Source organism: Phymastichus coffea, unplaced genomic scaffold, assembly GCF_024137745.1.
Source record: "Phymastichus coffea isolate CEN01 unplaced genomic scaffold, Cenicafe_Pcof_1.1 PCOF00028, whole genome shotgun sequence".
NCBI classification, from domain to species: Eukaryota; Metazoa; Arthropoda; class Insecta; order Hymenoptera; family Eulophidae; genus Phymastichus; species Phymastichus coffea.
The window spans coordinates 4,057,037-4,115,918 of NW_026706839.1; the positions used below are offsets into that span (position 1 = coordinate 4,057,037).

The following is a 58,882-nucleotide window of genomic DNA, read 5'->3' on the forward strand; positions in this document are numbered from 1 at the left end:
ATGATTTCTGCGAAACGCGATGATCTCGTTAAAAAGGAGAAAGAAAAAAGTGCTTGCGGCCGAACGATCGACGCGTTCACTTGTTGGATTCCTTCGCCGGCTATGCTTACGCAGTGCTTACACTTCGGTCGAACGAAGTCCGCTGAAGAAAATATAATGGCCAGCCGCCTCGAATGCCGTCCTACATTCGTCAGGCAAGCGACGAGCCTCGCGCGCACTTCTCAAAAGCAAACAATTACACAAATCCCTGCGTATCTTTGAGAGCCAAGCTCCAGCGACTAAAGTTTATTTGTCTCGTTTGCCAGAGACAGTGAATACCGAGCGCTGAGCCGTTATACAATGACAGGGAGAGCAACAACAAAAATAATAATCAACGCCGCTCGGATGAACGGACGTATATCTCGCGCGCTCACGCGCTCGCGCGAGTGAAAGCGTTTTGTTTCCTTGTATAGGCAGTTTGCTCTGGATTTCAGGAAAATGCTAATTTCCCAAAGAAAGTTACATTCAAACGAGCCGTACTTTTGGAAAGAACAGCTCCGACGGAGCAGACGGCGTTTTCGTAGAAACAATCGTTTTTCCGGGGAGGAACGAGACGCTTATCGTGTTTTCGATGAAAGTCAGCGGCAATGTCGTATGCTAATTCAGTGAATTAGACGCCGTTGAAAACTCAAAAGTGCAATTCACGCCGATTACATCTTTCGGACTTTTATCGTCTAATTGGTCTTTCACGAACGAATCATCGTAATTGAATGATTATAAAACTATTCGTTTTTATAGCAAAGGTACAATGTTTCCAATAAGCGAGCAAATGGCGTCGAATCGATTTCTTAATAAAGTCCAAATAAACATCCTATAAATGATACAACTTATTTGTAAATCGTTCGAGTCACTCGATGAAATCTGCAAGTAAAATCCTTGTCGGGTATTTCGTTGACTTTGACAATCCGCATGATGTCTCAAATTGAAGTTAAGAACGGGCCAAGGCGTCCCCCTTTAAGGGTTCATCCTCGCTCGCGCATCGCACGAACGCGATTCGATGTATATTTCTACGAAAGCCGCTGTTCGGATAACAAAGGGATACAACGTCTCACGTGTTTGGCTACGCCGAGCGCGTTACGCAAATCGGGCATGGAGTCGTTATGGACAATAACATTTTTATTAACGCGCGTAATAATTATTTGGTGGACGCGCGAACTACGAGCCCCGCTTACGTAAATCAATGTTTTCCCGGACGAACGCCGCACGCAATACGTTTGATCATCTCGCTCCATGAAAACAAAAAAAAATAGTCGGTCAACGTAACAAAAGCAAAAAAAGAAAGAGAGAGAGAGAGAGAGAGAGAGAGAGAAGAAAGCATCGCTCTAATTACCATTGCGTGATACGCATGCCGATAAATAAGCTTTTATCAGCGAGTCCCAATCAAAAATCGTTGTGCAACGGCAGATTGGCTTCGCTTCCCCCACCTCCCACTCCCGACTTTTTTTTTTACGAATGGACACTCTGGTCGTCAGTCACCGCAGGCAGTTATGCGTCGGTGGAGCCGGGCTTTGAATTTTCACGCATCTTCGTTTGAGCGAGCGTGCCGTGAATGAGAGCGTAGCAGAGCGTGCGCCGAATGATCGCAAGGATCTCTCTTCCGCGCGCGCTGCTTTCTCGTCACGGCGTTTTGTTCCATCTTCCTCGGGCCAATTAGCAGCACACGCTGATTTCAACAGCTTAGCCGGCGAGCCCTGCTATTAATATTCCGTTGCATCTGTGTACGTGAAATTGAAATGAATTTTTTGTCGGAGTGGAGCTAATCAAGAGGTCGGTGAATCCATTTATCGATTACGATAATCATTTCCATCGTCGTTGAAAATTTTCATAGAGAACGTTTTCGTCATTCTGATAACAATGCTATTCGGAGTATCCACCTATTTGGCATGAGAATTATCTAATGCAAGAAGGAAAAACAGTTGTTGCCTGCGCAGCTTTTCGTTATTTCATAATTCTTTATTCGAATGTAATAATTGAATGAGAATTGATAATTTGAATTTATGGAATGAGCCGTGTGCTTTTTTACTATGCGAACTCTTGAAAAATGGACATTGCAATTGCCGTAATAGTTTTATCAACGATAATAATAAACGATAAAAAAGCCTCATTAACGGTTGACGTTGCCAAATATATGCAGGTGCATCTGCAGCCAACTGAAATACGTTTGTATAAACGCAACGTAATGGTTGCTCGACGAGCTCGTACGCGACGGCTCTCTGAATGATTAGGTTCGGATTGCGCTTTGTGACAGTGCATCTCCGTAAACGGTGCACGACAAATTTATCGTTATTTGAATTTTCGGATCGAAACTAAATACAGTCGTCTACGAGCTCGAGAAGAAACCCCAGACGCAAAGCGCGCGTAACCTCGCCCGCGCTTAACTTGATTTTGCGCTACCTAATGCGTCGAGAGCAATTGAAGTATAAAGCGGTGCAATCAAGATTAGAGAGAGAAAATTCACTTTGACGCGCGTAGGTTGCGAGGAGAAGATCTTTGGGAAAGTAATAAACGAGAAATGCGCTGAAAAGCTGGGCGCTTTCAAGTGGATTTTTAAGCATCATCGTCCTTCCGGGGGCGCGAAGGGGGAGAGCGCGCCCCGCTAAATCCTACATCTCGCGCCTTCGAGGCCACCGATTTCCCGAAGGAAAGCTCGCGCCCAATTATCAAGCCCAGAGCGCGTCGGCAACTTTTTGCTCGAGGGCGCACTGGGCTTTTCGCTCGGAACTTGATATCGTATATCCGTGTATAACGCATAACGCACGCTCGCAATATTTTGCTTTTGACAGATGCGTGGCGGGACTCTTTATTGGCTTTTCGATGTGAGATCAATTTTTATTCGCGTTGAATCATTATTATTATTATTATTATTTCCTTTGCGACTCCTCGCAGTCTTGACAGAAAGATAAAGGTTGAATTGGATGACACCTAGTGTTTTATGAAAAAACAGTCGCGATTATTTACATCTCCAGTCGAAACTGCTAACAAAGCGCGTAGCCAAAGCTGAATGAAAAATGGATCGGGATTAAAATTACCGGCCAAGCTGACAGGGATAAATAAATTAATTTCGATAACCGAGCACAACGCCTCGGGCGTTCTCGAGCGCGTAACAATCGCGCTGTAGCGAGCATTACATTCGCGCGTAGAAAAAGAACATCTCCGGCTTTGCGAATTACCATCGGGGGCGCGGGCGCACGCGCGCCGTTTCATTTTTCAGCGCGAAATTGAATTCCGAACAGCGCGTCGTAAAAGCGAAGCAACAAGCCAGTATAAATTCTCATTCCGGTGGGCGCGCGCGCGAGAGCGAGAGGGGGGAGAGCCGCGAGCGAGCACACACCGCGCGCAAATTTTACGCTCATCGCGCGCGCGCGCGCGCGTGCAAGACTAACGGGCCGCACGCGCACCCTTTCTCGCCTTCGCCTTTGTTCTCCTGGACTCGTCTTTCGCCGTCCCGCGATCGTCCCTTTTCGGCGGCACTGGGCTTCCGCGGGCAACTCTGGCAGGCTCGGCTGCATTCGCGATCGGAGGGTGCGCACGGCCGCGCTCGTTATTCGCCGATTATCCGCGCGAATAAGGGACACGAGAGTTTACGAAACGAGGGCATTGTTCCGCGAGCACAAAAGCCGGCGTCCGCTTCGCGCGTGGAATTACCCGCCATCTTCGATTTCGCCACCCTTGCCAGCAGTGACGTCAACGCGCACGAGTCCCCGCAGCTTTCCTAATTAAATTAATTGCCGTATCGTAATGTACGCGCGCGCGCGCGCGCAAGACAACACCCACGGGCTGGCTGTGCTTTGTAAATGGATTTCGTCGGGCGCGTCCGCGACGCCAACGAAGATCCCCTGTTTCTCGCGCGCGCACACTGGCCAGTCGACTCGCTCGCGGCCCGTATTGAGCTCGAGCGCCGTGACTCGCTTCACGGTCGCGCTCGGTTCAGCGCCTCTCGAGCGCGCTGGCTTGGCCGTCCTCGCCACGCGAGGTTGAGCAACGTCGGCATTCCAGCAGTCCGAGCTCTCGCGCGCGCCGAGGATAGATATGCCGATCGTATAGGAGACGTTGCAACGAAATTGCAGGCAGCCGCGCGAAGATAACGAGCGATTGGCCGATCATCGATGGTCGCTCGAGAGGCGCGCACACGTCTAGCCGCGGAAGGAGGGCTATCGTCGACGGGGCGCTGCTGCTGTCGTCCGCCTCACCGTCGCGGACCCGACGAATCACGCGCGCTCGCTCGCGGTTGCGGGACGTGGCAGAGAAGAAACGGCCGCCTTGTCGAATTGTGCCGGGCGGTAATCGATCGAGACGACGTTTGTATAGCGAGTAACGCGCGCGACGGGTGACGCAATTATAACGCGCGCGCGAGAAAAGCGTCCCGCCACCCGTGCGTTCGGCTCGTTTCCGACGCTCGCTTTGCCTCGTCACTCGGGTCATCGCTTATATTTCTCGCGAGGATAGCATACAAAACTCACTTTAACGTCACCCTCTCTCTCTCTCTCTCTCTCTCTCTCTCTCTCTCTCTCTCTCTCTCTCTCTCTCTTCCGTTCTCATCTAACGAGGTTTATTTTTAAAATTTTTTGCCCCTGCGAAGTGGCTAAAGACGAGTTGCACGTCTCGCTCGGTTTGCTTTTCCTTCGCGGGCAGTCGTGTGCACGTGTGCGTGTGTGTGCAGCTCAACGCCGTTAATTGCGAGAAAGAAAATGGGCTACGGCCAAATCAAATTTACCAAGAGTGGCACGACGTGCGCGGCTAATTCGTACAACTAAGCGAGCTCTCGGCGCTGCTTGCGCTCCCCGCAGTGAAATTATTGCGACGAGCCGATGCGGACTAACGCGCCGCAATATTGCCGTTATTTCGCTTCGAGCGGCTGACAATGCGCCACGGCGAATAATTAAAACGAAAGTAAACGCGTGTGCGCGCATGGAGATTCTACGAACTCAAGTGCAATTTCATTTAATCATACTATCGCGAGCGCCGGGGGGAAAGAGGAAAAGGAAATATAACGAACGTACTAAGTAATTACTAAAATCCATACGTAAGCCAGTGTAATTTTACGCGCTTAAAGTGTGCAACGGCTCGAAAGCACGTGAGAACAGCAGGCTCTTTATAAAAACAAGAATAAAACAAGAAGAGAAAACCGATGAAACGGTAAAGTAGAAAAGCAAATGAAACGTACGGCGTAAATATAAACAACCACTGCCAAGCTGACTTGAATTTGTCTTCGCTATCGTTACTCCCAGACGGCGTTGCGCGAAGAGCTTGCGGCTTGATCTTCCCAGCTGCGAACGCAAAGGCGAACGTCTGTGCGCGTACAGCTCGAAATCCAACTGATTGCTCGAGCAGCTAAATTTGTGCGCGCGTGCCGTGGACGATTATCGCGAGGTGAGCGACGATCTTCATATTTACCGCAGCTCCGCTCCGATGATTCGCCTTCGATGCTGCTTTTAGCGCCGCGCGAGAATTGGTTGTGACCTATTTCGATCTCGCGCCCGTTAAAACGCGCGGGAGGCGGGAATCCTCGTTGTTGCAGGCGAGCGCCTGTCGACGCGCGAAGATGGCCCGACTATTCGACGGCTTTTCACTTTATCGCGAGCGAAAAGAAGAATAATTGTCAGGCCGCTGGCCGTGGTGAGAGTTTTCAAGAATATCGAACTTCCATCCCTCCACTTGCGCGGCACGTACGCAGATCGTGGTCACGCGATACGTTTCGCGGACTTTTCCATTCGCACCTCCGCGGTAATCCGATATACGAAAAAATGTAGGACTCGCCGGAGCGCCGCCGAAACGTCGATATTATCTCGCGAGCTGTTCGGCTCGAGCGACAGCTCTCCGTGCCGCGGATTCGACGTATTTTTCTCCGCGACGACGATCGCGTTCGTGAGAATCGACGACAGACGGAAAGTGATCCCGGCGATTGGTCGCATGCATCGCGCGTCGAGAGAGATCATCGGCTGAGAGATGCGCGAAACGCTCGCCGGCCGATTGTCATTCCCGCGGCGTCGTCCGATTTACCCTCGGCGGCGCTCGCCCATCAGCCTCATCGGCCCATCATCGACATTTATCGCGAACGCGTACCCCGTCGGGGTGCGTCGGCGAATGGTTTATTCATCGCGTGTCTTTATTTCTCCTCGTCGCCGAGTGATTTCAATGTTAGCCTACAAACGCTCATGTTTCATTTATGACCTGATCGTTCTGCGCCTACCGTGGCTATTCGACATGACGAAGCGTAGGCTGCTATATGGCCCTTCCTTTCGGATGATGTAAGTAAGCCAGTGCTGTCCGCGACGGTATAGCGGATATAATACGTCGCTTCATTTCGTATATATGCGTGTACTGTACGGTGCTTTGCCGGAGATCACGCAATAACGGTATGTGTGCGCTTGTCGACTCGACTCTATCGACGAATTGAGTTTATCTGATACAATGGACACAGAATGTGATTGAAGATGAAGCTGAGCGCAACAATTGATGGACAAGACTAATCGTCTCGATTCCGCGGACGAACAATTCGTATTATCGCAAGCTAATAATGTCTTCGGAGATTTAGTGCTGGACACGCAGATGTAATCAAACTTGAACGGCAAACATCATTTTCTAGGCGAGCGAAATGGATGTTTCGGTCATTGTCGTGAGTACGCTTCATCGCGAAGCAGTTTTAGGCGAAAAAGTGAATAAATAAATAAATAAAGAAAAAACGATACGGAGGACGAGTAATCAGCGGCGACAGCTAAATGAAAAAGCGCGCGTCCTCGACGCGAGCGCTGCGCTAATCTGCAGCGACAAGCCATGCGCGCAAAATCAATATAGCCTTACAACCGATGAACTGCCACCGCCACGCTGCCCGCTGAAAAGAAAGCAGCCGAGAACGCCCTCGCGTCCGTCACCGCGGCCGTCGACGGGAATCCGACGGGACGACGAGAGCACGAGGGGCGGGAAAAAGAGAGAAATCGTAGGTCGCGAAAATACGTGCGCACGCACCTGCGCGCACGTATTGAAAAGGGGATCACCTCGGCCGCCGCGGCTACGCTCGTCCCATTCACAACCACCTGCTCGCCGCGCAAGCATCTCCGAGCTACGCGCTCTGCCGACCCGGAGGACCGACAAGGTGCCGCCACTCTTATTCTTCCCTTCAATAGTAAAACAGCCGATTAATCTTCTCTTGCATATTCATAGGCTATTTTTGTGTTCATCGTTTTGTTCGCTGGGTGTGCTTCGTTCTTTTGCCGACGAACTCTCTGACTTTTGTCCATGCCGCTTCGTGTCTTTTTTAATTGCGTTTCCATTTTCAGAGAGTGCTTCGTTTCAACAATTATCCGGAAAGGAATGCTTGATATCGCGTAGGTAGATTTTAAGTATCGAGGTCGTTCAAGATTTGTCGTCAACTTTTCGGAATTTCTTGTTAGTGAGCGATAAATCAAATACTTTTACTTTGTTTAAGTTGTAAGATTGTCTTCGAATTTTTTCGACGAGTATCTTTGAATCCAAAATTCATGATGACGAATGGTTAGACTGCGAGTAAAAAATCGGCACTCGAAATCAGTGTCTATTGTGCTGTGTGTTTCTAAAATCATTTGACACACGAGTTTTCTTTTCCGCAAGTCCACAAAGATATTTGATATCAATGTCTTCATCACGACAAACTATCTTGCCCTTCTAATCTTTTTCATTTTACGCGGTAACGTATTTTTTGCAAGCTGACATATTCTGTGAAAAACGAAATTTCAGCAAACCGCGAATAGTATAGTAAATTTAAATTCAATTCGATTCGAGTAGTTTAATCAAAATTTATTATGATATTTTTCCTAGTAAGCTAAATATATTTAAGATGACAAAATAAAACAACGCAAATCTACTCAAACAGGGCTTGTTTTCGAACACCGGATACCTCACAACGATCATGTTAGCTTGTTTCTTTCGAGGGGTAATTAATTATGAAATTTGTTGTAAATTAATTAACAATGATGGCAGGATTTTTTCGAATTTTCGTAAAATCAAACATTCAAATAGCAAAAATCAATTTATTTGACTAACAATCGATAGTCGAAAAATCCTTGTCATTTTTTCTGATTAGAAAATAAACAAATAACGTGGGAAAAATTGAACCGTTTCCTCAATCACTCGAATGAGCAATATTCATGATAAAAAGTTACGTGCTTGTGATACAAATTTTTTTTATAAAACATTCCACTCAAGATTCCGTATTGCGCAAAAGTAATAAAATTTTCTCCCGCGAGATATTGTTTTTTTTTTAAACTTTGGTCTATTTGATTTGCAGCTGAACCAGTGTCAATTGAGCAGCAAAGGAGCTATCCAGAGCTTGGCAAGTTGAAAAACAAGATGAAGGCAGTGATGGTCGCTTCGAAATCCAGATCCTCGGCGATATTCTGGGCGATCTTGTTCGTGGCTTTCTTCGGCGCAGGCATTTCCGCAAAGCGTAAGTTGAAAAAGTTACAGCGCGACTTGATAACACGAAAATTCAACTAATTTTAATTGTTAGTTAGATTTTTACGCTTCAAGTCGCTGCCGCTATTCTCGAACAATAAATACAGAAGTTTGTCCTTTTGTATTTTTAACGTCCGCTCGCGGTACACGGAACTGCTTTCATTGGGCGCGACTTCACTGCGAGCTTTTGAAATTCTCATTACTCTCTCGTAGCGAGCGAAAAGTTTGCGCGTCTATAACAATTTTCGATGGCACGCGGTGCTGTGCCTACACGCGTGTCCAGCACGCGTACGTAGTCCGCGGTGGGACTGAAAAAACACAAGCCGAGGACCGACATCTCATACTATCAAAAAATATTATCTTTAGAAAAAAAATGCAAAAAGGGCAAGAGTGAAACAAGAAGGACCAAGTATTTTCTACGCTGTTTTCAATGACGCGGAAAATACCGAGTTATCCGATATTTGATTTCATCAAATTCATCGACATACCAACATCATTCGAAAAAAATGTGCGTGTCAGTATTGAATGACAGATAGTCATTCGTCACTTTTGAAAAATCGTGTAATTTATTCGGTGTCGATGACGTCCAACACAAAAAAAGAAAACAATGAACGCGTAATGGTTAGAAAGTGTTTAAAGTATTAGGAGTAAGAGGGAGGGGTGAAAAGGTCCAGTCGCCTCGAATAACAATAGACCTTGTAGCTTATTCTGACAGATTTGAAATTCGGAATACAGTTTGGGAGCTTTTTATCCCGGTTACGTCTCGGACAAAGGCCGTGACGGGAAAGGCGGTCTCTTCAAGTGGGATGCGAACAAACGACAAGCAAAACTTTGTTTTTTGATAGTTCTTTGAATTCGTGACAACGCCCCTACAATTTCTTTCGTGATTCGACTTGTTCTTTTTCTCAAAGCGCTTAAGCTACGCTTGCTTGTCAACCCCTTCGTTCTCTTGCTACTGCAAGTGCGAACAAAAAAGAAGACTAAACAAGTGCAGCTGGCGAACAAAGCGGGAATGTTAATTCAAAACGAATAAGGCGATAAGCGTTCGCGCTCGCATTTTTCACTCGATAGGTAAGCATATTCGAATGTGGGTATTGCATTAACCGATAAACTAAAAATAATATTCGTTAGATGTATCCGCTACTTTGATGAAACAACGAATCTTCTTTTATTATCAACGCAGAGATAAGAAAGTCGATAGCTTACGTTGTGCTATAAAAGTGCTGCGGAAAAAAAATTTTTGATGCTTAATTAGCTTGTTACCAGTTGATTGCAAAGCTATTCTACTTGAAAAAAATCTTAGTTAATGAACTCATTCCTTATCGAAAAGTAAGCCACACAGAGAGAGAGAGAAGGAGAGAGAGAGAGAGAGAGAAGCTCAAGTTCAAACATATACCTGATAAGTTTTATCATCTACAGAGCAGCAACGATAATCAATCGGCTTTTCATCGCTCATGCAATACACGCCTTTGATAGGGCTTCGCATTCATTTTTTAGACACGTTTGATTGAAAGAACTGCGCTATCTATATTCTAATTTTTGCTCACGGAATCATTCTTCTTCGTTATTTCATATATATACATATACAGCATCTCGCGCTTATAACGTAATTTGTTCTTTTTGCTTCCACTCATACCATCAGTCTTTCTACAAAGAATGATACCTCGCTGTTTAGATTTTATTTAAAAATAATTACATCACATTCTCTTTTCTGAGTCTACTTGTCAGTCTTCTTTTCACGAAGTCGCGTTATTATTCTTAATAAACTTGATTTGATTTTTAGCAAATATTTCTTTTTGATAATTTTCAGATTTATCTGGGCATTGCATAACTATATCTTAAGAGTTCTTCTTTTAAGACAACACTGAGAATTACGTCAATCCTACGATTACTTATCAGGAATAATTGTACCGTAATACAATTTTTCACGCATCCCTTTGACGAACTGACGAACTTAGCTTTGATTACTCGTAAAAGAGATATTACAAATAAGTTTCGCTTTCAATTGGAAAGTAACCAAGTCTCATTTTGATTATCTTATTTTGAAACTGGGACGAATATACACCATCGCGCGGCTGCTTGGTCATTGTCGCAGCAAAGTAATATTACGAGCTGAATTAGATAAAACTTATATCTGAAGAGTTCCAAACGGACCGATAACTTTGCCGAGTGTCGGTCACTCTATAACCGAGGGATGATTCAGAACTTCACTCGAGCGTTATCTCGCGCGGTGCTGCTTATTAAACCACCTTTCGAGTAATAACGTAGGCAATGGTCACGCGAGAACTGCGATTTTATGGCGCAACTGTTGCTGTCGAAATCAATAAACCCTCCGCCAATCATTTCGATAGACGAATAAGCCAAGGGCGGGGGGGGGGGGGGGTTAAGCGAGCTCATCGCCCTGAATAAACAGTCGTTGCACAGAGCTTGAAATTGGCCGCCGAGAGAAGTTGCGGTGTATAGCTCGGGAAGGGTGAAAGACGAGCGCGGAGAGGCATTAGCTTGGACATCCAGTCGCCGTACTAAATCCCACGTTTTTCTGTTTCTCGCGCGGCAAAACTTGCTGCGCGACGAGCAAAACAAACCGAAGGGCTCTCGCGACACAGACACGAGTAGTTTAGCAATAGCGCGCCGAGCTTCTTCGCCGAGGCGGCTTTGCCATTTGACGAAGGTCGAAACGATCGATTCCAAATCTTTAACTATAGTGGTGATCAAGTTTCACTCGATACACGACCGGTTAATGTGGAAGCCTCGCGTTCGCTTCCCAAGCCACGTGACTATAAATTTACGCAAGCTCGCTCTGGATTATGCGTAGGGTTGGCACTGTATAATGATCATTGTGATTGGTACGCGAAGTTGTGCGTTTATTATTGTAACTTCGAAATTTAAACACGTATTGAACGCGTTGAAATAAGTATTCAATGGGATTGCATCAAACTAACGGATGTTCAACTGAACGTACAAAGCTGTACAGTTAGTGTGAATATCTGCGGATGATAGTTGGAACTGAAGCTCTGTAGAGCAGTTTAAAGTTAAGAGTTACTAACAACGTTTGGAAGGAAGGTAGCTTTGATCGCAAGAGAGAGAGAGAGAGAGAAAAGAGTTTTAAGGACCAGCTGCAAAAGTCCGAAACTCAATGGAAGAGAGTAAACTTTAAAGAACGAGTTCGGCGAGTTTCGAGCTTGAGATTACCCCTAATAAAGAAATTTTCTTGCACTATTTCTAATACACGTACGCAGTCTGTGGAACGTAAAAATGCAAACAAAAAAAAGGCAAACTTTTTTTTTCTTCGTTTTCCCGGAACCACTGGATATTCACTTATACAGTTTTGTCGTCAAACAATTTGTTGATCACCATTTTAGGACCGGCAAACCACGGTCCTCGAGTACTTTGCAAATCTGTTGGAGGCATCGAACGAGCGAAAGAGTTGCGTGACACTCAACGAGACTCGCAACAAAGCGAATCGGCCGATCATGCGTAATTAATTTACGAAGAAAGAAAACGTGTGCAAAAAGGAATGCGTATACACAACACGTGACACAAGCTCTCGCAGAGGGTAAACGTGCGTGCCGTGTCTCGTTGAACGCGGTCCGCACGCGTATATTCGCTCGAGCGTGAGAAAATCAATTTTCGAAGTGTCACTCTGTCCAACAGTGCTGGAACCCACTCGCGCATTACATACGTGTCTCCTTCATCGCTCTCCCGCTGGACATTTCACTCCGTCGCTCGTGCGTTTCTCCATCGCGGGAGCTTTTCGCCCGCGAAGTACTTCCGTTTCTTTTGCTTTCACGTTTTTTTACTTTTTCCGTTTTACGCGAAAAGCGATCGAAGCTCCGTTCGATTATTCGCTCTTCGACTCGCGTTAAACTTCGCGGAACTTCCCGCGCATCTTTCTAATTAACTATGATCGCGCGCTCAAACACTCTCTCTCAAAACAATTTGCAAAGCGGCTACGCCAACTACCCCCAGGGCGATATTGGAAAGCACGGGAAGCGCCGGGCCCGCGAGATCGTTCTCTTTGGCGTTGGCGAAAAATGGCACGAACGCGAAGTGGCCCGCGTTGATTTTCCGTGCCGACGCGACTCGTTTCGGCAGCGAATCGCTTAGTTCGCGCGCGGCGAATGCCACATCGCTAACGTTCATGTTTACGGCCACTTCGCCGTTGTCGTGCTCTCTCTCTCTCTCTCTCTCTCTCTCTCTCTCTCTCTCTCTCTCTCTCTCTCTCTCTCTCTCGATTACGCGTATTCTCGACGGGAATCCAAGCGCGCGCGATGTATCGTATTTCCTTTGTACTTCCAACTGCTAATTGCGCGTTAATTAATAATTTTCGTTGGAAAACGCGACGGCACAAATTGGATGATGATAATTTAGCTAAATGAGATCACTCGATTGAATTTCTTGGATATAATCCTATACAACGCCTTAGTCCTCCCCGCATTGTCAAACAAAGCTCGGCTTTCGAAGAATCGCCGATGTAAATTCTTACAAGTTCGTTTCGACTGTCTGCTCGCGAGGTCTTCGATCGTTGGGTGTTCAAGGTTATCAACGTCGGGTCTCTCCGCTGGCGCGTTCGATCCAGCAACAAGTACGCACCTGAAAAAGTTCATGTAGCAAAGCTGACGCGGTGGCGATAATCCGCGGAGCAGCGGCAAAAACGAAAGTTCAATCTGTGCGTCATCTACCATCTACCATCATAAGCGACGGCTATAACGCGCGTCGGCCGTGACGAAACAAAAAAAAAATAACATGACGTATGCGCGATTGGCATGCTTTGCACGCGCGGACAATCATTTAAACCTGATGCCAATTTGATTGTTGCACGGGGTGTAATGAGATATATTACACCGGCGTAATTGCGGAAAAATGACAAGCGCTTTTCTCCTCCTTCCGCCACTTCGCGCACAGATTGATGCCGTCCATTTGAGAGTTTATTAACTCGTAATTGTGCGAGTAGCAGGACGGGGAGGGTTTGTCCGCGTTCTCTATTATATCGAGCAATAATTATTGAGGTCGTCGCTGGAGAACGAACGATTATAAAGTATTCCCTTGTTGTTTCTATGCACGTGTAAAGGCATGCTTGACCTAGTGTTGGAGCTGCAACAGAGTAAATTATTGAATATTATTCGTGTCGCGCGACGCACCGCGGCATATTGTCACTGTTTCCAAGGTATACATTGTCGTTCCGTCAATTGACGCTTGGCGAATGATCTATTTGCACGCCCGCCGATTTGCGCCGTCATATCGAACTAAAAGATCGACCCCCCCCCCCTCCATATTCTCCCTTGGGCCCATCAATGTTCATTTCATTATTTTTCGGAGGTATCTTCGCCGAATTTTCGGACTTCTAGTATTTGCTGATAATCGTGGAAGCGCTGGTGATCGAAAAGCTAAAACGGTAACGCGAAACTGCAACAACACTCGCGCAAGCTTCGATCGTCAGCTTAATCTCGAGTAAAGTTCGAATCATAGGCGTGTGAATTTCTCGCACATTATTGCATCGCAAAACGTGAAACTGAAAGCGCACGCAGCTCAGCGCCGATCATCGCGAGAATGTTGGATTTGCATTAAACGCTGACGCGACGATATGCAACGATAAAATTTTCATGTCCATGCGCTAGCGTCATTTAAATGCGCAACTAGCAATTTACGAGCCGTCGGTGTCGGGAACGCGCATAGATTTTAACACGGATATGTACCCTTTCAAGGCAAACGTAATTTTCAGTGATGTGTGTCAGCTACAGATCAGCCGTAATGGTAGTGCAACGCGGAACTGAATCATTGACGACAAAATAGCCAAACGTCATCACAAAGAGAGAGAGAGAGAGAGAAAGAAAGCTGAACGTCCATCTGTGCGCGTATGTAATGCTCGCGTAACGACGATATTATCGCAGTCAAAACGTTCGTTAACGCGCGCACGTCAAACCATCACATGCTGCTCGCTCCCGTTGTGATCGATTAGTTGCGTATTTTTCTCTCTTATGGCAAATAACGACGACGGGTAATAATTCAGGTATAGTTAAATCTAATCAGAACGGCGCGAGACTTATTAGCCCGGAATTATTTAATAAGCTCGATGGATCGTCAGATAAGATTTAAATGTTAAAGCGAGACGTTAAAATTGACGACGCGTGAAAGGCGCTTTTGTTGAATCAGTTTCACGCTCAAATTGTTCTTGCTATATTTTGATTCTTCGATAGACTTTCGAAAAAAAAAATAGATTAACGTGTATCGACCATGCGAATGTAGAATAGCATATTGGGAAGCCACCTTTGTGTTCTCAGGTCACAACTACACTCGAAACCCACAAAGGGAAAAAATATTTCTCACTAAAGCGGTTTAAACGCTTAACTGTATATTTTTTGTAACTATATATAAGAAATATATATGAAATATTTGGTTAAATAGCTTAATTTTCATTTGAATTAAAAAAATTGTAGCCACCCAGCCTGAACGAAATCATATTTGTCGAAAAATCTTTTATGAAGCATGACAAGGTAGCTCGTATGTCGGGATTGATTGTGATAATCTGATAAATACAAGAAGTATTATACTGATACCCGTGTTCACAAAGTTCGCAAAGCAAAACAAGTGCTGAAGTAAATAAGTTCGTTATACAAAGTAGCGTTGCAATCGATAAACTGGCCTCTCTATAATTGAATGAATTAACGAGCGCCACCTCTCTAGCGAGTTCGTTTGAGCTAAAGGGAAACAAATCGGATTAACCGATTGCTCAAGCCACGAGGAAGATTTCGCTCTTAATTTCGCTTCGAAATGAAAAGTCGAGCGAGCGAGGGAAAGTGTCGCGCGGCAAGGAAATGAACTGCATCGCCTACTTATTCCTTTTAACGTTTCGCCAAGGCAAATGATGATTTGGAAGGATAACTGAATGGTCTCAATCCGGGCAAATTTCTTTTCTTATTTTTTTTTAGTGGGGTTTTTTCAGTTCGCTTTCTTTCCGCGACGAGCCGAGACGAAGATCGCAAGCACACACACGTTAAAGCGAATTTTTCATTCATTGTGCGGTACGCGGCTACCAGGCAGAATATTCAGGTGGAAAGTTCGACTGGTTTTTCAGCTTACCATATATCTAGACTTAGCGAATCCCGAGGTTTCACGGTCCAAGTCCAAAGTTACGACATACTTATGATTTATGCAGCCACAGCACTTTACCCTCTGATTTATCATTCGGCGTGTTTATTAAGAATTGACGGCTAGAAAGCACACGCTATTTGCATCCATTTCAGTCATATATAATTTGTAAAATGTGTATTACACCATTTCTCGACATCCTATTTCATATAATTATCCACGTCAAAATAGATAAATATTTAATACATTTTACTCTGCAAAATGAAGGTGGTTGCTCAGCATTCGGTCATTCGTGCTATGGTGGCCACGGCAAACGCTCCAATCCCGAGACTGCGGACATCGAGATACTGCCGAGAAACGCGAAGGACGAGGGACGCATTGATTACGATATTGGACACGCCAATGGTGAGAAAGTTTTGCTCGTACCGTCGCAAGGTTACAATCGACAGGATCAACGCCTTATCAATTCGCTGCATGATCGGCCAAATTTCAATGTCTGGTCTCTTCTTGTCAGGAAATTGGTGAGAACATTGTGACGATACATATTTCTTATTGTAAATAGTAATACGCTTGACATTTTGATAAAGTAAATTTTCAATCTCGAATTCATTTTGTATGAATGATTTGGAAAATTACAAATCCAATTTGTCATCGAAACATTTCAAACTTAAAATTTTCTTTTTTAGCTGCTACCGATGAATCGTCAGTACAAGACTTATGAAGAAATCGAATAATCACATCATACAATATTATAAAAATCGTTACAATTGCTATAAAACTTCTAGACATCAATAATTTGACAAATTTAAAAACCGCCTGATCATTGGCAATACTGATGATTCACAAATTACAATTACGCTCAATGTTACAAAAAAAATATTTTTTGATGTGGATGTTGATAAATATTTTACAAATATATATTCTTTTTTGTAGCTATTTGAACATTATCAAGTGATTTCATTGGCCATTGACGTTCGCAAATAAATCTATACGATATTGTCGTCATTTTATATTGGATAATTTGGTTAAATCTTAACACACTTAGGTTCAGCAGATAGAACATTTTACTGAATGTTAAATAAATAATAGATGAAAAATCCTAATCCTAATCAAATGTATATGTACATAAGTTGTAGTGTATGTTCGAAAAAATCATCGTTACCTATTAAAAACAATAAAAATTAATTCACGTTTCGTTTGATTGATCAAAAGAATTTGAATAATTCATGTCAAATATTGATTGTTATATAAACAAAATGTTACAATGATTTAATAATCACTTGAAAACAATGTACTACTGTATCGAAACGAATATATTTTTTACTCGGTGAAGCCAAAATACAAAATTCACTTGATTTTATACAAATTCAAGCTAAATTTATGATATTAGAAGCTTATTCCATTGTACAAATTAGTTAACATATTAATTTATGTAAGATAAACTTTCAAATACATGACAGTCATTTTCTTTGCTTACAGCTCGATTAAAGTGATTAGCTAAAATGAAAATCTTAAATAGCATATTTAGTATTATATTAATAAATGAATATTATTTGAATGATAAATTGACTTATTAATTTTCCTTCGGAGTAAGGTGGGTAAATGTACTGTACTTCATCAAATATTAATTAAATTTAACAAAAATATTGTCAGTCATCGATGATATAACATGGTATCTTAAAAAGTGACCTATTATTCAAATCCATATGTAGAATCTCACACGTACAAGTTCCTTTATATTATTTGTATTTTAGTATAGAGAGACTGTGAGTATTTTGCTTTCATGAATAGGAAGCCTTAAATCATCATTTCAAATCAATGGCTTGAAAAGGTTTTATAGCGGTTTATCAGTCATCTTTCTTTCTATTTTTCATGATACCAAGAAATTTACCCATTATTATGATGGTTCTATTCACATATGATGACATATTCCAGCAATTAAGTGGAAAGCGTTCAAACGTCAGAAACAAATTTCCATTTGCATTTCTTAACACCTTTGGATAACAGTACATATTTTATGTCTCACTTTTAATATTACATTGAAGTAATTTGTCACGTAATGTCAACTTTAACTTCATTCATAAATTATCAATCATTCCCAATTTAAAAATAATGACTTTTAGACATCATTCTTCAAGATGGACAAAATAAAGTTTTTTTTTATACAAAATAATATCCGATAGAAAAAATAGATAATCCCTTTTGATCCTTCAGGAAACGCTCAGTCAATTCAGTATAGGTGCCAGCAGTATCGTATTATGTACTTACAACTTTGGGCTTAAGTTTATTTTTGTTTTACGTGAATTTTATGAGTGGTCTATTCCCCCACGCCTTATAGGAGGCATTTTACTTAGATGGATTATAAAAAGTGTTTTTATGTCAATCATAAAAAAATATTGTAATGCACCTTTAACAATCTATATAATGTATTACACAAAGATAGTAGTTACGTATCATTTTCAGTTTTGCAATGTTTTTATTTCATACGTTTTTTATTATTAGCAATTAAAAATTTTCTGGTTTAATAAAAATATACTCAGCATTTATAGTGTTAATAGAATGAAATCGATAAACAGTAAAACCGTGCAAATTTCTAATAAATATTTTACTTAAAAAAAAAAGAGTTTAATTTGAAAGATGAGTAATGGTATATTATCTCAATGTACCCTGCATTTATACTCTATAATAAAAAATGTCTGTTATTTTTCAATATATTATAATTATAAATAAAAATTAAATGTTACTATGATAATTGACTACATCAATAAAAAGTATATTTTTACGATTAAGAAAAATGTCAATAATTTGTGGCACTAAAGTAACTGTCGATCATTATCTTATTTCGATTTTTGTTTAAATACTAATAACAGACTAAAAGTGCCGCATATCGCAGGATGATAATATTACCGACATCTAGTCAACAAGAAAGTGATGGTAAGCTAGATATCTAAAACGGCAAATGTGATTACAATGAAAACCGTATAGAAGCACGATTGTACATAACAAAGAGCCATGGCCTTGAAAAAATAAATTAACGTTACTTAGAAACAAGTATTTATTTATAATTTTTAACATTCTACAGATTTTTTTAGCAACTACGAAAATAAAGTTTAACCGTAATTAATAGCAGATGTATCATAATAAATAATCTTTTAGTTAACAGTAATAGAGTAATTACGTCAGCTAAGTAATAAATAATCAGTAGTTACATATTTCGAATACATTAGTTTTCGATAACTATAACTAACTTTTCCAAAACGTAAGATATTTAACTAACAATTATTTTCATTGAATTAGGGCGCATAGAGAGAAATCAGAATTCGTTTACAGTCAAAACACAAATTTTCGAAATCATAATAAAATGAATACCTTGAAAATTAATCAGTTAAAACTCATCAATTAAAAAAATATATAATCACTTCTATCGATGTGCTTGAAAGTGACGATTTGCAGTTTGTTACATTTTCTTTGAAGTTTAGTGTGTGTGTGTTTGTGTGTGTGTGTATTATATTCATTGAGTCTTATGCATTCCTTTTTTCCTCGTTTTGTTATTAGCCTGCTAAAAGACACTGGCACAGCTGAAATATATATTATATAACAGTTACCCTTTCTTAAAATTTTTAAATTCAACGTACGTAATGTCACTTTATGTTTAAAATACCAGTCTCAAATAGCAAATACTTGTCTACTTCTTCAAAACTATACAGATAAAGTGAGGCGCACTTGGAACTACGTTGCTGTGGAAGCAAGATTTAGGTATATCGTTAGAAATGAAGAATGCTAGTGTATAGGATTTTCCATTTCAAACTTTGATTTTATGCTCATCGGTTACAATTAATTTGAAAAAAATTCAAATGTAAATTAACTTTACACAAAAGTATTACTCAATTGAAAAATATTGCATGAAAAATCAGCTCGTAAAGCACTTAGGACTTCGTGATTATCCAAATTTGTACGTGATTGATCTGTAATCTCAAGAGTTGAATACTAAAACGCAATCAAGAATCGAGGAAAAATGGTTGTACTCAATGACGCAGATCCAGTTTTGAGAAAGCGTAGATTAATTCAGTGAAGAAAATAGAGAAACGAATGAGGTTGTTTACTTTTGCTTTTAGTCGATGTTTCTCTGTAAATGAAAAAAGAAAGACAATCAAATTAAAAAAACAAAAACGCACATATTGCTTAAAATACGACGACGTAAGTGTAATTTACCAAAATTTTGTAGAATCCAGCCTTTATTGCGCGATCGTTATCATTTTTGGACAAATCTCTTTGATCCGGTATCAATGGATTATCAGGTTCGTCATCTGCTAGCATTTGATCGCTTCTCGCCAAATCCTTGAGCTCGGCGTTTCTGTCAATTTTGTCCACCTTAATGCTGTCAAAATATTTGCCGAAGTGTGAATCTCAATCGCGAGCCGTTATGCAATTAGCCTCGATTCTCACATCGTCAGGTTGATTGTGTTACCGTATCGAAATTAATACACGATCCTCGCGACGTAATTGCATTACATTCAATGCGGAACACCAATATAATTCGTGTACTTGACACCGCAGAGTCGTTGCCAGACAATACAACAACAACAACAACAACAACAACAACAACAACAAAAATTCCATAGTGGAAAAAAAAGTAAAGTGAATTAACATATTTTTACGTAAATACGAGTTGACTCGTGGAAAGTAAATACGAAGGTAAGTGCTATAAGTATTGCCTTTTATCGTAAATCGTGAGAAGAGGGTTAGAAACATCTGCGGCATGCATGAATTTTGCTCGTAAGATCTCAAGGGAGCGTAAGACTCTTGGAGCTTGTTCCGTTAAAATTCAACGAAGTCCATGAAATTTGAGCGAAAATGCATTTATCAGCTGGCGCCTCGCGCATCAATCGTCTTCTGCTTTTCGCAACACTCAAGAGCCAAGAGAGCCGTATCGCAGCTTTACGAGCCTGCGTGCATTCGGTCCGGCTGATAAATAGTAACGAGCGAAACGTAACGGGGCACGAGTGCGCACCTGTCCTCGTTGAGAATCCGTGCGGCGCGCAGCTTGGTCGCGAGCGGCACCTGCATCAGCTGGCGGTCGACGAGTCGCGAGAGCAGCCATCGCTCGTCCAGCGGCGACTGGCGCCTGCTCTGCACGCCGACGCTGCCGTCGGCGGGACGCAAGGCTCCGATGACGTTGCCGCCGCTTCGCTTGCCGTGAGCTGCGCAAAATCAACGTTGCGAATGACGATCAGCGGCGAACCGCGAAAGCTCGCCGATGTAGATGAATTCCGTCGTCGCGCGCATTCGCGAGCGGAAAGAATCCGAAAGATCGACGGTCAATTGCGGTTCGAGACACTTACCACCCCAGCACGAATGCCCGTAGCTCAAGCAAGAACCTGAAACTCGAATTAAAACGTATTGCTATTAGACTTGCCATGAAAGCCATGAAAAATCACTCGCGGATAATGCTTTTACGAGAGAAACACTACTACGAACAAAGGAAAAAAAAAAGAAAAGAAAGGGAGGGAGCGACAAAGAAGCCTCGTTACGAAAGTTTTCGAATCTTCGTATCTAGGTTACCCTTTAGTCGAACCCACGGCAGGAGGATGTGGCTTTCGGCGTTGATTGCGAAATTGCTATATGCTAATCGCGACATTCAAAAATCCATAACGTCATGATCGACGCGCGGGGCTGATTGAACAAAAGCGCGAATAATGACTATTCACTGAATATCGGCCGGAAATCCGCTAAGGTAAGCCGTGGAAAGAGGTGATCAGCGGCAGAGGGACAACAAAGTCGTTCGGCCAGCCGTGGTGCCGCGCGGAGGCCTGTACGGTTGTCCTTTTATCGGGCTATTATTGCACACGTCGACGTGGTGACTCCCGGGCCAACGTAAATCAACAGGTGCGCGCGCGTTCCGAGTCTTCTCACCGCGGTGAATTATTGCCGACCGACCACGGAAGATAAAGTCCTCCTATCGCCGATATGATAAGCTTTTTTGCTTTTTTATTATTATTTCGCTTTCGGTGTAATGAAAGTTTGCTTTCAAAAGGTTACACGCGAAAAGCTCGCGAGAGTTTACGAGTGTATGCCTGTCGCTGAAAACTCATAACTGATTGCAAGTTTTCCTCATTTTTTTCTTTCCTATCATTTTGAAATTTCATTTTTCGAGATAGCATCCGAAGATGCAGCGCGCTCTTAACGGGAAAATCGAATCGTGCACAGCTGAAAAATTCCATCTCTCTCACACACAATCAGGATTACGTGCGTGACGTCAGTAACTTCTTCCAGCTGCACGCTAGGAGAAGAAATGTAAAAAAAAAAGAAGGAAAAGAAGAAAAAGAAATGGAAAAGAAACGCTCTTATTGTTGTGTCGAATACGCATTGACGATTATGTTGAATATCAGCTTTCCGACAAACACAATTCTGACGCACGTAGCCTCTCGGGATTTCACATTCCTGAAGGTATTCATTTCCAACTCCGACGCGCTACGCGCTGCAAACATTCTGTTGGCGCGGGCATCAGTTTGTGGAAATATTTTTTACAAATAATTGTAATTCGCGCGGGCGAATTCGTGACAGCCTGAAAACAAGTTTGTTTTTGTTTGATTCAATATTTCATTGAAAATCAACGTATATTCTTTGGATAAAGAAAAGAAAATTGAGGTGAAAGAGCGTGAATGATTGATAGCGCGACGTAAGATCATGAAAGATGCGAACCACAAAACGAATTGATAATCAGCCAAGAGTAAAATCTCGTGTTAAACCAGCTTCGAGCAGGAAAACAAGAAGAAGACTCCCCCCCCCCCCCCTCTCTTTCTCGAGTCGTCCCCACAGAGTCGTAAATAAGAATATTTTCTTCTTTTCCCCCCCTTTTTTTTTCTTTTCGTCTACCTATTCAATTCAAATCGTACCCGCAAGTTTACACGCGGGTACGGTTACGGGTACATCATAAGGACTCGGTGAAACTTTAACAAGCCCATACGTACGCTCTTAACTATTAATCGGCCGCTTCGTACGAAACAACCTACGTGAGCGTGCTCTGTACGAAAGAACGAACTTTGCGCGGAATATTGCTTGGGAAAGAAGTTTAATTAAATCGAAGGGGTGGCTTTACAACTGTGGAGTCGTAAAGTTGATTTGAAAATTTGCTGGCAGCCTCCTCGCGACTCCCGGCGCGGTATTTTTCCTTGAAAAGTGCGCCGAGAGGTGCGCGAGGATGACATGTAAGGAGGTTCGCAAAATCGATCTTGTTACCGCAGGCGGAAACTGAACGCACAAGTCCATTCTGTTTGCCTTTGCACGTTTCAGTCCCTCTAACAGCATCAAGTCCCTTTTTGCGATTTCGATAATGCACCGTGAAAACAGAACAAAAGTCTATATTTCAGAATAAATAAGTAAGTAAAAGCAAACCAGGCATGTTTATTCCGTATTCTTTCTGGAGAACCTACGCGGACCGCATCGATTGTCTGTAGCTCTAATGTGATGCTTTTTCGCCGTTTACGCGTAAATGGCGTATCCTTATGCTAATGCTCGGGCGTACTATAACACTTGGCAATTACCGTTTCACTTTGAACGTTACGTTGAAGCGGAACCTTCGATTCTCTCGCCAACGATCTCGATGCGATTTATAGAATTCGCCCGATTAATTGAATGGAATGTTAGCGTTAAAGGCTGATTCCAAACAAATAAAGGACGGAGCTGATTTGCAGCCGCTGAATTTCATTGTCTTTTTATTTTTATAAGAATATGACTCATTTTTCGCTAAAAATGTACAAAAGTCAATAGGCTTTTGCGGTGAAAAGTCATCGTCTGCGCGATTAAAAACAAAAATGTACAAGTCAAATCGATACGAAGCACGGTGGCATATTTTTCATTTTCTATTTTCAAAATTTCTTATAAGCCGCAATTTTCACCCTATTCTGACGATTTACTAAAAATTACTCGCAATTAGTTGTGCTTTTTAATATTCAAGTGCTTTACTTAAATCATTAATATTATTATTATTATTAATAACATAAATGAATAACTAACACATTAAAGAAAGTGAAACTTTCAGAGACAAATGTTCTGAACACGCAATATGAGTTTTAAGGACAAATAAAAAAAACATTGCAAATTATCTTACCAAATCAATAATTTAACACTATCTATAATTTAAATAATCATACGAAGCTGTTATAATGAATAATTGAAATAATCTTATAAACTGTCGGCCTTGTCAATAATGTTTGTATGGTGTGTAAATATATATTTTTAACATTTCCTATCCACAGAATCTGAATTCTCCTTTATGCACAATAAATATAAATAATTTAAGTGTACAATAAATAACAAATTAGCATGATCGCGATATTGGTTTATCCAATAACAGTTTGAATAGGAAATAGAATAGAAATAGAATTTCTCATTTGTAGTTGGACTGGCAACGAGTTACATTCTCTAGCTGATATATATTCACTCCTCAAGCGAACAGGTAAATAAGCACACAGTTTTGTGATACTGCATTGTAATAATTGACTGTAATATTCGATTGGTAGGGTTTGTTTTATGAAGATACCGATTCCACACGATTTTATTCAATACAAATTTTTTAATTTTGCTTATTTGAAATTAAAATACGATTTTCCTAAAAAATGACATATTATTTTACAATAAGGGTGTTCTCTTATTCAGTGTTTCTCAGTGGTACATATATTTTTTTAAAACATCGATCGCTTCATAATTGCATAAGCTTTATTTTGCAGTTTTCTATATTGTCTTCTTATATTGTTTCTTAGTTTCAAAACTTTAACAAAATAAAGCTTAATGAATTCCGAAGCGATTGATGTTTTAAATAATATAAATAGCGGTCTTTTTTTTAAGTTATTGACAATGACATCGTTAAGAATCGGCGCAGCGCCGCTAAGCCGTATCCCTAAATCACTTCTATAATTTTTTTTAAGAATTTTTAAATCTTATATCTGATATACGCATACTTGGAACGTTGTCAATCACGGTAGTAATGAAAAAATTTGATATTTTGAAAATCCGTAACAGACTTTTGTTGATCGCAGTTACGTATTTCGCAACTATCGACGATATAATTTTTTATAAATAAATAAATATTTATAAAATATTAAAAAAAATATTTTTACTTCAATACATCAATAACTTTTATAACAGCGAAATGAATTTAAAAAGTGCACTTTTCTCTACGTGAAGCCACTACTGGGAACCACTGAACAAGAAAACATCCTTAATTAGCACAAATTATTCTACATGACATGATTGTATACTTGTTCATTTTTTTAATAAAAGGCAAAATCTTAATCATAGAATTTTTTCAAATATTTTGTTATTCCTGCAGAAATAATATTTTAATAAATACTATTTTATGTTTTCTGTTCAATTAAAAAAAGCACTATGTTTAATATATAAAAGACAGCTGGTGAATTATGTGAAATGATCGGGAACACAAATGATCTAAATCAGAATAAGCTCGATATTATTATTCAAAAACAAAGCTTTTTGTTAACATATAATATGTACATGAAAGCTATTAGGAAAATAGCCATTTTTAAAAAGAAATATGAAACTTTTATAAATAAAAGCTTGAGTGTGAAATTCACTAAAGATCTGGAACTGTTGACTGCGACAATAAATAATAAAATAGGGCAATGACGTATTAAGTCGTTTGATGAAGCTAAATCAGAGACGACGAAATTCCGGCTTATAAAAGATTTCTCGGAAAAAAATGAGGTGCAATCGCGATATTGCACCTTAAATTCCAATGACACATACTCGAAAATGTCCACTCGACGGCGGCCATTAGAACGAAGCGCAATTTCCAATCTCATCGTAGACTCTTTCTCTCTCATCGCGTCTTCCGCGACTGAAACATTCAGCGATTGAATAAGCCCCGTCGAAGGTTGCAAAACGGTTGGCAATCTATACTTGATGAGGGTACACGCAGCGGCGGCAATAACCGATTTGTCTTGCTCCATTGTGGCTCGCAGCAGCGAGGGAGCCGAGGGAAATTCGTCGGGCTCTCGTTTCCCGCGCAGCCGATTGGAAAACCCGTTAACGACGACGGATGACGACGAGCGCGAAACGCAATCTTTATGGCTTTGTATATCGGCAAACGTCGCCCGAGATTTCCACAGTGGCTCTTCTCGCTACTGCGGCAGTGTTTGATTTTCCGTTTGCTTACATTCGAGTGCCGAGTGTGAGAGCGAAAAGTTGTCGAATTTGACGCTAAGAACTCGTAGGTTGCGTTGCTTTTTGCAGCAGTTTAAACAAAAAGAGCAATATTTTTTTTATAAATGCTGTGCGAGGAGAATGTCGTGTTCTGCGAAAAAGTTTTCTGGCCCGGTTCGTTAAATTACATTAAAACGATACGACGTTTGACGATAGTTTTAGATTGAATCGCTAATACAACTTTGTTGCTCTTTCAATAGGCATGGAAAAGTTCATTAAAATAAAAATTAGTTTATACTCTCGAATCACTGGATTTTTGGTTAGAACATCGTAATTTTTACGGGAACGCGTTTCTTTTAAGACTCCTTGGGAAGTAATGCGATATCGCAAAGAGGAAAATATCGTCACCCGTAATGAAGCTAACCAAATTATCTCGAGTAAAAATGCACTTTAAGTGTAAAATTTATGCTGATCCAATAACTCGCATTAACGTTAATTTAACTTTACTCAATACTGTGCAGGGAAACTTTTCATTCTCTACTACAATCTAGACGGTTAAGGACGATTAGAATACGAACTTTTGTGAGTTGTACCTGATGCGCTGCCAACCAGTGATGACGCCAGTACGACTATAGCAGCTACACAGTAGATGTTCTTCGCGAAAACCAACTCTGAGTTTCCTTTCATTGTTACTAGATTTGATCTCGTCGGTGTTTGGTCGCCAGTAAATATGTGCGATGGATGATGAAACCTGCAATTTAAGAAAGATTTTTAAATTAGTCAAAGTGCGATAGAAGAACACAACGCTCACATAATTATTTACCTATCCAATTATTCGTATTGCATTATAATCATTTAAACTCCGCCAGTTGTGAAATTCGTTACTGATTAAATATGTCATATACTGGATTAGATTTTTCATTGTTTTTTTGTGGAAATTATTAAAAAATTATTTAGATAAAACGACCAATGCTAAAATGATATGTCAATAAAACAACAACAAAAATAACCATCAAGTAAACAGCGTACTGATCAATTGTTCTACTATGGCGAAAACCAAACTCCATTCACAGCCAAAACCATTTACAGGTAGCGCGAAATTCCAGTAGACAAATCGCTTTTCAGTCAGACGCGCTAACTTCCTTGCACGATAACATCCTGTGCAACAATATATCAGTATGCAAAGTTCGCGGGTCGCGCGCCAACTTGCGTCGGGCACACGTACGTGCGCGCCGTAGCGGGGCAAAATTAATAATTCGCCCGATCATTCAATGAAGCTCTCGCTCTCTCGCTACGCGCGCACGCCAACTTTGTCGCGCCACGTTAACGAAGCTCTGCGCTCTCGTGTGACTGCGCACTCCCGATGTCAGCTCGTTTGCGGCCGGAGCGCGATAAAACTCGCGCGATCGTCGTCGGGCGCGTAGGCAGATCCGAGCTTCCGGTAGCTTTTCGCAAGGCGAACCCTTGAGCACATACGCCGCGAAACACGCGAACAAGTTTGCCAATCAAATTGCAAATCAAGAGATAATCCTTCTGCTCGCGGGAGACGGGGACTAATATTTTAACTAACTTTAGTTGGTCAACGATCGCGCTTCGCTTAACCCGATCCACAAGCAGCGCGCCGCCCGTGCCGCGCGCGCTCTTATTCTAAAATAATCGAACTTGCTGTTTGTCTTTCATTTGATCTTGCTGGGAAGAATGACGTCAGACAGCAACGATTATAGTGTCACAGGTGGTCTTTGACAAAACGTTGCTTTACTTTCGGGATTGACGAGTTCTTCAACGCGCTCTGCGATTCAAAAACGTATCAATTTTGTTTGGCAAATGTGCTTTGTGAAAACTATTTACTTTGCAACAAGTGTTTTATTTTATTTTTTGTTTCACTGTATTTTTACTTTACACATTAAAGAGGGCCATGCATTAAATTTTAAAATTTTTTTAATGATTTAGAAATCAAAGCAACAGCTATTCGTAATTACTTAGTCAATGATAGAATCGAGCGTGCAAAATAGCGGAAAAAAGAAAGAAATAAAATGTTATTATTTGACCTTAAAGTACAGTACACTTGTTCGATCGCAAAAGCGAATGCGTTGTAACATTTTAACGAATGTACGATCAGACATTTCGAATTTCGAACAAATAATCAACTTATTTAAGAAATCGCCAATGGAAATAACGAATTTCCACTACATTGTGTTACTGTGTTCTTTATGAAATCGCTGGTAAAGCGAAAAAGTGAACGGAATAGCACCACGCGGCAATTGGAGTGATGTCTTTTGAAAGAATTGTGTATTTACGTTTCACACGATATAAAGAATTATCCCCGTGAAAATGCTTCTCGATAAGCTTTTAATCGACTTTAGCGCGCATGATCGCAAAGAAGCGGCTTTAATGCACACTAAAAGCCACTTTATACACAAATAAAAGTTGCGCATTGAATTTTTCAGCGAAGCCTTTATTTAGCGGCGACGTGAACTCGTCGCGGCGTCACTCGACGACGTTGCACTGGCGGATTCGCATTAAAGTCGCCTCGAGAAATCGTTGGCGCGAGAAAAAAAGGGGCCGATTCGCTCAGCCGCCGAGTACAAAAAGAGACCTTACCCCCTCGCAAACGGATCGTCGGTCCACTTAATCGCAATCACAGCCGTCGATCGCAGCACAGCACAGTGTAAAAAGGTAAGAGGAAAAGCAAACAAGCGAACGAGCGGGCGTACAAAGGAAGAAGATCGCCCCCGCCGGTGCAGCGGGGGGGGGGGGGGGGGGGGGGGAGAAAAATCGACGTCACTGGCGCGTTCGGATTACCTTGTGTGCTCGTGGCCACGTTAGGAGACAGCGTCGATGGAATAAAGAAGCGCAGAGACTAACGCGCGGAAGGGGCGTGCGAGTCGCTAGAAAAGGGCTCTGCGTTGTGCGTCCCCACCCGAGGCCGGCGCTGCTTTTATATGGGACGTGTCGGCGAAGATCGCGGGCGCGCTCTCCGGCAGCACGGCGAAAAAGGTAGGGGTCGCGCGCGCGCGCGCGCGCGCACGCACCTGCCTTTGCTTTAATGCGCCGAGGGCCTAATTGCTTGCTCTACCGCTCTACGTGGTCGTCGCTCATTCATCGTCCGGCTTTCTCTTCGATTCTTAATAGCTTCCTTTCTCGCCTTTTCTCCTCTTCCTACTTTGTTTTTCTTTTTATCGTGTCTTCCTCCTCTCTTTTTCAGCTTTACAGCGTCGCGAGGGATTGATGGTGCCGTGCTCTTTCGGTTTTCCTCAACGATAAGAGCCCCCCTTTTACGGGCGCGAATCCATTTTGCGTATTTTCGCTTCGCTTTGTTTTTTCTTCCAATAAGCAAGAGGGAGCTCGCGTGCGTTTGGTTGCGTCAGCGCTGCGCTAAAGCTTCGCTCTTGCGAGTGACCTAGCAAACGTGTGAACTGCGCCAGCGTAACGCTTGGCTTTTACAATGTTCCCGGGTCCAATTGTTTGACCGAGCTAATTAACAAATCCATCGGCTCGTTTGCGGCCCTTGTCCCTCAAACTTTCGGACGTTAATATTTCCTAAACTCATAATCATGAACTTTGCACTTTCAACATTACTGCATCTTTCGAAGCAAACATTTCCCGTTATTTAGCCTTGTATTTTCTATTTTTTCTCGAATAAATCCTAGACAGCGAAAGATCGGACTATCAAATTACGTCACACGTGCAGCACCGGGTAAAACACTAAATATCTAAATCCAGCACGGATAATTCTTCCGGCGAAAAATCTTGACTCGCACCAGTCTATATATACATTGATTCTTCAAGACGATACAGCTGTCAATAAAAGCCTGCTTGTTTCGGCCAACTTTCGGCTAGATTGACTCGCCGTTTTATTTGATCAAAGCCGAGCTAATTTAGTCTTCGAGAGAGACAACGATATTGTTTTCGCGATAAAATAAGTTACGTTTCTTTTTATATCGCATTTGAAAAAAAAAACAAAAAAAAAACAAAAATCTTCGAGATTAACACTAAACCACTTTCCCGACGTACAATCGAAGGATTATAGTGAGTCAGACCGCATAGCGTCAAAGTAGGTGTATACTCGACGTCGGTATGCTGCGCTCGTGACATACATTAATTAGCAACGCGGAAGAGATACCGGGAAGCATTCGACAGATTTAACCTTGTCATTTGGGACGTTAGCGACGACGAAAAAAGCCATTGATGTATCTTTTCCTGGCCAATCAAAGACCAATTGTCTTTGGATTTCGACGTGATCGCACGCGTAGTAGGCATCACGCCGGTGCAGATATTTCCGGAAACGATTGGAACCCGCAAAATTGCGTCACCTCCGCAATCACGCTTTTCGCATTAAATTTCATTGGAATAACAAAGTCGCCCGACAATCCGAGGGCACATTATTAAGCGAGTTCACTTGTGAAATAGGCCATATGTATTCTCGATTATGCGTTGCAGCGTTTGCATAGAATAACCGACGGTCCTGATTTGATAAATAAATTTTCGCTCAGCGACGATAATTACGATGATCAAAAGGAATCGAATAAAATATGCCTACAGGAATTGCGGATTGAATTACATACTTTTGACACTGAAAACATTTCACGAGTGTTGTATTCGAGCTTAACGTTAGCGAAACAACGGAAATCTGTAAAATATTGTTTGCGTTTGTTTGTATTCGACTTCGCACGTCTACGTTCGCAATGCAGACATCGATTGGACATTATCCGGCTATTAACTCGTTAGCTCGAAACTTGCTTTTTCACGCGTCGCGCCGCGCTTTCTTTCTAAATACAACACGTCATCTCGTGCTTTCCTCACAAAAGCACGTCGACTTCACCGCGCCGGAGGGGGGGGGGGGGGGTGAGATTCGTAAAACCGTGCCGTATATTCCGCGCATGAAGAAGCGCCAGGTGCCTGTCAACTCTGCCGTCGGGGAAAACGCGAGGAAAAGAAAAATAAGCGCGCGCACTTAATACGCGACGCCCTGGCTTGCGCCAATATTCGCGAGGCTATGCAAACCAAGTACACTCGGATTAACAATAAGCGGTCGAGCTTCGGGCAAATAAGACGATTACGAGCTGGCAGCTGCTGCTGCAGCCTCCATTCTACGGGTCTTAACCGCTCGACCCGATATCCCTTTTCTCGTTCCGCATTTTCATTTCGCGAGCTGTAATGAATTACGACGCGCGCGCGCCGCTTTGGCGCGGGACCAATGGTCCTGTTTGCCGTTCTGTAATCGGATTAACATTGCCGTATCTCGGCTATAGGATGCCGACTCGTTCGCGCGGGATTCGCCGAGACGCGCTCGAGCGGCACGTCTACAAGTATATAATTCCCGCGCGCCTGCAACGCCCGGCTCAACCTGTTGCACCGCGACGCGCGCGGCGCGCCCGACCGAACTCGGCTGTCGCTACTCGCTCGCCCGCGTGTCGCGGGGATCGCGGCTGCTCGTTCGAATGGACGACACGCAAAGCCAGGGGTTACGACTTCGCGTGCACGCTGCTCGCAGCTGTACGGGCTTTTACGAGGAGGTCGGAGAAGCTAGCTCGCCCCCCCTCCCCCTCCAGCGCGCCCGGCGAGTCGCCAATTTTTCACGACTTCCGGCGATTTTATGGAGCACCGTCCGTTTCTCACCTCCGAGCCCTGCGATTTCTTGGAACGCGCACGCACCCACCACCACACGTCGACCCGCGTACGTTTCGCTTGATTTGCCTTTTTCTCGCGCGACTCTTGTGGTCTCTCGAAATGCTTTTCATGTTATTTTCGGAACTCGTTCAACATTCACGATTCGCACGGCCGTTTATTTGTTCGCGTACTTTTTGGAATTGTTATTCTTCTCGCAACTTTCCACGAAACTTTAGCTTTGCGTTTTTTGAAACTCATTCAAGTATTATTTATTTAATGCGTACACGGGTACATATGTGCGCGCGTGTGTATACATATCCTCTGAACGACAATATTATACGTTCGATGAAGTATAATATCCAAAAGGTTGCGAATTACCAATATTTTCAACATCAATGTGGTATTGAAGGTAGAGTTAGACTCGAAAGGATCTCTCAACATTATCCAATGGTCAAATGAAAAAGAAACACATCGAAACTAATTTAACGATAAGAATTTGAAAGTAACGAAAGAAACGATAACCATTTAACAAGTATCACGAGCAGCCTTCCGACACTCGACGCAAGCGCAGTGGATCATCGTCGCCTACAATCGCACGCATGAATACTCGCGCATAGTGTGCACTTAATGCGTCATCGCTCGTGCACGCGCCCGACGTCTTTACGCTCGATCCGAGCCGTTCGTCGTCGCGCCTCCGAGTCCCTGCTCCCCTACGACGTCACTGTTGCAGTCGTCATTTTTAACGGCTACTTATGCGCGCTTACAGCTTGGCGCTCTCGTGCGTTCGCTATTATCGATGTTTCAGCTCGAGGCGCGAGTCATTTGTGTCGCTGACGCGTCGCGGCGCGACGCGCGAGATACAACGAAGAGCTGGCGGTCGCGTACGCGCGTAAGGCAAGACATCGACAAACGTCACGCGCTCACTGGCGCCTCCCTGGCAATTCCGAAACGCAGGCGAGCTCCCTCGGGCTCGCGATTAGCAGCTCGCTCGTATCTCGGACGCCATTGTTATGCAGCGATAAGGCGCTTAACGGGAGATTTCCAAACCGCTCTTGCTTGCCCGTTCGCCGTCGTAGTCCGGCGTAAGGTAGAGCGCGCAAATGCGGCGGTGCGACGGCGACGGCGCGTCCGCGTTCGCTGAGCTATTCTTCTGAATTTCACGATAGAAGGAAAAATCCATAGTTATCCCGCGGAGTTGTCACGTCAACTCGAGCTCGATCAAGTATTTATCTAGTTATTAGAACGGTTAAGGCATTCTACAAATCATCTGCTTATCTTTAGGTATTGAGGTGTAGTGATAAGCGCCTGAATTAAACAATGGAGATCGATCCCGTGAGAATACCTACTTGGTAGACTGAAATAATCATGTCGGCGAATATTTTATCCCAAGTAAATTGAAATTTTTTCCGGGGAGATGAAAAAAGTTTAGTCTTTTTCATGAACACGACATTTCATCGCTATAATGACTTTTTCTTCTACACGAGGAATTTTACACGGAATCCTCTCATTCGCATGAACTTCCGTGTAATTTTGCATCCTCTTTATCGCTCACCTCTGGAGTCTCTGAACATTGCATCCAATACATTGTAGGCTGTAAACGAGGCATTCGGAATCTGAAAGCAAAACATGTTTTCGAAAGCTCTTGTAAAAATTGAGCCGCGACAGTTGACAGTAGTCCTCGCATGAATGACTCGACGGCTCGTTTCGAGCAGCATATTCTTCTTCTCGCTTGGCCCGTCGTTTCGGATGTTTCGATTCCCTGGGAATCGAACACGGGCTCAGTTTCGCTTCGCACGGCCAGGCAGCTTGTTCCAAGTGTACCTCCGACATGAGCTCGCTGCCGAACGAAAGATAGAAAAACGCACTTGTACGCTAGATATGGAGTTGATTCGTCGATCGACGAGCCCACGATCCTTCTGTCAAAGAGTAACGTTAATCGTTGGCTACCTTATCCGAGATTACCAGCTGTGCACGCTCGTGGAAATTGTTACGAGACTCCAGAATAAAAATAACACGACGACAACCGTGAAAATGGATCGGGGGTAGCGAACGACGTGTGTCGCATCTCTTGATTTTCGCGAGCTTGCATCCGCGACTAGTACAAATCGATTTGACCACAAATCAACCGTGCGAATACAGCCAGTACGGTGTCCAAAGAAATGTTCGTCGCAATCGTGACGGCAGAAGCGCACGCCTCAAAGGCATAAGTAACGGGGTAACAGAGGCGCGCGGTCTTTGCCGCGAATCTCGTAAGTCTCCATCGGGAAATTCACGTTGGCAGTTCCTTCGTTCAAGCGCGGCAGCAACAAACGAAGCGAAAGCGCAGACGCGAGAGCCGCGCACTTGAAAACTGTCGATACGAGTAGAGCATTATTTTTCAATATATCACGCTCTTCGGCTGCCCGCGCGTGGCAAATCGACTCGCGAAATTCGCTCAGCGACGAGCTCACGACGTCGCGCTTGTACAAGAAATTAATCATCGTGACGAACACGGCGAGCGCCGTTCAAGATGAACACGAAGACAACGCTGACACTCAGCGCTTGTCAGATCAATCTTGCGAATACTCACCGAAGTACAGAACACGAAAACGCAACGGTAGTATATTTATTTTTTTTCCTTCGCAATGTAGCGATGACCCATTGGCACATGGTGTGGAATTACATATCATGAGATATAATACGGAGAATTGAACATGTTACGTGGAAAGTAATTACCATCCTATGATACTCGTTCATCAAAGTCATTGTAATTCATGAATTCTGTTCTAATTGATTAATGATACCTGAAATAAAAAATGTACATGATCGAGATAATCTATCAATTGATGCACAAATATATTCGCTCGCTCATCCGCAAAAATTAAATAAATTTCGAGCTTCGTTTAGGACGTTACGTGCTACAATCTAGTTCTTGTTCTATCACAACTCTTTGGTTGAATATCTACTGCTATGGTCATGTATTCAAACTCGTTTTCTGCTTGAATAATTTGCCTTCTCCGACTAAAATATTTATTCAATCATTATAATTAAAATGTAGTTATGAAATATTGTTGTGCCTCATAATTATTGTATCCCGATTTAGAATTTTTACAGTTACCATTTTCTTTACACTTCGTGTGATAGCAAAGATCAGCATGTACGAATGAAAAAAAAATATTGATTTCTGCAAAACTAGAGGCTTTCAAAATCATGGAAAGATTACGAAAAAAACAGCAAAGTTAGGTCGTAACTTTTTAGTAACAAATACATATTTGAATTCATTTGCGAAAAAAAAGAGAAAGTCAAAGTATAAAAAACTTCCTCTGATCCATGAATCCTTGATCCTTGAAAGTTTTCAAGATTTATAGTTCAAAATGTGTTATACTTTGCCCATAATAAATAACTTCACGCATTGGTTGGAAAAGTTTAAATCAAGTTATATTGAACTATTAAATGAAGTATATCGAAAGATGTCGTTAAAAACCTTTCAATCTTCTAAGAATTTTGAAGCCTGGGCTGCATTGAAATTTCACCAGCTATGTCCTTTCCTCCTCCTCGAGTAGTGAAAGTAATCGTAATGGACATTTAAAGTATTATAGATAAAACATTTTCAACAATTAATTTGTAGATGCTTTCAGCACCTACGTGTAGTTCTATATTCACAATTTCAAGCGAGCATTCTCAAATATCACTTACCCAAACACAGCTTTTCAGCGTTACAGTACGGAATCCATGAAACGATATGCTCAAAGGCTTACGGAAAGTTCCGATGATCCAGTTATTTATTACGATATGTATAACGAAATTACAATTGAAATTATATATCGTATTGGATATTTTATCTTTAAAAAAAATAAAACTGATAATTCCGTAATATTCTTTGTATGCTGAATGCAGTCGAAAATCATACCTGTCAAACGCATTGGTTTCCGATCCAATGGTATAAAAATTCTTGCTTGTGTATTGCATCCACAAGTTTTTTCATTGCGCAAAGTGTACACTTTCATAATTGCGAGAAACAAATCATATCAATTTGCGCGCAATTTAATTTAGCGCCGATAATTATATAGCTAACGACTGAAATGTGTAATTAAGCCAATGATAAATCCTACTGTCTTTGCCACGAATTTCGCGTGTGTCAAATAGACATTCGGAATTGTCGTGGGGAGGTGGACAACGGTCTGAGCCTCGTCAATGAAAAATCGATAAACGAATCGTGAGGGACGCCTCGTTCACGCTTCAGCCTCCGTCGCTGCTTTCGGGGCGCAGGTCTGCTCGCGACGTTTGCTCGGCCTATACGAAAAGCGCATAAAGAGGCGCGCGCAAGTTGACCATGCACTTGTCCTCGTGGCGATATTCTCGGTCGCGGGTGCAGAGGTCGACCAAAGCTCGATCGCCAGCGCTTCGATCGTTTCAATTTACGGCCGATCTCGACGGGCGCATGGGAGGCGTCTCGCCTCTGAAAATTCGAACTGGAGCGCCGAAGATTCGCCAGGACCGCAATTTGTGCACAATCAACCTAAATACGGAGAGCGAGAGAGAAAGAGAAGCCACGAACGGCCTCGCCCCTCAGCTTGTAAACAGCGCAATCACGCAATCGACACGTTTCGACTTATACGAGGCTCCTAAATCTCACGCAAAGTCATCAGACCTATACGCGCGCGCACACACATATACTAGCAGCTTGTCTTTTCTCTTCAATTAAGCTCGCACGAGCCCGTTAAATTCGACTAGGCACAGTATCATTTTTGGCGCCGAAATTATCGTCTCGCGTCTCGTTGCGTGGGCCGTGCGCGTATCGATCGCGCAGTGCATATACACGTCGCGCCGTGCGAACTAACACGTGCCGCGCGTTACTCCTCGTCCTCTCGGTGACCAACCATCCTTCGTCCCCCCCCCCCCCCTGACCCCGATCACAACTTTTCACGGCATGGCCCTATCTTAACGACCTCGGAGTAATGACTGCTCTGCTTTCGGCCGACGCTACGAGCGTGTTTCTTCGAGTGCCCGAGTTGGAGAACATTTAATTCGGTGACAGCGAGAAAGAAAGAGAGAGAGAGAGAGAGAGAGAGAGAGACGAGAAGCGATTAAATGCCGACGCGATTAAATTACTTTCTTTATAATCGTCAGGCTCTCGCGTAGCGAAACGAGCTTATGTTCCTTTCGCGCCTCGGGTCGTTTGTCTCGGCCGAGCGCCAAGTGGCAGCAGCTTGAAAAACGCGAGATGTCCTTCGAGTCGTCGGACCGTCAAACGCGCGTCGACCCCGTGGGCTTTACGACTCGAACGCCTCGGCCGCTCCGCAATTAACCGTCCGCGCGCGAATCCGTTCGCACGGGCGAAAAAGCGCGGGATACGTTTCGCGCGCTTGGGCGTGCCTCGGTGCAATAAAACCCGGATCCCTCGGCACCGCGAACGGTGCGTAAAGGGGTTCCCGTCCAGAATTTAAGCGCTGACGTCGATATCTCGCGCGTATATACAAGCTCAAATAAAAGGAAAGAAAAAAAGTACGGGACGGGGGGGGGGGAGAGAAGAGCTGGATAATGCGCATTACTCGCGCCCGATAAAAGGGACGCGCTCGTTGGGCGCAACGGTGCGTGGGCTGCTGCTGCTGCTGTTCCGTTTGCAGTTGTAATCGAGCGCGTTTTATTCCGGTTGTTCTCTCTCTCTCTCTCTCTCGCTCTCGCTCTCGCTTTTATGGCGCGTATCGAGCTAGTTTATTTATTTATTTTTTTCGAATTGTGTCTTCGATGGCGCCGATTGGCTATCAATTCCGCGGTAGCACGCTGTTTCATCGTAGCGAAGTTCAAAATCGAGTGGTCGTTAAAATTGCAAATCAAAGTCACGGCTGTCACGCGTACGAATCGTTTTTTCTTTTTTCTTTTTTTATTCTTTCTACGTCTTTAAAGTCCATAGAAAGGACGACTACGCAGCGCCGAAGAGAAGTGGCAGGAAATAGCATACGTGACAAGTGCTTGCCACTCCCCGCGGCACGAGCGTGTTCGCGTTCGATACGCGATTTCCGCAAAAAGAAGCGGAGGAGCTAATCTCGAAAGCGTAAGCGATTTCGCTGCAGTTGGAGCGATGTAGACGTCAATTTGCGCGTAAATCATCGGCTTTATTTTTCACCCGCGGATAAGCTGTCCGCTCGAAGCTCTCCGGCGAGGATACCGCGCGTCTCCGAAGGATATACGAACGAGGGGGTTTTTATTCCGCGCCGGCAGAGTCCTAATTGTTTTTCGCGAGTCGCCCACGCGAGGCGACGAGTCCCCCGTTCGCTACGGGAAAAATCAGGATCGAGGCGCGCCGCCAGCGTCCCGATGCTTTCGAATACGCACGTGTCCGTATTGCGCGTGACGCCCGTCGTCGGGGCCGCGTGCATTATAAAATCTCGCAGTGTATGAATTTTTCACGGCACCCCCCTCGCCGCCCTCGCATCGCGCGTCGCGCGCGCAATTGAAGACGCGTACGAGCCTATGTCGTTTTGAGCAGCTGGCTCGCGCGCGAGACCCGACGAACTTGATGCCGTCTCTTTCGACAACGAGTCGGGCCGTCGTGAATTTCCGAAGGATCGACGTAGCTACCGCTGTCGCAAGTTCGGAGCCACGCCGAGCTCGTGGCTTTCTCGCCTCTCTACCTTCGCGCGAACGTATCGAGGCTCAGCCGTGGTAGGCCTCGGTCTAATGTACATGCTTAATCGACTGGAACGTGTGACGCGTTCGAGATGCACTGAAATGAGGAATACGTAGCAGTGAGTAAGCAACTATATGAAAAATAAAAAATGCGCTCTCCGACGTGACCTAATTTCGCACGCGCGCACTCACCATAATCGAAATAAAAATCAACTATTTAGTTTCTTCTGTGATTATCGTTAATTCTTTAACTACACGGAGTGTCAAAGTGTATAAGAAAGAAAAAGTGGCAAATATGCCCGTGCATTATTAATCCGCGCTCATTCGAGTCAAGTCTCGCGTTAAACGGGAAGTGCGAGGGAAGATGACGACTTGCGCGCGGATGCGCGGATAGGTAATGTCGCGCAATCGGCAAAACTGGATAATAAGTCAGCGATGTACGTCGCAGTGTCGTTTATTTGCTCCTTTCCATTTCGGAGCGCATTCCAAGAGTTTCGCAAAGATAATTAGACTTGGCGAGGCGAAAAAAGTGCTGTATATCGTGTCGTTCATTTCGTTATCCTACTCGTGTACTCCGCCGTGGACCGTACCGAGAATTTCAATCACACTTTCGCGCTCTATGCAATGGAAAACTAACGAACGAAAACTCCTCATCGAGTGGTAAACGAATTCGACGCGAAAGCATTTCGTGTGCCTATGATTTGCTATGTAGTCATAAAGCACAGATGCCTCGAGAAAATGAGAGTATACACCTCAACGTTTCTTTTCAAGGTTATTTATTTTTAAGACGACCGGGAAACGTAATTGTCCACTCTTTCCCTCTCATTTATATATTTTTTTCTATAAAAATATTAAAAAAACAAAATATAATACCCGAGTACTAATTTAAATTTCGCAATGAACACGCGGCAATAGACCAAATCAATAGAGTAATCACTGAAATTAGAAATACTTTTGAAACAAAATGAATATTGTACTGCAGTATTTCTTGATGTAGCTCAAGCCTACGACAAAGCTTGACATACTATTCAATCTCAGTAAAATCTTACCTGAAAATCTTTACTTACTTTTAGTTTTATATCTAAGCTGTAGGACTTTTAAAGTAAAAATAAATAATGAAATTACTAAATTGTGTCCAATATAGTGTTCCAAGGTAGTGTTCTCGGTCCTTTATTATATTTAATTTACACTTGTGACCTTCCAACCATGGAAGGTACAAGTATCGCCACTTATGCAGATGACAGCAATATTAACCGCAACTAATGCAACCCAAGCCTCTATAAATACCAAGAAGTACCTGGAAATGGTTCAACTTTGGTTCAAAAAATGAAAGATAACGATTATCACAGTAAAATCAATACAGGTAACTTATACTTTTAAGAAAGGAACTTACCCTTCAGCTCACATAAAAAAATCAACCAATATCACAAGGAGGCAAAGCCAAATACCTAGGGGTGCACTTAGATCGCAGATCATATATGGCGAGACCATACTTAGATCAAGAGAAAGCAACTCTACCTATAGTTACGAAAATTTTACTGGTTGTTAGGCAGAAAAGTAAAACCTTAAACAAATACTAAATTCTTAATATATTAATGCATTATTAAATCGATATAGATTTATGGAATTCAATGATAAGGCACAGCAACAAAATCAAACATAGATATTATTACAAGCTTCCAAAATAAAGCCCTAAGATCCATCGTCAATGCGCCGTGGTTTGTTACGAATTACATAATTAGAAAAAACATCAAGATGACAACGGTAAAAAAAAAAGCTCCATGCAGAAAGTATATAAACAGAATATCCGAACATCCGCATCGTTCGGTGAAGAATTTGTTCCATATAACTGCACTTAACATTTCAAGATTCATAAAATTTAAAACACTACAAACCTAACACTTGTATTGTTATCATTTTATTTATAAGCATAATGTAAATATGTAACGATAATGATACGATTCACTGGAGTACTTTCATGTATATAATTTTATTGCAAACATCGCTTTTATAAAACTTACTAATTGTCGTCTTTGTAGACAAATTGTCAAATAAAGACTTTAAAATGAAAAAGAATCGATATTGTAACTCTTTTTAATGTATTTATTCATCGTTAAATTGATATAAATAAGTTAAAGGCTATGAAACACGAACTTATTCTTACGACTCACTCGCGTTGACTTTTTTCAGCACGGCTTAACTATGGTTACGGATTTTTTTTTTGGAAAAAATTTAATTTTTTAGTCTCACATATACAGTGCAACCAAGGACATTTATCTGTATTTAACATATTGGTAGAAGACTAATGAAAGAACTAAAAGAAGAGCTGCTACGCGAACGCTAATAAAATATTTAGCCAAGAAAGACGACCAAGATGCAACGTTGTTTGTTTCAGAATTTAATGTAAAATGTATATAATGTTTAGAACCAAAGTGTTACCTATGATCTCAATCAGTAAAATTACTTTCTAAATCTCGTAGTATTTACTGAAAATTATTCTATTTTTCGATAAGTATGTACAAACGAATAAATTAAATAAAAGAAAAAATTGTCTTTACAAAAAATCATCAATTTTTTTGGTAATTTCGGTTTACTTAGTCAAAAATTGCTGGATATTCAAATTGGTTATGGATCTAATATAGGGTACTTGACAAAAAAAAGGCACAAAATATTATAAATATTATAAATATTATTGAAGTAATCGTTAATGATCAAATTCACATGTTAAAGGTTATTTAACATTAGATACTAGTTCGTACCTAGCGAATTAAATTCCTAAGTGAAAGCAATATTCTGTACATCAACTGATATTAATGAATTGTAAAGTACACTAAACTGAACTAAACTGAGTGAAGACTAAATTATAAGTTAAATAAATACATCATCCAGGAATCATACTATTTACACAATCTTTCAGCTTTCAATTCATACCTTATAAAAATAATATATTTTAAACATGTATCTAACTAGATCAAATCAGCGACATTCATAAGCATCTCATCAATCTGCGTCGAATAATACTGCTCGATATCACGCAAAATTCTAATATCGTCACTCTTTACAAAGTTAATAGATACACCCTTTCGGCCAAATCGTCCGGAACGACCTATCTTGTGGATGTATAACTCACGATTATTTGGCAAATCATAATTAAGGACTAGTGACACTTGCTGTACGTCGATTCCTCTTGCCCAGATGTCCGTAGTAATCAATGCACGACTGAAATAGAAAGATAAATTGATAATACATAGGCGCTATCAAAAGATGTATTACCAACTTGTAAAAAAATAAACAAACTTTTGCCCATATCTGAATTCTTTCATTATATTGTCTCTCTCTTTTTGAGGCATATCACCATGCATAGAACATACTGTGAAATTATTTTCCCTCATTTTTTCTGTCAACCAATCGACTTTGCGTTTTGTATTACAAAAAATAATAGCCTGTATAATGGTTAGAGTATCGTAGAGATCGCATAATGTATCAAATTTCCATTCTTCTCTTTCTACAGCTACAAAAAATTGCTTGATTCCTTCTAGAGTCACTTCATCACTGTAATTGAAATTGTTGAATTAATGTTTTCAATAAGCCACACATTATTTAAATTTATTTAAATGGAGTACTTGATAAGCTTACCGTTTGACAAGAACACAAGTAGGATTGATTATAAATTTACTAGTCATTTCTAAGATTTCATGTAGTAATGTTGCAGATACAAGCACTACTTGTGTGGCAGGAGGTAAATATCTGTAGACATCGTAAATTTGTTCTTTGAAACCTTTATTCAGCATCTCATCTGATTCATCAAGAATGAGCATTTGATAACCCTCGTTCTTAGAACTCTACGTTTAATCATGTCAAATACTCGTTCAGGAGTTCCTGACACAACATGTTGACCGTAGTCAAGTTTTCTAATATCTTCGCCTAAATTTGTACCACCAATGCAAGCATGACATTAAACATTCATGAAATCACTCATTGCAAGTACAACTTTTTGTATTTGTGTAGCCAGTTCTCTGGTAGGAGAAAGAATTAATACTTGTGTTTCACGTAGAGCAGTGTCTAAAGCCTGTAGAGCTGCTATTGAAAATGTTGCTGTTTTTCCTGTTCCTGACTGTGCTTGAGCAATTACATCTTTGCCCTTCATTATTGGAATGATAGCGCTGCTGGATGGCTGATGGCTTTTCAAAACCTGAGTAACACAAAGGATAGAATATAATTTTCTGTGAAGACAACCTTATCATTATTTAATTAAATTGAGAATAATAGTTTATAAGTAAAAATTGATATCAGAGTGAATAAAAATCAAAAACTTTATTTTGAGGTTAGAATTCTGATTACTTGAAAATCTACGAAATATAATAAAAACATACCAAAAGCATAAATTCCTCGAAGAAGTTCATCTCTGAGACCCATAATATTAAAAGTTGGGATAACTTCGACATCTTCGGTTGTTTTAAACTCAACAATCGGTAAATCATCGGCTTGCGCTTCAACTCGGCGTAAGCCGTTTTCTTCTGTTTTTACCCTCTTCTGCTCTTCTGACGAAATGTTCAACGAACGTCTTTTCATGTTTAATGACAAATAATTTAATAAATATAACTATTATTTGTTAAAATAATCAACTATACTACAATTTAAAAAACAAAATAATCTTGCTAGTGTTGTTTGCTGTTAATACTCATAAACTCACTAAACTAAACGCCGCTCACCAACACTACTGAGCCGACTCTGGCGTGTGTAGGTAGGACAGTGTCGCCACCTAGTCAGCCAACAACGATCGCATGCTGTCAAAAATGCGTGTGATATAATATAAGTAAAACAAATAATAGTTAGTTTCCAAAAATTCAGCCTACACAAATAATCGTGGCTAGATTTAAGATTTTTGAGCCTTAAAAATTTTCTCAGGTAAATATAATTGTGGATGTAGTTTGGAGCAACAAGTTATGATTTAAATTTAAAACGTGACAATTGAAACACGAGGCTGTGATTAAATCTGTATGTATTAATTGTGGTTACGCCCGTCAAAATTGTATTTAATTATGTTTTTCGGTAGGTTCGTGTTTGTAGTAAATTAAACGGATCTTAGATAATAATTGGTAATATTCTTTTATGTAATCCAATGATAAACTTATAATAATAATGAAATGATGAAATAATGCTGTATTCAAAGCTTACGTAAAAATATCACGTTTGTGCTTCAAATCTTTGAATAAACCATTGATAATTTTGTAAATATAAACGGTGGACGTATAATTTTGAATTGTAGAATTATTGTCTAATGTGTTTCTTGTCTTGTCATATTGAATTTAATAAATACACAGATTTTAGTCAACTTCCAGTCTTAAAAAAAATGGCGTGAGACGTTCACAGCAATGTCACTTTTTTAAATTTATGAAGATCATAGATAAATTAATTGATTTTACAAAACAATACTCATAAGTTATGTGTCGAAAAATTTGTATGTATATATCTTTTAATAAGGCTGAAATCGAACAATGCTTTAAATAATTTTGTTCACACGCAAATTTGCTGTGAAATTTCAAACTTTTTTTAATCAAAGCGAAAAAATGTAATTTAGTTTTTACGAATATGAGCTTTCACGTAAATCAAAGAACTTTATACTTTCAGGAATAAAACTTTTGGATCCTTCAACCAAATATGACAGGAAATTCGATAACAGCTCTGAACATCATAGAAAGAATATTTAGTAATTGGAAAACATTGGAAGAGATCGTTGTCGTTGGCAAAGTACACGATTTTGAAATGATGGATAAAGTACGATATTTTTGTCAAAGTTTCGCAATTGTTGTTTCAATGGAAGATAAATTAGATTACAGAGAGATTTGTGTAGATTTGAAAGATCTTACGAACATGATATTCAATAAGATACTCACGGATAATAGCGAGCAAGAAATTGCAAAACAGATTATGATATTTCACGAGTGTAAAGTAAAAAATGACGTTGAAAGTTTGAACACCGAATTCCAAAGATTACCTGTACTCCAGAGATGGATTATATCGTGATAATACATACAATTGTGATTAAAAAAACCTACATATACATTTGTGCCATGTCGATTGAGATAATTTTTATAATAATTTTTATACTGTAAATGATATAGAAAACGAAATTGATAGTTACTTTGTACTTTTTTTTTCATGTAATTAAGTGAATAAAGTATATAGTTTATAAAATTGTTTTCTACAATTTTATATGTACATAAAATAACCGAGGAGAGGATTTTATTATAAATAAATATTGAATAGAATTTATTAAGATGCAATAGTTGTATTTTCGGGAACATTTACATTTGTGCAGATGATACGTGTTTCATACAAAGAGGAGTTTATATTGATTACCAAAATTAAGTTCTACTTTCTATAGACATAGAATGATACCTTTCTCATTTACATAAGTAATGGAACATAGTATGATTAAATTTACGAATGCCGATGTAAATATCTTTCATTCTTTTTTTAGTGATTCATCACTATACCTCTTTGCTTTAATTACGAGTTTTTATTCATAATTTGTACCGTTCATCTTGATTTTCAATAATGACTTCATCGTGGAAAAATATATTATTTATATAGTCTTGTCATTAGAGTGTAAAAAAATTAAGAGGATATAATTGCAAACAAAAATGAAATGCGCAATGATTGTACTATAATTCGAATTTTATTAAACAAACTAAATACAAAAGAATTATCATCTTTGTTCTTTCCGATTCTATGACTTTTTGAGACGCATAGAACCGCTACACATTAGCTGAAATAAAACCTGAATTACATGCAATTGACAATACAATATCAACACAACTGTGACGAAAAAAAAGTATAAAAAGATACTTGACTCATTTTGGAAGATGAGATCAAATTGTTACAATGAAAGTTTATATAAAAGAGTATAATTTAAAAAATGTACTTGTTACAAAAACCGTAAAAGTTATTTCGGAAGCATTGTGGTTAGGAAGAATACTAGTTTCGTAGGCAGACAACAGTTGCGTTTAAATTTCAGGTAAAACTTCAGTGTAAGCGATTAGGTGCGACAGGACAACTAATAGTATTATTCTTACGAACCGCTAACATTACAAAAAAAATCGGATTCTCGTTGGAATATAATAAACAATAAATTAGTTTAAAAAAAGACAGAAAAAATTATAAAAAAACTGCACTTTCGTGTTTGTATTTAATATAAATAAAAGCAGTTAAAGTTTACGTGTACGGAATAATGTATAAATCGATTCGGGCTTACAAAGACGCATACTTTGATAATTCATGTACAATTTTTTAAATAAAACAGAAAATGGAGAAATTTTTTTGCGACTTCAAACTCCGTTACAAATAATCTATTTTAAACTAAGCTCGATCTACGAGCAACGAATTACAAAAATGGTCAAAGAAAACGAACCCAATACAACAGCCTTTCAGCAATATTTATCATTGTTGATTAGTAATTGTTTCTTTTCGTTATAGTTTTGACAACTTAGCAATGAAAAAAGTGATTTGGAAAATTTCTTGCGGATTAAAAAACATTTTCGGCGAAATACTTGCGATGACTTGTGCGTTTGCTTCGCGAAAAGGATTGTGGTTGCATATATAAAGTTGGTCTCGAGAATAAAACACCAGAGAAATATTTTTATTGAGTTTCTTTTGCAGTTATGAATGATGAATAAGATTTAAAACGAAAATTTTATAAAATAACAATAAAAATGCGTTTTTTGGAATGTCGACGGAAAATATTAGACGCAGGTGCTTCTCCTGTGATGCTATTAAAATACTATTTATACTATACTTTTATTGAAAATGAATAAGATTTTAATTTAAAAATTCTTTTGTGATGATATTTAAAATACGAGTTCAATTTGCTATTACTTTAAGGGAGATAAATAGCAATGTAGCGTAAACAATGAAAAAAGTGATTCAAGTTTAACGTAAGTTACGTTAACGTCCAATCATTTCACACCTCTTTCTTGTTCAAATAGCCGACTCATGTCGATAAGATTTCTTTCATATCAGAGTTTATTTAATATTTAATCATCGCCGACCTCAGACAACGCAAGTGACTAAACTATTGTACTTAACATATCTTCCCGAGACCATTGACTTGAATAATATTGAATAACTTGTACGGAATTGAAAACGCATTTACGATATGTACAATGAGAGAGTTATATATATATAGTAAATGGGATTTTCTGTCATTTATATTGATATATCTATTGTGATACAAATATACGCGAATTTTTTAGTTTTGTCACATACCTGTCCACATGTAATTATACTTATATATCCATCAAAGCCCATCAGAAGGGGAACCCACGCTGAACCGCACCAAGACATTTAAAAAAGAAAAAAACAAAATTTACAATTTCACATTGTCGACATACAAATGCAGACACTCACACCTCACGGTAAATTAACATTCTAATTAGGCTCTGGTAAAAACGTCTATCCAACGTGAATCATCTTTCGCATTCTCACAAGCATTCTTAACGTGCACGAAAACAAAAAAATATACATAGAATTCGCCATTTCCTGCGTCGCGAGATATATATGTATATAATATATATAGTTTATATATCGATGTTTGCATGTATATATATAATATATATGTATATATATAGAGAGATTTATCGGCCTTTTCATCCGTATATATAATATATATAAATCGTATCGACGACACAATAGTTTGAACTTTGAAGTGGGTGTGTGTGGATAAGTGAATATTATAACTCGAGTTTCTCGTTTCTATAATCTCTATCCTCGCGATGTGTCTGCACTCCGATATCCGCTAAAGCAAAGCTTCGAGCGCACACGGTATACATTCACGAACAACGACTAAAACGTAAGACCTAATTGCTATGTACACCAACTTACGTATCTACGAATTTATGAGGGCGGTGAGTGGGAAGGAAGGGGAGGCTAATTCTAAAATTATATTATACAGTATCTAGCCGCTCCAACACTGAAATTCATATTTAACATCTTTGGACTTGATTTATTACACATTTCCTTTCCTTTTCTTTATCTTGAGTATCTCCGACGAGGTGGATTTCGTCGTGATCGTCTTGGACTTTTGGCGCAGAAAGCAAAATTTATTATTTACAACTGGGTGCTACGTCGCGGTCCAACAACTGGTCTGACAGGTCCACGTGGGCCACGTACCACAAACGACGAGTGAAGTCGGGGCTTCGGTCCAACCATCACCACGTCGCCGGCCAATGACGCCGAGCGCTCCGGGCATCTGCCCGGAGCATGCTTGTCCTATACAGCCGATACCTGCGCGTCGTCGTCATCTGCAAAATCATCAGTTTGTTTCAGCGACTTGATTTTCGCCGCGAGTAAAATATAAAAAGACGATGCTCGCTCTTTTCTCTTTGCCGTTGTCTTTTGAAAAACTGTCGCGCTCTCTCAGCTATGCATTAGTACTTTTTCAGTGGCCGTGATGATAATAAAACTAAAGTGATGTCAGCTTTTCGCAGTAAATTTTATGCAAGTGTACATAATTCCAGCCATTTTTCTTACGATATAGTTAAAAACGAACGTCAATGGTCTAGAAATATATTTTTGTTCGTTTAATCAGAAAACAACTAATTTATGGATTTCAAAAGTGTAGCAAACAATAATAAACAACCATAAAATATCATTTAATTATACATTACTCTGAAAAGTAGCAAATATCATTATAAATTTGAGTTTATCAATTTATATCTTCACTATTGCCAACACTAACAATATTCACAACTAAACTATCCGACCTGTCTTCATTCAATCACAAAATTAAAAATAAAATGATTTTTCATTCTATTCACTTAAATTATAAAAGTGTCTATATCAAAGCAGCATATCATATTAGTGCATATATGTACTTTGTAAGTATTTCATCTATAAAAGCGTTTGAAAAAATGTATCTTTTAAATTTAAAAAAAAAAAAACGTATAAGCAAATAAAAATCATCACTTTAAAGCAAAAAAAAATATGCCGTGCGATATAATCGCGATAAGCGATAAAAAATAGTAAAGTCTTGGAAAAAAGTATGATGATCATAATGCATAATAGGTGAGAATGATATTTAATGGACATAAGCAAGCGAGCAAGTGCAATGGGTGAAAAGATATTTCAAATGCACGTTACTTTTTTGTTCTTATTTTACTAATGCCGACTAAATATCACAGTATATTGATGTATATAATAATAATAACCCATTAGTGCTGTGAATATATTTTCATTTCCCAGAATGTGTGATAATTTTGTATCTATTTCGTGTATCATATACGTTCTTTCACAGTGTTAAAAACGCCACAGAACATTTAGAAATGCATCAACATTTACCGTACACCAAAACGAACATGTCCATTTAAATTCTTATCTATATCGTTTCTCCCGACACGAAATCCCGTTATTATTTACATAACACATTAACGATTTCATTCTTCCTCCATGATATCTTGTACGATTTTTTCGCGTTGATTATACTCTATAGAGCATGTAAGTGTCGTGACGATATGTATGATAGTGAAATTATGAAAAATATGGTAGTGCGTCAATCGCCGTAGTGTAAAAAATAAAGAAAAACCAAAAAATAAACCTACTATCATCGTAACGTCTCGTCACAATAAAGCCGTCGGTCGTCAAAATAAACGTCGATGAAGAAGATGAAAAAGTGTGAAGTTGTGTGCGGTTATATTTTATATACCATCTTCGTGCTCTGTTCCACGATAAGTCACTCCCTCATGGCTATGCGCACGACCCAACCGATGGAGTCTTGCCATTTGAGCAGCTATCTTGTAGTCTGGTGGTATTCGACATTCCGTTGGGCCACGTATCATACGGCTCATCGGTGGTGGTAGTGGTGGCGGCGGCATCGCTCCACCTGCAATAACCCTCGTTCCCATTGTCGAACTTTGTTGTGCTTGAAGAATAGTTGTGTCTCGTTGAACGATACTTTTTGAACGAGCATTTTTTTAATAGATTAAAAACGTGAAGAAGCTCATTCAAAAATAACAAAAAATCATCTTCCGTGATGCTCGTGCTATATGTACGTCACTCTCTAAGCTAGATTATAACAATTAGAGATGAAAACCCAGCCAAATGGATGTAATCAACCAAGTACTTGTGTTTATGTTTCGATGGTTTTCAAGTAGTTTGTCGTAATAAACCTTTCATCGTTGTTCGATCAAGTATTTTATATAAAGTACACCTTTCCACCTGTGATTTTTCACCCATGCACTACATACACGTGCGAATAAGCAGATTCAATAAAGCAAGCAACTACCATGCACCCAACACCAAATTCCCCTTTGACAAAACAAAAATTCACTATTGCGAGATGATTAATGTATGAAAAAGCCATTGTGAACCTGCAATCGACACTCTTCTTCACAAAAAATACAATGTGAGAGATGAGGTTGTTGGCGTGAGATGAGGGACAAAAACACACCCTTTTCGCCTCGGGAACTCACCATCGAAAGGACACAAGGAATGATGGCGTTGACGGTGATGATGATGATGATGATGATGATTTTGTTGTTGGTGATGATCGCAACCTGGCCTTGGGGGTAGTGGTGGTAGCACTGCCACCGCGTGCGGGAACGGCGGGGGAGCGAATACTGCGTTGCCTGACGACGTTTCTTTTTTTTTTTTGTTATGGGTGAGTTTTCTCGTTTTAAACAAACAGGGAATGTGTTTGCACTGACACCAGAGTGTACAAGAGAAAGAGATATTGTCTTGTGAATGATTGTAGAAAGGTTTTTATGGTTTTGCTCGATTATATACGAGTTACCTGCTCCGATTATTTTTTCTTCGTAAAGAGTGTTAATTTTTTATTTATAAAATGACATAGCTTCAAAGAAATTAGAAAAAAAAAATAGGTATCATGCCGAACGATGTTAATGATCAAAGGATAAACTTGACTGCACATATAGATGAAATTTAAAAAAAATTATTGAATTTCACGATGTAAAATTTCAAAGACTATTTATAAAAAATGTAGCAACAAAGTTGTTTTAAATATTCATATAATATTTGCTCCAAGTATTACATACTACACAATCAAAGAAGCGACTTCTATATCTATACACATAGTATACAATTAATCTTTTCACCACAGAAGACAAAAATATGTTATAGTTTTGTTTAATTTGAATTGTAAATCTGTACAAAAACTAGTCGTCTAAGGATATAAGCTATTTACAATGTTTCATAACAAAACCTTAGAGAAAGCGAGAGAGAGAGAGAGAGAGAGAGAGAGAGAGAGAGAGAGAGAGAGAGAGAGAGAGAGAGAGAGAGAGAGAGAGAGAGAGAGAGGAGAGAGAGAGGAGAGAGAGACAACGACCAATAAGTACAAAAGAGATGAGTGTACACGCTTAACCACGAAGATAAAAAAAAGAAAGATGAAAGCCTTTCTACTTTGAAGCATGCTTTTATTGCCATAGCGCTAAGTACGTATATATAATCCAAGAATAGCATCGCAACGATCTCTTGGAGGAATTTATTTTTTATTATTATTATTATAAATGGCCGTGTCGAGGAAGGTATGAATTTTTCATAAGATTCGAAACTGGATTACTCCTTTCTCGGAGAAAAGAGATCCCTATACTCGGGCATTGTGCATCGCATCTATTTCAGGAGTATGCCTTTGTTGCGTTTGTACGACAAAAGTGCGCTTACGTGATAAAGTTACCGTGCGGCGGATGCACGGCGGACACGAGAGCGCGTCGAAGGAGACCGAATGCATCTCCTTTTTTCTTGCCCATCGACCGATTTGACGCGCGACATTGAACAAGGGAAGTTGGTATATATAGTTTTTTTTCTCTTTCGCAACGCAAATCGAGCTCGGCGCGCAACGCTACCGAAGCTAATACTGGCACTGGAAATAACCTCGGCTATAATCAATTTCTGGTAAGTATCGGCCTTATCAACAGCTTCAAAGTGAATCCGAGCACAAGACAAGAGAGAAAGATAGGAAAGCCGTAAAGCGGAGAAAGAAGAAGCATTCCGCGCTCAGAAAGACGATCTCTATAAAGCGAATGTCGGCGGCGTTCGCTGTCGGGATAAAGATATAGCTCTGGCGAGGTGTGTAGAAGAATAAGAAAGTAATCGAGAAGAAGTCATATGCGAAAATACGTACCTTGCATAGTGGAGTGTCGTCTTTGCGGTGGCGGCGGACTACCTCCTGCCTCGACGCTACTCCCGCTGTGGCTATCCAACTGAGTGCTATGGCCGCTGTCGCTGCTCGTCACCGAACCTACGTAACATCGTGATGTTGTTGTGTCTATGTGGCATGTGTGTGTTTTGCAGGAAAGGGAGGCACAGAGAAAGAGGTAGAGACGGAGAGAGAGTCTTCGCAATTGCTGAAGCTGTCCCCGTCGTCGTAGTCGTCGTCGTCTCGTCGTCGCTTCTCCTATATACTTATACACGCATACCGCTTTCACGCGCTTCCTTACGGATATCAGTGGGGGACGTGTGGCGTATCGAAATCGACCATCGACGCACGATAATACTGCGTGTGTGGAACGACTCGGCTTTTACTGCTGCGATTATAGGCGATTTAGCCTTCTCGAACCAAGCACACTGCTCGAGAGATGTTCTGCATACAGAACATTTTTTCAGTAATATTTTCGGACTATTGACAAAGTCAAAATGCTTTGATGAAAAACGCTCACATTCATCGATGATCGCTATAGTACGCAGCAGCAACAAGTATCACTCCAACGCGCTCTTTCAAATCGACCAATAGATGATATGAATGATTTTTTTCTGAATACCGAAATGAAAGTTGATGTATTTGTACTATTATCAGTAATATAATGATAATAAGCTAACTACTCTATAACCAATTTGCACAAAAAAACTGTTCTAATAAGCCATTATATCCATATGATAATAATAAGTGATGTTTATCTGTTTTATTGATATTTCATCTCTCTTGTTATTAGCAGATGATCTGATCGATGAAAAAATACCAATGGTGATATAATTATCCTCCGAGAGTGTAAGAGTGAATTCTATATGGAAAGCGCGAGCTTACGGCTTGTACAAAATAGTATAATATGCGTGCGCGCGTGTTGTTATATTAGAGAAAAAAAATAATAAATAGGACAGCGAAAGGACATGAAAACACTCATGATTAATATGATTGCGTCACGGTTGTGCAGCGTGCAAAAACAAAAAAAAAAGACTTAATTCTTTAATGTTTTTTTGTTCGCTCAATTGCTTATTCGCTCGTTTGGAGAAAAAAGAAAATTCACCCATAAGTAATCTCTCCTTCTCTCTGTTTATAGCATTCTCGAGTTATATGACGAGATTATATATATATAAAACAAGGCAAATAATAGTCATTTATTTAACCACATAAACAAGCAAAAGCTAATATAGCCTTGAATCAAGTAGCTCATCGAAAATAACTAACTTCGTCATTCCTAAATAACGAAGTTTTCATTTACACGAGTTCCATTCAAGGATCAAAAAATAAAGCGATGATAGTAAGAAAATGAGTAGTTAAGAAAATATAAAAATTAGCAATTAGTAAGACGAGAGAACGAGAGATAAAACATCCATCTGTTATCGTGAAGAAATATATATACTAATAATCGCAAGCACCGTTATGTGTGTGTGTGTGTGTGTGTGTATGTGTATATATACACACACACATACACATACATACATATATCAAAAGTATGCGGGAGATAGAGAGATAAAGAGAAAGAGACGACGACGATGAGGAGTTTAGTAACACAAGCATCTAATTTAAGCTTACCACTCGTCAACGTTTTTCTCAGAGGTTGCAGGTTGCTCAAACTCGTCACGCTGCTACTTTCCGCGCTAAGATCAACTGGAGGTGGTAGACCTGATGGAGTGTCACTGTGTGATCGTTCGTGCATTGGTACTCGACTACCTGAACCAACTCGTCGTGGTGCCCCAGGACTCGATTCTAGTTGTGACGAGTGAAGTGCCAGTCCTGGCACAGGTAGTGGTGGTGCATGTTTTGGCTGATATGGTCGAGTTTTATGTGGATCTGATAACGCAAGCATTTTACGGACTGCTTGTGGCGATGCGGCTCCGAATTTCGTGCCTAAAAGGCAAAAAACCATTAGTATCACTTTCAATGTTGTTAAATAAAGAAAGTAGATTTTTTATTCGATTCTACTTATAAAAAATGACCTTGAATACTCTTTCTTCCCTCGCTGGTACTACTGGCACTGCTCGTAGTCGAGAGCGTGGGTGACGGATGTCTTCTACCCCGTGAACCACCCAGCGGCACAGCCGCGGCCATCGTTACGGTACCAACATGAGGTTCGCACTCCACTGATAGTTGATGCAGTTTTTCTTCGTCCGTTATCACTTTCATATTCGCTAGGTAAGCTTTTACTCGACGTACCATCTGTGCTTCTTCGAACATTTTCTTGGGATTCGGTGCTGCTGCAGATTTCTTACGTCGTTTCACTGTTGCAGTTTGCCCACCTGTAAAGTTAAATCGTGTTGAAAAAATCATTCGGTTTGTGAGAAACAGCTATGCAGAAATATTATTAAACATTTTTAGTAAAAATCTAATGGTAGTGCTTCAAAATCATCAACAAAAATTACACGTGATTGTGAAAAGTTAGAAATGTTAAAAACAATATTAGATTAACGAAAAATTGTATCTTTTGTTTTTGTTTTTTAACAATTAGGTGTAAGTCTTGTTGTTTCTACACTGAATAATTTTTTATTATTGACTAGTTCATTACGGCATTTCTAGCAGCTGTGTGGTGATAAAAATTTACTAGTGATCTGTTTTATACATTTTAGAAGACAATACAGTATACAATGCCAACGTTAATGGATAAATTTCAGGAACCAAACAACCTAAAAGATTAGAAAACTACATTAGATGTGAATGCATCGTTTCGTACCGGCATACAGCTCCCACAATCTGTACAATAACCATGATCCGTGAGTTTGAAACTCCCCGTCTAAGAGAAATTTATGACAGTTATATACATATATAATAGTGATTAGATTTGACGTAAACCTAATTTCTTTTCCTTTGTCAAAAACAAAAATAAAAACAAAAATAAAACTATGTCAGAGCAATTACTACGACAATTTTTTTATTCAAACAAAAAGTATATGTATATATTTACCTTGACCACCAGTAGTCATTTGATTAAGAGCCACCATAGCAGAACTTGGCGGCTGCCCTCCACGTTCCAGCATGGTCACCATGTCGTACGAAGACGAGCACATATTCGTTAGAGCTCGGACTTCCTTTGCTATCATGCGGAGTTTCTCGAAGTTTACCAAACCTTCTACTCTCGAATCGTTACCAAGATGAATGAACGTCAGATCTTTCTTTACAACAGGATAGAATGGAATCTGCGCAGAAATAGACAAAAACAATTGGCTCATTTCATTAAAAAACATATTCCTTTTTAGATTAGAAAAGACTTACGATAGGAGGCTGTGTTTGTTCACTGGCAACTAATTGTCGGTATTTGCTCATATTTCGACTTGGATCCATAAGATCTTGTAAGTCACTGAATAACCTCTGGTACTTGGTTGACAACTTTTCCCAAGAAGATCTCAGTCTCGAAACCGCGCCATGACCCAATCCAGAAATAATTGCAAACATGGAGTTGAAGTTCTTGCACTCCTTGCACTGACGTGCTATTTTGACAAACTGTTTGATAATTTTACTTCGTCTGACAACATTATGCTCGGAGCATACTTCAGTCACAACCCAGAACATTTCTCTATTGACTAATTCGGCGAACTGGCTAAGCATTGGCACGCCATATTTGCTTTTTAGCTCGAATAGATCGTCAACATATTCCGTCGATTCAATTTGCCTGCAATTATCAAATACATTCATTAAAATTTATTCAAAACTAGTTATACCTCGAAATAACAATTATGAATAATCAACTCTCACCTAAATATACTAAAGTCCTGAAGAGTCAATTGGAAAGCCACTTCAACCGCATTTAATTGCAAGAAATGAACCTGCGATTCTCTAACAAGCTCAGGAGCTTGTTCATCCGCGACCAAAGTTTCTGAAACACCGTTGGTCTTGAGATAATATCTTGAGCTCAGTCCAATACGTTCGGCTAAATTCTGTAATTGATCGGGTAACCGCCTTTGCTTGATCATGCCACCTTCGCCAACACTCACTTCCGCAAGAGAGAAGTTAGAGCTACTCTCAGTGATACCAAACTCTTGAAGAGCAAGCATCACTACCTCGTGCGCTGTCGTCTCTTTATGCACGAGAAGATACTTGCAAGTTTGATCGGCTTTATATACTTTGAGTACGTGTTCAGGATAGTCAGCCGCTCGCAAGTCATCATAGCAATAGAGAGTTGTCAGGTCGGGATTCGAGCGAGAATGATAGAGGTTAGAATTCTGCTGGGCCAAACCTGTGCCGGGAGGCGTATGTGGTGGACCAAGCGGATCGTCTGCATGCACTCCATCACTGATAAATCAATATTTTTTTTTATTACTAATGCCATATCTATATTTTTATAACTCTAATTTTTTGTTTGCGTTAACCGCACATTATTGCAATCAGTCAATTTCAAGACGGAGAGATATGTTTTTATTAATAGAATAATAAAAGTGAAATAGTAACTCACTTGATCAAATTCTTTGGCAAAATATTCATTTTCATGAGAGCTTTCTGGAACCTCTTTCTTGGTCCAAGTGTCATGAAGCCTTTGTGCTCTTTTTTAGAGTCTTTACAAGGAGACGTGTTGCTACTGTCGGTGCTAGACATAAGTAGTGGCACACCTCCAACCATCGGATTCAGAGCATTAACAGGTGTCAATGGATCGACATGAGTCGATAACCTTATTCGCGGATCAGTCTGCAATCTCGGAAGTATTTCGGGTTTGTTTGGTCGGTTACGCGCTCGTGGAGAGTTGTCCGGTACTTGCAACATCTCTTTGAAATCTGAAATTTCAAATTATAATTCGAATAAAAAACTATATTTTTTAAAATTTGTATATATTTTTATTATAATTCTCTGTACCTAAAAGATTGGATTTGACAGTAATACTAAGATGCGTCGAGCCCCTGAGAATTTCTAAGGCTTTCGCGTGACTGACGTGCTCGAAACTCTGTCCATTAACCTCGAGAATGTGGTCGCCGCGTTTCAGACCTACATCCTCGGCTTTAGATTTCTTCTCGACCTTCGAGATGAATATACCGTATCTCTTTTCGTAACCACCCAAAATACTGAAGTGTAAAACTTCGTCTCTACTCGGTCGCGTCAATACAACTGTTCGCGGTCTCGCCTTGGCCGAGCATGCGATGTTCAATAATCTAAAATATAAAATAAAATTTGATTAGTTAACATTTTGTTTTCAATAGAAAATTCTTTGTTATTACTATCGCTAAATATGACAATGGTTTCATGCAAGTTTTTACGCGACTTATTCAAATCATATATAATAAAGGAAGCCCTAGGCGAAAACACATTATATAAGATTTCTTTCGTTATAACGTTATTACGCCAAAGTTTCTGGAACCGGGTGATTAGTACAAGCTTAAAACAAATTCTTGCGAACGCGAATCATTGGTGCAACAAGAATACGTAAGCATAGGCAAACTGTCTTTCATAAACAAACTTGCATCCTTGAAAAACTCACCTTTGTTGACCTTGCATCTTTTCTCTCTCCAAGCACATCTCAAAAGCTTCAAGAAATTCCATCATTGCAGGATCTGTCTCGAAGTCCGTGAAATGATTGTTGACCCAGAGCAAAACCACTCTGGCCACTCTGTCCCTGACGTGAGCTTGCTCGAACCACTCGAGTAATTGCGAAGCAACATGTAATGGATTATCAACGAATGTCCTGTGAGTTAGCAAGAAATCCTCGACGTAAGTCGGGTCGGTAATACTGTTTTCCTCTATCAACTGCAGCATAAGACGTTCTGGTGTGCCTCTGATCACAACGTGACCGCGTCGTACCCCACCTTCTAACGAACCACGAAGCTCAGTCACAAGAATAACATGTCCGTTTTCTTCGTGCCGCCTCGTATTTTCTTCACCCTGGTGCTGGATTCTGTAGTAGTCAGCTTGAGTGACGCAGACGAATTGGCAGTCATCGCACCTGTGGGAAAGCGAAAAAATACGTAAGTGAGTCATACATTGTATGTACAGAGAGAAAGAAGGTGGATAATGAAAGCTTACTTTGTTCGCATAATACCGCGGTGAAGCAGCCTTTCCATGGTAGGTAGGATGCCAAAACTGTCACCAACATGCAGCTGTTCAACTTCTCCATTGTTGTATTCAACTTCAACGGTTCCATTGATCAGAACACTCCAACTGTCCAACTCTTCTCCATCTGTGAGGACAATCATACCAGCACGTTCGACCACTGCAAAAACCATTACTGCGCACAGTGCTCGCCTCACTGCCAGGGTCATATTTGTGAAAGCCTTGAGATGCTGAGTGAACTCAAGCAAGACCTCAATATCATCTTCTGTCCGTTCTGCTGGGTCTTTCTCTAAACACTCCCGTACTGTATCTCGAACAGTTAAGCTCTGCAAGAAATGTAGATGTAAGCTTTACTTGTAAAACTGAAAAATATGTTTCTAAGTAATAAATACTTACGTCCATACTCTCTGCAAGGTCTTCTTCCTCATCGCTATCCACCACAGACTCAACAAGACCAGATAGATCAACATCATCAGCATCCGCATCCAGCGAACTCTGTACAGAAGTCATTGTGTCTGAACCACTATATGCAGAACTGGTGTCACTGGAGTGGCTACTTCTGTTGGACTTCTGATAAAGTTCTGGTCGGCCTGATAGGCCCTGCGAAAACTGTTGTAGCAAAAATGATTTGTTATTAAACATACCAATTCTGATTAATTAATATTGATGTAGAGTTGATTGTATAACTCATAAAAACTTTGGTTTTAGGTTGGTTTGACATTGTTCTGATTATTTAAGGAAAACGTATAAGGACTCCTAATATTCAATGCCACTGACAATTGATAATTACAGCTACTTCCATAATCTCCTGAATGATCATTAATCATCTAACTCGTGTAGAAAAAAAGGTTTTGGTATATAGAGAATCTGACTATGGATTGTGCATGTCTTAGGCATCTTTAAAAGTGTTTTATCTGCACAGGGGTCTTTCATTCTCAATGAAGTAATAAAGAGGCTTAACAATAGACTCACACAAGTCAACTCTAATGCTGGCTGGGTAATTTGATTACCAAGAAAAACAAGAGCAAAGTGATATGTCAAGTTCAGAAGATGGATATTGGAATGCTTAGCATTCCAAGGGCTCTCTGTTAAATTAATAAAGAACCTGCAGATACGCCCCAGTTTGCAGAAAAGGAACAAATTCATAGACAATACGCGACAACGATGACTCATGACACAATTCTCTCTCTCTCCCAAAACAAAACCAGCAAATAACAACAACAAAGGAAGAAAAGCCGACAAAGTACATGTGCATCTCGCACGAGTTTAAAAAGCTCTCCGCGCATAGTGAGCAAGTTAAAGCACTCAAAAGGAGCAAATTAGCTCTAGTGCGCATGCATCGCAAGGGAAATTAGATTTTCCCCAGGACATAGCGCGAGACAGAGAGAATACACGCCGTGCATGCTTCCCTCGTTCGCGGTGGTGGCGCAGGTCAGTAGTATTAGTAAGAGTAAAGTAAAGCGAAGGCAACGGACGAACGGCAGAGAGCAATGATATGTACACACAGCAGGCTGCGAATGATAGGCGTGATTGCATTGGAGAATGACAGATACTGAGTTGGACGCCAACAACGATGACGTCATCGGGCGCACAAGAGCAAATGGGTGATGTTGTCGGGATAGATGTGTTACAACGCTCGTCCGGTCGACCGCGACTCTCGCGCGCGACGACGGCGGCCATGAGAGAATAGATGTAGGTATAGTATATAGGTGACGCTCTCTCGTGCGCTCTCTCTCTCTCTCTCTT

General features: G+C 40.6%; 3 protein-coding genes and 1 pseudogene across 6 annotated transcripts; 1 reads left to right on the forward strand and 3 right to left on the reverse strand.

Annotated features, from left to right (window-relative positions):
• The first annotated feature begins 7,009 nt into the window (after window positions 1–7,009).
• Window positions 7,010–17,554, forward strand: LOC131662762 (neuropeptide CCHamide-2). Its single transcript, XM_058932660.1, has 4 exons — window positions 7,010–7,132; window positions 8,303–8,461; window positions 15,826–16,079; window positions 16,245–17,554. The coding sequence occupies exons 2-4, from the start codon at window positions 8,365–8,367 to the stop codon at window positions 16,290–16,292; spliced, it is 399 nt and encodes a 132-aa protein (XP_058788643.1). The 5' UTR covers window positions 7,010–7,132; window positions 8,303–8,364; the 3' UTR covers window positions 16,293–17,554.
• A 1,094-nt stretch (window positions 17,555–18,648) lies between these two features.
• On the reverse strand, window positions 18,649–33,159 carry LOC131662892 (uncharacterized). The gene is made up of 6 exons (XM_058932866.1): window positions 32,882–33,159; window positions 26,298–26,470; window positions 20,901–20,942; window positions 20,570–20,759; window positions 19,771–19,936; window positions 18,649–19,684 (listed from the first exon to the last, which is right to left on the reverse strand). The coding sequence occupies exons 1-6, from the start codon at window positions 33,157–33,159 to the stop codon at window positions 19,670–19,672; spliced, it is 864 nt and encodes a 287-aa protein (XP_058788849.1). The 3' UTR covers window positions 18,649–19,669.
• A 7,430-nt stretch (window positions 33,160–40,589) lies between these two features.
• Window positions 40,590–42,645, reverse strand: LOC131675738 (eukaryotic initiation factor 4A-III-like; annotated as a pseudogene).
• A 1,588-nt stretch (window positions 42,646–44,233) lies between these two features.
• Window positions 44,234–57,740, reverse strand: LOC131675753 (rap guanine nucleotide exchange factor 2-like). 4 transcript variants are annotated; one of them, XM_058954871.1, is made up of 14 exons: window positions 57,533–57,740; window positions 57,110–57,462; window positions 56,568–57,029; window positions 55,949–56,241; window positions 55,554–55,869; window positions 54,857–55,393; window positions 54,377–54,773; window positions 54,069–54,300; window positions 53,838–53,897; window positions 53,107–53,406; window positions 52,703–53,017; window positions 51,074–51,190; window positions 48,641–48,817; window positions 44,234–47,240 (listed from the first exon to the last, which is right to left on the reverse strand). In XM_058954871.1, exons 1-14 carry the CDS (start codon window positions 57,644–57,646, stop codon window positions 47,209–47,211), a joined length of 3,705 nt encoding a protein of 1,234 aa, XP_058810854.1. In that variant the 5' UTR covers window positions 57,647–57,740; the 3' UTR covers window positions 44,234–47,208. The 4 variants fall into 4 exon arrangements, with proteins under 4 accessions (XP_058810854.1, XP_058810856.1, XP_058810857.1 ...); XM_058954873.1 differs by lacking the exon at window positions 53,838–53,897; XM_058954874.1 differs by lacking the exon at window positions 51,074–51,190.
• Window positions 57,741–58,882: the final 1,142 nt, after the last annotated feature.

Bases quoted from the DNA above. Each gene is read 5' to 3' on its own strand.
- LOC131662892 (XM_058932866.1), bottom strand. From the start codon at position 33,159: ATGTCGGAGGTACACTTGGAACAAGCTGCCTGGCCGTGCGAAGCGAAA. The intron at 20,760-20,900 runs GTAAGTGTCTCG...GATTTTGCGCAG, and splicing joins CGGGCATTCGTGCTGGGGTG to CTCACGGCAAGCGAAGCGGC. The intron at 19,937-20,569 runs GTGCGCACTCGT...ATATTTTGACAG, and splicing joins CGGATTCTCAACGAGGACAG to CATTAAGGTGGACAAAATTG.
- LOC131675753 (XM_058954871.1), bottom strand. From the start codon at position 57,646: ATGACTTCTGTACAGAGTTCGCTGGATGCGGATGCTGATGATGTTGAT. The intron at 53,407-53,837 runs GTACGAAACGAT...TTAACTTTACAG, and splicing joins ATTGTGGGAGCTGTATGCCG to GTGGGCAAACTGCAACAGTG. The intron at 53,018-53,106 runs GTCATTTTTTAT...TTTGCCTTTTAG, and splicing joins GGGAAGAAAGAGTATTCAAG to GCACGAAATTCGGAGCCGCA.
- LOC131662762 (XM_058932660.1), top strand. From the start codon at position 8,365: ATGAAGGCAGTGATGGTCGCTTCGAAATCCAGATCCTCGGCGATATTC. The intron at 8,462-15,825 runs GTAAGTTGAAAA...TGCAAAATGAAG, and splicing joins CGCAGGCATTTCCGCAAAGC to GTGGTTGCTCAGCATTCGGT. The intron at 16,080-16,244 runs GTGAGAACATTG...TTTCTTTTTTAG, and splicing joins CTCTTCTTGTCAGGAAATTG to CTGCTACCGATGAATCGTCA.